We start from the raw sequence: 72,089 nt of genomic DNA, 5'->3' as shown, positions 1-72,089 counted from the left end.
CCTGCTCGTCCTTGAGTAGGTAAATGATAAAAACAGAATTTTTGATGTGGAATGCTGCCTAACATGTCATCTCATATTCTTTTCTTTATAACATGGACATTTGGACTTTTATATGGTTCAAAGCAATAGTCTAGTTTTGATATGAGACTTAAATACTCAAGAGTATTAACAAGCAATCATGCCTTTCAAAATATCAACGCTAAAACCAGTTATCCCTAGCCCATCATGCTCAATCATTGATCCAATCATGAAACACACTTGGATATTAGCTACACCCAATACTCAAGTACGGTCATAGTGCCCCCTAGTTGGTGCTTTTATAAGAGAAGATGGAGACTCAAATTAAAAATAAAAATTGCATAAAGTAAAAGAAATGCCCTTCGCGGAGGGAAGTAGGGATTTGTAGAGGTGCCAGAGCTCAAAGCGAAAAACTTAGAGATAAAAACATTTTGGGAGGCATGCTTCTCCCACCAACGAAAACGACTTAGAGTTCCCCACACTTCCCATGCTATATATATCTTAGGCTGTTCCCAAACAGAAATTAAAGTTTATTCTTTTTCAACCACACTTCACTTTCCATGGCTAACCGTATCCACGGGTGCCTTCAATACCAAACACTTTCCAAGGAATTTATTATTTGACAACATAAGGTAAATTCATTTTTCATTTCGGGACTGGGCATTCCTAATACCTTTGCCTTACTCTTGTGCAATGAGAATTGAATAAACACTCATCCTGAGAATAACACATCTAGCATGGAAAATATCAGCCACCCCTCACCGCATCGCAAGCGGTACGAGCACACAAAAGTGAATTTTGAAAATTAGAGATGGCACTTATAAATTTGCTTAGAACGACAAAAGAATACCGCATATAGGTAGGTATAGTGGACTCATGTGGCAAAACTGGTTTAAAGGATTTTGGATGCACAAGTAGTGGTCATACTTAGTGCAAAATGAAGGCTAGCAAAAGATTGAGAAGCGACCAACCAAGAAACGAATAATTTCATAAGTAAGCATTAAGCATAATTAACACCGAATAATGCACCACAAGTAGGATGTAATTTCATTGCATAACTATTGACTTTTGTGCATGCATAGGGAATCAGAAACCTTAACACCAATATTCTTACTAAAGCATAATTACTCATCAACACGACTCACATATCACATCATCATATCTCAAAACTATTACAAGGAATTTTGTCCAGTGATCTTCATGAAAGTTTTCATTATATCCTTCTTGGATATCTATCACTTTGGAACTAATTTTCATGTGTTGGTTTTGATAAGCTCAAACAAATATAAGTGAAGATCATGAGGATAATGATTTTCTTCTCTCAAATTAATATAAATGAAGCAAGAGAGAATTTCTTAAAAAATTTCCTAACTCTCAAATAAATCTAAGTGAAGCAAGAGAGCATTTCTTCAAAAATACTAAAGCACAGCGTGCTCAAAAAGATATAAGTGAAGCACTAGAGCAATTCCATAGCTCATAAAGATTTAAGTGAAGCATAGAGAGCAATTCTAACAAGCCATGTCATAACTTTGGCTCTCGAAAATAGGTGTGTCCAGCAAGGATTCAAGACTTCAAACACAAAGCAAAACAAGCAAATACTCATATCATACAAGACGCTCCAAGAAAAACTCATAATATGTGACGAATAAAAATATAGCTTCGAGTAAATACCGATGGTCGTTGGTAGAAAGAGGGGATGCCACTCGGGGCATCCCCAATCTTAGTTGCTTTATTGTCTTTGGATAATAGCTTGGGATGTCATGAGAATCCCAAAGCTTAGGCTCTTCTTACTCCTTAATCCTTCATCCATCGTAACATCACCCAAAACTTGAAAACTTCAATCACACAAAACTCAACAAAAACCTCCGTGAGACCCGTTAGTATAAGAAAACAAATCACTACTATAAGTACTTTTGCAAACCAATTCATATTTTATTTCTTGCATTATACCTACTATACTGAAACTTTTCTATGGAAAAAACGTTTCATAGAAAACCATAGAATCATCAAAACAAGCACACAACGCAAAGAAAACAGAATCTGTCAAAAACAGAACAGTCTGTAGCAATCTGGATATTTTGAATACTTATGTAACTGCAAAAATTCTTAAAAATTAGGAAGACCTGAGACATTTGTGTATTAATCTTCTGCAAAAAGAATTGGCATTTTATCACGCCCCTGTTAAAAATGATAATTATTTCGTGAGCATGAAAGTTTCAGTTTTTCAGCAAGATCAAATCTACTATCAGCCAAGAAGATCCTAAAGGCTTTACTTGGCACAAACACTAACAAAAACACAAAAAACACAATCATAACAGTAGCATAATTGTTCAAACACTCTGGAATAGAAAGAAAATGCAAAAATAAATTTTATTCATTGGGTTGCCTCCCAACAAGCGCTATTGTTTCACGCCCCTAGCTAGGCATAAAGCAAGGATCTTAGTTTTGTCATCCTTCTTCTTAGTTTCCTTAGAGGTGTTTTTGTCATGAGGTTTCGTAAAAACAACATAAAAAACATTATCCATAGAAACCTTAGCACTATTAAGTTGCTTATCCTCATAACCCCTTTGATTTCTGGCAACAATCCAAGAGTAATGTTGATTAACATTATTGAAAACTTGTTGGATTACATCTAAAATGGGGACTTACTTTTTAAGATTCTCATCAAAGATTTGATTATCCCCAAGCAAATGTCTTAACGCATAATCACTATTGTAAATAATTTCATCTATCACGGGCTTTTCATGATTCATACCATAAAAATCAAAGATTTCCCCAGCTTCCCATATTATGTAGTCAAATTCGTTCATAAGACCGAAAGTGGCCAACTTTTTAGCCTTATGGTTCTTTATAACAGGAAGCTTAAAAACAATCTTTGCAAAGTAGGATGAGTACGAATAAATTTACTTTCAAGTTTCAGAACTAGTGCTGAAATAGCATCTGCATAAGATCTAGTATTTCTAAGTATAGGAGCATCATCAAGACTTAGATTTCCAACACAATTGAAAAATTCTTGGATACACTAGTACGCGTTGGTTCTATACAAACGGTTTTTAACCCCTTTCCGCGACGGCATTTGAAACCGTCGCCAAGTGAGTGTGGGCGATAGGGGGTCCTTCCCACACGACCCAAAAACCATCGAGGACAGGGAGCCAAGATGCATATACAGTACTCCTACTCGTTTGTGCTCGCATTGCCATCGCATTCGGTATTCTGTGGTGCTACGTCTATGATGCACAACCCATCACAAATGGTTCACTATTATAGAACATGTATGATAAGCATACAATCACACACATTCGCTTGTCCCAAACCGTATGCGATAACTAATTAAGAAGATTAGCTAATCGTCGTACGAGTGTCGGATAGGATTACGAAACGTCGGACCGCTGTAACATCATCGTACACGACAACTATCATGCACGCTATTCTGTGGTGCAACATTTACGATGCATACTTCATTAGAAACAGTTCAAGGTTACGAATCATGTACGATAAGGCAACTATCACAAACATTTAGTTCTTTTATGACCAAACATTTGTGATGAGGAAGAAAATGTCCTAAGGAAGCTAAAGCCCAAGATCCCAGACCACAACGATGCTCATCCTGTGGCTGAGGACATGAAGCTCAGAAGAGATTCAGGGCTGAGGAAATGGAGAGAAGCAGACCCATATGCTTCAAGGAGAAGGACTGCCATGGACTACAGGTTTCACACCAAGGAGCAGCAGGATTTCTATGAGACTGTTTTGCTAGATAAGAAGCCAATTGTCAGTGACATGAGATGGGTTGACTGGACCTACATGAGGGAGAAGGAGGAACACTACCCAGGAGTATATGACAGCTTTCATGCTTGTGGAGTAGCTGACTTTGTTGGGCAGAAGCACACAAAGTGGAACGAGGAACTGATCATGCAATTCTACTCCACGGCTCACTTTTATCCAGACGGGAGGATCACATGGATGTCTGAGGGTACAAGGTACCAATCCACAGTTGCTGAGTGGGCACAGATCATAAATGCCCCAGAGGAGCAAGATGATGACTTGGATATCTATGCCAAGAAGAAGATGGATCACAACTCAATGTCAAATATGTACAAGGAGATCCCAAACGAAGCACTTGATACCTTCAAGTTTGGCTCTGTGCATTACCTTCTGTCAGGGCTCCCGACGATCAATTGGATACTAAGGCACACATTATTGCCTAAGTCTGGAGATCACAAGATGATCAGAGGCCATGCTATCAACTTGCTACATGTGTTTGATGTGCCTCAGAAGTTCAAGGTGATGCGCCTCATAGTGGAAACTATCAAGAGGACTGCAGCAGATCAGAAGAGGAGCTGCGGATATGCCCCTCAAATTCAGGAGCTCATCAACTCAAAGATGGGCACAGGCATATATCTGTTGGACAAGGAACACCTGCCCATCCGTCCAGATTTTGAGAACAATGAAGTTGTGATGACAGAGAATGAGCCATCATCTGCCCAAGCATTTGCAAAGAAGGAGAAGGCAAGGAAGGAGAAAGCTGCCAAGATGCCTACCCAAGAGGAGGCATCTGAATACTTCTTGAAGACCAAACAAGAGCAGCTTGGTTACCTGATTGCGTCCACCCTGCGGATTGAGCAGAGTATAGCCACCCTGACTCAGAACCAGGCGAGTTTAGAGAGGATCATGGAACCGAGGTTCTATGACTTGGACATCAAGGTGACAGAGATACAGACTGCCGTGGAGCAGCTCCAGGAGGACATGAATGAGAGGAGAGGCAGGACCACGACTGATGCTTTTGCGAGGGTGCCACGAGGTCCGAGGTTGTCTGCACTGCCAGTTGCTGACACCAGAGCCACCACTTCAGCACCAGCTACAGCCTCAGTTCCACCAGCTCCAGCATCTACTTCTGTTCCAACTCCAGCGACTACTTCAGCATCTACCGAAGCCTTCGTCCTTGGAGTGATCCGGACTCCACCACCACCTGAAGATCAAGCCTGAGCGTCGATCTAGTGCTATGCATTTTCTAGGAACTTTTTGGTAACTTGTTGCCAAAGGGGGAGAAGATGTATAGATCATAGGCTTCGAGAGAGAGAGTGTTGCTTTTCTCTCTTGCTTTATTTGGTGGTTTTTCGAACTTATCTGCTTTTGAGTGCTTGATACTACGTCATTATTTGTGAGACATTGATGATCATGTGTTTGATCATAAGCTACACTTAATGCTTGCTTAATGCCATTATCCTATCTATCTTGTGTGATCATTCATTATTCTTGGTGATGAGTGCATGTATTTCATTCTTATCATTTTGAGCGCTCCACCAAGATGTATGTGACATGGAAGAGTAACCCATGACTCTAACTCTTTGTGCATTTGCAGTCCAAAGCAAATTTTAAATATGCACAAATTTAGGGGGAGCTCTTAATTATCACATACTTCTCAAAGCGACGATATATTTCATGCTTATTATCATTTGTCGAAGCTTTGATCTATATGTTGTCATCAATTACCAAAAAGGGGGAGATTGAAAGTGCAACTATCCCTAGGTGGTTTTGGTAATTCATAACAACATATAGCTCATTGAGCTAATGCTATTCCAAGATGATTATTTCAGGAAAGCTCAATGATTGGCATGGCATGGATGTGAAAGTGGAACCCTCAAAATGCTAAGGACAAAGGATTGGCTCAAGCTCAAAAGCTCAAGACTCTTCATTTTATATTTTAGTGATCCAAGATCACATTGAGTCTTTAGGAAAAGCCAATACTATTAAGGAGGGATGAGGTGTTGCTTAATGAGCCTCTTGCTTCATGTGCTTAATGATATGCTCCAAAATCCTCAACTACTTTCCCATATCCACATATGACCTAAACCCTAAGCCAAACTCGGTCCTACCGATTCTTCCTATCCGGCGCCACCGAGTTTCACTTGTCATTAGCCACTGCCAAACCCTAGCAATTCGGTTCTACCGATAAGGATCTCGGTCTCACCGAGATGGGGTTGCAAACTCTCTGTTTCCCTTTCGTAACTTTTCGGTCCCACCGAAAGAGCAAATCGGTCCCACCGAGATTGCAATGTAAACTCAGTGTTTCCCCTTTGTAACTTTTCGGTCTCACCAAGTTCCACTCGGTCTCACCGAAAGAGCAAATCGGTCCCACCGAGTTTGCCTGACCAACTCTCTGGTTAGCTAATTACCAAATTCGGTCTCACCGAGTTTGTGTAATCGGTCTCACCGAGATTACGTTATGCCCAAACCCTAACCATATTGGTCCTACCGAGTTGCATATCAGTCCCACCGAAAATCACTAACGGTCACTAGGTTTACATTTTCGGTCTGACCGAGCTTGTTGATTCGGTCCCACCGAGATTGGAAAACTGTGTAACGGTTGGATTTTGTGTGGAGGCTATATATACCCCTCCACCTCCTTCTTCATTCTAAGAGAGAGCCATCAGAACACACACATCATTCCAACTCATATGTTCTGAGAGAGAACCACCTACTCATGTGTTGAGACCAAGACATTCCATTCCTACCATATGAATCTTGATCTCTAGCCTTCCCAAGTTGCTTTCCACTCAAATCTTCTTTCCACCAAATCCAAATCCTATGAGAGAGAGTTGAGTGTTGGGGAGACTATCATTTGAAGCACAAGAGCAAGGAGTTCATTACCTATACACCATTTGTTACTTCTTGGAGAGTGGTGTCTAGTAGATTGGCCAGGTGTCACTTGAGAGCCTCCGACAAGATTGTGGAGTTGAACCAAGGAGTTTGTAAGGGCAAGGAGATCGCCTACTTCGTGAAGATCTACCGCTAGTGAGGCAAGTCCTGTGTGGGCGATGGCCATGGTGGGATAGACAAGGTTGCTTCTTCGTGGACCCTTTGTGGGTGGTTGCTTCTTCGTGGACCCTTCGTGGGTGGAGCCCTGTGTGGACTCGCGCAACCGTTGCCCTTGGGTGGAGCCCTGTGTGGACTCGTGCAACCGTTACCCTTCGTGGGTTGAAGTCTCCATCAACGTGGATGTAGGATAGCACCACCTATCCGAACCACGGGAAAAACATCCGTGTCTCCAATAGCGTTTGAATTCTCCAAACCCTTCCCTTTACATTCTCGCAAGTTGCATGCTTTACTTTCCGCTGCCTATAAACTCTTTGCATGCTTGCTTGAATTATGTGATGATTGCTTGACTTGTCCTAAATTAGCTAAAATCTGCCAAGAACTAAAATTGGGAAAAGGTTAAGTTTTATTTGGTCAAGTAGTCTAATCATCCCCCCCTCTAGACATACTTTCGATCCTACAGCACAGCACACGCGTCCATCATCGCCCAAAAAAAACTGTCCATCGATCAGACGCGGCAGGATAACCGGCACCTCCCTTCCCCTATTCGATCTCTTCGCACACGAGCCGCAAAGGGCCAGAGCTGTTGCCATTGCCTGATCGACCGTCACACGTGCATTCGGCGCCGTGGACACCGCAACAAATCCATCCCTCGCCCCCTTTGATTCTGATCCCTACAGTCCACAACGGGCATCAGACATCGATGCAATCTCAGGGCCACACGCCACAGATTCAAGTATATTTTTTTAGAAAAGGAGATTCAGTTATAATTGCTAATTAGATATATTAATCCTTCACCTTCTGGAATTGGGATTTCTCCTCTCAAGCCGATTCTTATTTCTTAGTCGGACTAAATTTGTTTCTCACTGCTAGCAGGGGCATGGTTTTCTTCTCTTACTGTCCAGCAGGCTGCAGTACAAATGTACAAGACTATGTAAGTTAGTCTGACCACTTGTCTTTCTATTTAATTATAATGAAATGAGAGAGTTGTTTGCAGTTAGTTATGAATTGTTTAGACATGATAATTTGCAACTTTTAATTTGAATTTGTAATGTGGGAGCGTGTATAAATTTGAATTTGTTACAATGAGCATAATCTATAAAGATTACTCATTGAAAGGGAATAATTCTTGCAAGTTAAGGATGAAGACATCTTCACTCATTTTCAAAGCATCGGGGATCACAAATTTATCATGTAATTTGTAAGCTTTCTTATCATTTCCTATTTTCTATCCTCTATACATCTTAGATTTGGCCATGCTATGTTAAAAAATTATTACTTCTATATGTTGGACAATTCCAAGTATTTATCAATTTTTATAAATATGATATATTGCAACATATATTTTCTTAATACATTTTACAATAAGTACAATATGTCCCTATAATCGGTTATACACGCTAAAAGGAGGCTATAGAGTTTGCAAAAAAAAGTTTTCCAAATTTGAATACACAAGCTTCAATTCTTGGGCCCGCCCCTGCAAACAGTCCTTAATTTCGGAAGCGTGTGTGATAAGGTGACCATCGCAAACATTTAATAAGAAAGAACTGTGTGCGATGCTGTTGTTAATCGCACACGTTTTTTCTTGGCTGATTGTGTGTGCAGTGGAGATTGATCGCACACGTAGTGGATCCTAGAAACGTGTCTGATCTCCTCGTCTATCACAGACGTTTTCCTTTTGCCAACCATGTGCAGTGTAATCCCTAATTTAAAAATCACATGTTTTGAATTTGATAGTAGGCAATCACTTATTTCATATCCAACCATGTTTAGAAATATAAGTTCAACCACGAATGCATAATTCGATGCACAGGTACATATACGGAAGAACTACAGAAGCACCAAGTAAAGAATGATGAACCACTGTTGTACTAAAGACTGTAAAGAGAGAGGCAAAAGACATTCTGCTTGCTGGAGAAGGTGAAGCGAAATGCCCATATTGTGCCCTCCTCCATGCGTAATGCGTGCATGACTCTAGGCCAACCCCTTGTGATGGCTGCCCGTCCATCCTTCACTGTCTTCATTATGACTTCTCGATGCTCATTCTAGTCTGGATGAAATAATTTAACCTTCATTGCGTGTCCACCGATCATGTACTTTGCGAGGTAATCTTGAGTGAATTGCTTCATGAACCACTGCGAACGAAAAAGATTCAGACGTTGTTGTCTAACAACTCATTATGGGCAGTAAAAAGAGAAGGCTGCAGAGTTTGTAGTTACCATCCTACAGCTCACTGTTGTGTTGGATAGAGCATAAACAAATAATTTGCTTGCCACCATTCGTATCTCTTTACTAATAATCCTTATCAGTTTCCTCACTTGATGCTTTCTCATGAATATCTCATCGCCCCATACGCAGAAAGGGAAGATGCTTGGATCCTTGACAAGGGCATATGTACCTACAAGCAACAAGTCAATATTATAAGCTAACAAGTGTCCAGGCCTAGATCTATATGCACTACATTATGGAACTACAAGGGGAGTACAAGCCGAGGGATGAAGCTAACCTCGGCGGAAAACGGTGGCCACTCCCGTTGTTGTCCTGGATAAGTAGTGGAAAGGCATGATAAGTACAACAACCTTAACATCAAACAAATATAGAAAAGGTAAACAACATCATCTCGAAATGATAGCTTGAATGTGTTGGTTTCAGCATGCTGTTAAAGCATATATAAAATGGAAGGCAATGTTACCGACCACAGGCTTAATAGCCATCAAATATTGCAATTCAAACTGGTATTGTTGAAAATGAATAGAACGTAGGTAATGCTTAAACATCACACTGGATAAATGTGTAAAACTGAAATAAATGGCATGTGTTAACTACACCAGGCATAACTGGAACCAAATATAGCCGTTCAAGCTGGTATTGATGCAGTCGAGCAGCATAGTTCTGACTTGCGGATAATGAACAACACATTGTGAATGACTGAAATAAACAAGGCATAAATGATCAGTATAACAACCAAATATAGCCATTGAAAACTGGACAGAGTCTCAATGCAACCAACCTAACAAGCAAATACAGATAAACATGGCATATGCTTGAAAACCGGACAAATGCTCACTACAACCAACCTAACAAGCAAATACAGATAAATAAGGCATCTTCTTGAAAACTGGACAAATGCTAAAAAAAGCAACCTAACAACCAAATACAGATAAACAAAGCATCTGCTTGATAACTGGACAAATGCTCACTGCAACCAAACTAAGAACCAAATACATATAAACAAGGCATTGGCTCAATAACTGAAAAATGTTCACTGCAACCAACCTAACAACCAAACACAGATAAACAAGGCATCTACTCACTATAAACAACCAAATATAGCCATTCGTGAAACTGAAGTGGACAATTCATACTTAAACATCACATAGCCCTATTGAACAATACATTTTTGCATAACTGAAATAATTAAACACGACACATTTATAGCATCGCACGACAAATGCTACTACAACAAAGGGTATGAGTTGGCAAGCTAGAAAAGGTAAGATTTGTTGATAGGATATTACCTCACATTTCATGGACGGGATCCTTCTAGTTGGAAGAGCACAGACCCATGGTGCACTCTCTGATGTCACAGATGTGTTGTTTCACCTTGGAAGAACCTTTGTGGGCGCCCTCCTCGTGGTCGTGGTTGTGGTCGATGAGATCTGACTTGGCAATTGAAGGTCCCAAGCCACCACCGTAGAACGTATCCTTCAGAAATGATAAAATGGGCTCGATGGCGTATAAGGATCGCAAATCCTTGACCTCTTGGCATAGGAGATCAGCGGCAGGGCCATCGAAGAGATCGACGGAGGTTGAACCAGAGGGGTTGGGGATGGACCACGTAACCTGTGACATGGCTTGCATGAAGCCGTCGCTGTCGACGAGCTTGATGTCGTTGCCAGCTTCCCTGAGATACAGTAATACGCAAGCCCACTGACATGAAGTCTTCGGCATGGCAACGTAGTAAAAGTCTTTGCTGGCTTCCACGGCGACGTGTTGCTCCGGGATCGACATGTAAGGGCGAACGGCGGCCACCTAGTCAACGTCCGCCGAAGAGGCCATGATAAACCTCTTCTTGGCCGAATGCTCGTTGGGCTCCCCGGGATACGTGGTCGAGCTTAGGCTGCGACATTCTGGAGCAAGGGATGTGGATCTGGCGGGGAGGGACACCGCATGCCTCATCTAAAAACTCAATGAAGTGGGGCTACGGTATCGGAATCGCTAGGTAACCTGAACTTTATTATCTAAGCTAGGAGGAACTGGTAGACCGACATGGGTTGGCGGCGGCGCCGGCGGCGGCCACGAGCTAGCTTTTGAGGGGGGGAGGGGGGAGGGTGGGGGGACTATGGAAGGGGGATGGTGGTGTTTGAGGATACGTCGCGGCTACTGAGAATATTAGTAATGGTGGGTGGAGATGGTGGTGGACGAGTGTAACGCCCCAGATGTAATTTGCCATAATTGTACTCCAACTCTTGCCATTTTCGTCTCTAAGTTATGAGATTTCCCCGTGGTTGGGTTTTGTCTTCGTTTTGCATTTTGTTCATGTCATGCATCTCTTATCATGTCATCATGTGCATCGCATTTGCATACATGTTCGTTTCATGCATCCGAGCATTTTCCCCGTTGTCCATTTTGCAATCCGGCACTCCTACGTCCTCCGGCGCCCCCTTTTGTCTCTTTTCATGAGAGGGTGTTAAACGTCCTCGGATTGGACCGAGATTTGCCAAGCGGCCTTGGTACACCACTGGTAGACCGACTGTCAAGTTTCGTGCAATTTGGAGTCCGTTTGATACTCCAACGGTTAATCGAGGAACCGTAAAGGCCTCATGTGTGTTGCAGCCCAACACCCCTCCAAAGTGGCCCATTAACCCAACCAAACCCCCTCCATCCTCTCGGCCGTTCGATCACGATCACGTGGCCGAAAACCGCACCCCATTTGGACTCTCCTAGCTCCCTCTAGCTATAAAAACGTCTCCTCCTCCATTCCCGGTCCAAACCCTAAAAAATTCCCCCTCCGCGCCGCCGGACACGCCCGGGCGACGCCGGACGAATCGCGCCGCCGCCCGTGGCCTACCACAACGCACCACGTGGCCTCCGCCTCCGCGCACCGCCGCCCGGCCCGCGGGGCCCGCAGCCGGCCCGCGCGCTCGCGCCTCTCCGCCACCGATCCTGCGCATCCCCGCCGCCCCGCCTTGGCTCCGCCGCCCGCGCCGTCCTTCCGCCACGTGCGGCCCTCCGCTGATCTACAGCGCCACCGCCGCCCGCCCGGCCGCGTGCCGCGTCACCTGCCGCACCCGACCCCGCCGACCTCGTCGCTGGTTGGCCTCGTCTCGGGCCAGATCTGGGCAGGTCCGGCCCGGATCCGGCGAGCTCCGGCCTCCCCGTCCCTCCTCCGCCATCCCTGCCAACTCCGGCGAGAGATCCGACCATCCTCGATCCTCGCGCGAACCCTAGATCCCGAGGTCCACTTTTCCACTAAGTCCCTTTTTCTGGTTAATTTTATGCCTTGTTCAACATGCCATAACTTTGTCATCATAGCTCCGTTTCTCGCGCATAATATATCAAATTGTTCATCTGGATGTGCTCTTCATTTTGTTCCATTGTGCCATGCTTGTTTGAGTCCATCTTGATGCCCAAATTGTTGATCCAAGAGTGCTATAAAATGTTAGTTCCTGTTACTTAGCAGATCTTGAGCATTTGTCATTTTTGCCATGATTATTGTGTGCTGCATATGGGCATGAGCTCTACATATGTTTTGGGCTATGCCATGACATCTTTATAGGGGTTTATGCCATGTATTTTTGTGATCAATGTGGTGACTAGCACATGCATGCAAAGTAGCTCTCGTAATATTGCTGTTTTTAGGGACTTTGAATTTCAGTCATTTCCCTGCTGTTATTTTTATGCCATGTGTTCGTGTTGCTACAGAGAGATCCATGCTTCTTTTGAGTATGTTCAGTAAGGATGATTTGGACATATGGTTGTGCTATATCCATCCATGCCCCTGTTTGCATTTATGGAGTACCCTAGCATGACTCTATCTTGCTCTACTTTTGCTATAAAATGTTCTTGGGAGGTTGTTTCCGTGTTAATCAATTTTGCCGAGGTTGTTGTAGTTGATCCATGCATGCTATGAACTTGTTCTTGCTTTGCTTGGCTTCATGATCATGTCTTCTTGCTGGTAGTGTGCTTAGTTTGTCATGCAATGCCTTGTGTTGAGTGAATCGAGCTCGGGAAAAGGCCTTCGTAATTCAGTTCTTGCCATGTCCAGTTTTCTGCTAAGTCTGAATCTGTTAACGAAACTTGCCATGTTTACATGGGTGCCATCATATCTTGTGTGCCTTTTTGGCTTATGGTCAGTAAGGGACTTTTGTTATATGCTTCGATCAGATTCATGCCATGCCTTGTTTTGCTATGTTATGTTCCTGTAGCATGTTGTTATCTTGCTCTAAACATTGCTTCCTGATATTAATTCCTGGCATGTTGTTATTTTCACTAAGTCTGTGAAGCTGATATCTTTTGCACTTTTGCTATGCTTGTTTGAACCTGCTCTTGTGTGATTTAGCCATAGATCAGTGTTCATATTTTGTCAAGCATCTTGAGTAGATCACTTCCATGTGCTTTGTTGCTATGTTAGAGTGCAGTAGCTTAGTTTCTTGTTGCATTTTAGATGGCATCGTGCTGTTAATCGCAGAATTGTGCCATTCTTGTTTTGCTTGCCATTTGCAAACCGTGCATCCGATTCTGGTGATCTTTATATCGAGTTTGACCGAAATCAACTCATCTTTCCAGCGGAACACTTGGTTTGCCAAGTTGTGGCCTGGTTCACTCTTTTCCCTTTCAGAGCACGCATATGCATTGCATATCACATCCCGCATATCATGCCATGTTTTGCATCATGTTGCTTGCGCATTGCACCGTGGTTGATTGTTGTTTCCTTTGCTTGTGTTCTTTCCTTGGGTAGAGCCGGGAGACGATTACGTGATCGAGGAACCCATTGAGTACTGTTGGGGATATAGCTATCAGTTATGACCCGTCCAGGAGGGGCCGGGTCAGTCCCAATGACGGGTCACAAAGGAAGCCCAATAAACATTCAAGGTGATAGCTTATTAAGGCTTATAGAAGGCCTGAGCCCAGAGGCGGCTTAAGGCCCAATGTTGTAAACCGTCGTATGTAAAGAAAGACTTGTAAGGAAAGGCATGTAAAAGAAGTCACCGAGCCGGACATGCTTTATGAGCCGGCCAGGACTCTGTAGGCCGCCAGGCGTCAGCCCGTGTATATAAGGGGACGACCCGGTGGCGGCTTAGGGCAAGAAACAAGAGATCGATAACCAAGCTGGCGGATTAGCCTCTTGGTAATCGAAACCCCAGCTATTCCAACACAACTAGACGCAGGCTTTTACCTTCATCGTAAGGAGCCGAACTAGTATAAAAACTCTCGTGTCCTTTGTCCCGATTAACCCCTTTAAGCTTCCTAGTTGTGATGGCCCTATGACTAAGTCCTTCTGCTAGGACATCTGCCGTGACAATTCCACGACAGTTGGCGCCCACCATGGGGCCAGCGCATGGTGGATTTGAGTTCTTGAAGAGCAGCTTCGAAGGGCTCAAGGGATACGTTGTGGGCCGGATGACCAAGAGTCGTCGCGGCAAGCTCTACATCGACGACGAAGGCTGGGGCCCCAAGGCCGACTCAATTGAGTACGGGTACCGGGTCCCCTTCAGCGGGATTCATGTCTTCATCAGCCGGATCAGCAAATCAGGCCCTGAGCCGGACATCTGCACCAACATCATCGAGATGGCTCAGCATGCGAGACCCGCTCAGGCTCGACCCGCCGTAAACCATGCTTTTGTGGGTTGCATTCATGGAGGTGAACACTCGGAAGGATCAGTGGATGGCGGTGAGACGGCCATCTGTTCGGACGCTACATCATCAACAGGCGAGACAAACTCGTTATATCAGCTACAGGATGGCATGCTTGGGGGCTGTTCCGATGGCAGCAGTATTCCGGACCCCTTTGAGCCGCCAAATCGAGCTGGAGTCTTCATGGCAGGCACCCAGCCCGGGCAGAGCTCCACAGCTGCGGCAGCGGCGGCCACCGGGTCGGCGGCGGCCGGGTCAGGAGACCCCGCGCGCTCCCTGGCTCAGATACTAATGGACCTCACGGATAAGCTAACGGTTCTTTTGACTGCCATGGTGGAGCCGGCGGATAAAGTTCAGCATGATGCGGAGGTGGCTCGGGTACGCGAAGAGATGGCACAGGCCAAGGAAAACTTAGCAGCTGAAGAGGTCAGGATGGCTGCGGAGCGGGCGGCTTTGGACGCTTGTGCTCAATAGCTTCAAGCAGAGACTTTCTGGCTCTCGGTGGATCTAAACGCGTCAAACGAGGTCATGAGGAGAAGGCATCAGAAAACTCAATCACGTCTACCTCTGACGCTCGATCCTAGGAACCTTTTCATACATCCGGGGCCGGTCCAAGTAACCCACCGGAAGCAAATCGGATCACGACACCCGGAGCACCGGTTCAGCCGCGGGCCATGGAATCACCTCGCATGTATACCGCTCCACCTCATTATGCGCCAACCCCGCCGAGTCACTTCTCCAATCCTTTGGAAAACCTCATTGCTGCGTCGGCTCATTTGGCGGCTCTCCCGATGGAAGACGACTCTCCGACAGCAGTCGAGACACGAAGGGTGAGGGAACTTCTTCAGACAGCTCTGGCACAGCAGGATGCATACTCTTACAGTCGAGACAGAATCCATTCAACCCCTCGCCCGAGCCAGAGCCCGAGCTATAGCAGGCATATGGACTCATCTGAGATGTTAAGCAACGCTCAATGCCGCAACCAGCCGCGTGGGCATGAGCTGGTGCAGGCGGGAGCACTTAACTTAGCGGATCAGGAGAGGATTTGACAAGAGGCTGAGCGGGCGATTCAACTGGCAGCTGAGCAGGCGGCTCATCAGACTTTCCCGGCTTATCTAGCAACCTCTGTGGAGGTAGGAGTAGCCACAAGGACCGGAGGCGTTCCTTGCTTGGTGCCGGCTATATGTAATGAGCGCTTACCTAAGGACTTCAAGGGACCTCGTAAAGTGCCTAACTACACGGCCGATTTGCAGCCTGGGCATGGATTGAGAGTTACGAGATGGCAATGGAGCTTTTGGAGGTCAGCGATGCAGCGATGGCTAAGTACTTCACCATGATGTTGGATGGAACAGCTCGCACTTGGTTGAAAGGGTTGCCACCCAATTCCATCGGCTCATGGGCGGAGTTGAATGCCCGGTTCAATCAAAACTTCAAAGACACATGTAAGCAACCTATGTCAATTGTGGACCTGACTAATTGTAAGAAAGAGGAAGGGGAGTCCACAACCCATTGGGTGCGTCGGGTCAAGGAGATAATACATTCATCTGATAAGATGGATGCCAGATCGGCAGTCTTAATGTTGGAGAAAAATTGCCGTTTTGGGCCTTTGAAACAGAAGCTGGGGCGGCTCAAGCGTGGCTGTAATGACATGGGCCAGTTGATGGCGGCTTTGGTTAAGTATGCTGATTCTGATAATACCAAGGATCCCTTGTCTGATCAGGAGAAAACAGGGAAGGGAAAGAAGAACGGCAACGACAAGGGTCACCAGCGTAACCCGACAAATCAAGGAGGTAATAAACGTAAGGCTGACAAATTTGTGGCTAACACCAATACACAGGGTAACAATCAACGACACAAGGGTAGGCAACCCCCTCGGTCAGGCGGGCCAGGTCCCACCCTCGAGCAACTACTGAATGACCTTGCCCAAGACACGGCACCCGGGAGAAGCCAGCAACCCATCTGTGGAAGAACTGTACGATCATGAAGGCATTTAAAAATTGAAACGCGTTTGACGGAGGTCACAGGCCTGGCGTCGGTTTAGGTGGAGGCGGCTTTCATGGCCCGGGCACTGGTTCAGGTGGAAGCGGCTTTCATGGTCAAGGCCATACAGGTAACCAGGGAAGTTACAATCAACAACCCGGCCAAGTCAATCAGCAGCAACAGTTCGGATATCAGAGCAACCCAAAACAGTTGAATAATGGGCAATACCATGTATTTACCACTAGTTTGTGCAAAAGGGACCAAAAGCTTCATAAGAGGGCTGTCAATGCTGTTGAGCCGGCGATGCCACGTTATTTGAGGTGATCTCAACAACCTATTGTGTGGAGTAGAGAAGATCATCCTCCCCGGGTTGACAACCCGGGTCACTTAGCCTTGGTAGTGGCACCTCAGGTCAGTGGATATAAATTCACTAAAGTGCTTATGGATGGAGGTAGTAGCATCAACATCCTCTACTATGAGACGTTCCGTCGGATGGGGTTGACTGATAAGAGTCTTAAGCAATCCAACACTGTTTTTCATGGTGTTGTACCTGGCAAATCGGCATACCCAGTTGGTAAGATTGAGCTGAAAGTAGCCTTTGGAGATGGATATGTTTCCAGGGCGGAGAAGTTAACTTTTGAGGTGGTTAAGATCAAAAGCCCGTATCATGCTCTGTTTGGACGGTCGGCTTACGCCAAGTTCATGGCTCGGTCGTGTTATTTATATCTACAGCTCAAGATGCTGGGTTATAAGGGCACCATTACAGTGCATGGAAGCCAGAAAATAGCCCTAGAGTGTGAAGAAGGGGATGCTGCGTATGCTGAGTCTGTTTGTGCAACAGAGGAGTTAAACTTTTATAAAGATAATGTTGACCCGGCAGACATGACGTCGTTAAAGAAGCCAACAACGGAGCATGAGCCAGTGTTGAAATTCAAATCAGCTGATGACACCAAGACGGTTGACTTTGTGCCCGGCGACTCATCCAAACAGTTCATCATCAGTGCCAACTTGGATCCAAAATAGGAAAGCGCGCTCATCGAGTTCATCCGTGAGAATCGGGACATCTTTGCATGGAAACCTTCTGATATGCCGGGTGTCCCGAGAGAACTCGCTGAGCACACTCTCAATATTGATCTGAAGTTTAAGCCGGTCAGACAGTTTCTCCGGTGGTTTAACGAGGAAAGGCGCAAGGCCATTGGAGAGGAGGTGGACCGACTTTTGGCAGCCAGGTTCATTGTGAAAGTTTTTCACCTAGTGTTGGGGATATTACTACTGGACGTAAACCGGCCAGGGGTAGCCGGATTAACCTTATGAAGATTAGAAGCCCGTGAAGACGTAAGAATGATGGCGCTTTATGAAGGCCCAAGACCCAGAGGCGAGTTAAGGCCTGTAGATGTAAATCGACCTTGTTATGTAACTTGCATTGTAAGATAGGAAGGATAGAGACCGAACTAGACACGTTTATGATCTGGCTTCGGGACTCTGTAAGCCGGCGGGCGTCAACCTATGTATATAAAGGGACGACCAGACAATGGTTTAGGGACAACAGACAACAACTCGAAAGCCAGACAAAGCGGATTCGCTCCCTGGCCTTCGAAACCCTAGCAATACCAATCACAACTAGACGTAGGCTTTTACCTTCACCGAAGGGGATGAACTAGTATAAACTCCCCGTGTCCCCTTGTCCGATTTAACCCCTTTAAGCTAACCCATTGCGATGGCTCCATGACTAAGTCCTTTCACAAGGACATCTGCCGTGACAAACCCACGACAGTTGGCGCCCACCGTGGGGCTATCGCACGATGGTTTCGAGTTCTTGAAGGGCAGCTTTGATGGACTCAAGGGATACGCTGTGGGCCAGATGAGGAAGAGTCGTCGCGGCAAGCTCTACCTCGACAATGCAGGACGGGGTCCCGAGGCCGATTCAATCGAATACGGATACCGGGTCCCCTTTGGTGGGATTCACGTCTTCATCGGCAAGATTGGCGAACCGGCCCCTGAGCCGGACATCTGCACCGACATCATCGAGACGGATCAGCGTGCAAGCCCTTCGCCGGTTCAGTCCATGGCGAAGCATGTTCTCATAGGCGTCATCCATGGAGCAGAATACATGCACAGACCGGCGTCCGATGGAGAAACCGTTGTCTGTTCTGACAACGAGTCTTCTGGAGAGACCGAGTCGCTCTATCAGTTGCAGGATGGCCAGATTGGTGCAGGATCCGAGGGCAACAGTATTCTGGACTCCTCTGATCTGCCAAACCGGGCCTCTATCCTCATGGCCGGTACATAGACAGCGCCTCATTCGTCAGCTGCCGCAGCAATACTCTCTGGTTCAACAACGGCCACGCCGGCGGGGGCAGGAAGCTCTGCGCCGCCTCCGGCTCAAGTCCTGTCTGACTTGTTCGACGCCTTGGCAACATTGATGGCCGCAGAGGTGGATGTAGCAGCCCGGGATCAGCACAACGCGGAGATTGCAAAGGTGAAGGATCAGATAGCTCAGGCTAAAGCGGACCTAGCGGCAGAGAACTCTAGGATGGCTACAAAATAGGCCGAGCTGGAAGCCCAGGCCTACCGGATTAGGCTGGATCAGAAAGCTTCTGAAGAAGTCATGAGAAGAAGGTACCGATCGCATCTCCCGTCGGGTTATGAGCCATGAAATCTCTTCGATTCGCCAGGAGCAGGAACTAGTAACCAGCCAATATTAAACCGGACGGAGGTACCAAGGACAGGAGCGTCGGTTCAATCGCGCACGATGGACCCGCCTCATCAGAACAACATTGTGCCACAATATGTACCAACACCTCCCGGGCATTACTCAAACCCGTTGGACAACATTGTGGCCGCCGCTTCACGCTTGGCAGCCCTCCCAACCGACGGCAAATCACCAGTTGTGATTGAGGCACGTCGGGCCAGAGATCTCCTTCAAACAGCGCTAAATTAGCAGCAGGCATATTCGCACAGTCGTGAGAGGATTCATTCCACTCCCCGTCCAAGCAGGAGCTACAACAGGCACGTTGAGGATGAACCGGCCGTATCAAGCAGCGCACGTCACCGTAATCCACCGCGAGGGCACACCCCGGCAGGGGGAGGTGCTAATGCGCAGGATGTGGTAGACCATGGTCGCGCGCGTCGAGAGGCCGAGTTAGCAGCTATGCACAGAGCCCGTCAACCTACTTCGGTTCACCCTACTGCTTCAGTAGAGCCAGGTGTGGTGTTCAGTTCCTTAGGGGTGTCGTGTCTTACCCCCGCTTTGCGTAATGTGAGATTACCCAAGGACTTCAAGGGACCTCGTAAGGTACCGAATTACACCGCCGACTTACAACCAGAAGCGTGGGTTGAAAGCTACGAGATGGCAATGGAGATGTTAGATGTGGATGAGGCACTGTGTGCTAAATAGTTCACCATGATGTTGGAGGGAACAACTCGTACTTGGTTGAAGAGCTTACCAACTAACTCCGTCGGATCATGGGCCGAATTGAAGCACTGGTTTATCCAGAACTTCAAAGACACTTGTAAGCAGCCCATGTCAATTGTGGATCTGGCCGCTTGTGTCCAAGAGGAGGGGGAGTCCACGACCCATTGGGTCAAGCGGGTCTCAGCGATTTTGCATTCATCGGATTGTATCAATGCAGATACCGCAGTGCTAACGTTGGAGGGCAATTGCCATTTTCTGCCGCTCAAACAGAAGTTAGGAAGGCTCAAACGTCACTGCAATGATATGTCAACGCTTATGGCCGCTTTGGTTAAGTATGCCGATTCAGATAATACCAAAGACCCTGACTCAGAGGAGGACAAACCGGGGAAAGGGAAAAAGAACGGCAACACCAAGGGTCAGCAGCATAATCCGTCAGGCCATGGGAACAGTGGTAAGCGCAAAGCCGACAACAGCTTGGACTTTGTCGCTAACACCAATGCTCAGGAGAATGGCCAGCGCCGCAAGGGCAAGCAGCCCTAGAGGGGCGGAGGTTCAGGCCCCAATTTGGAGGGCCTGTTAAATCAACCTTGTCCAAAGCATGGATCAAAGGAGAAGCCAACGTCGCATCTTTGGAAGGATTGTTATATCATGCGAGATTTCAAGAACCCCAATATGTTCCAGTACGATAATGGCCCACCTGGAGGGTCAAGAGGTGGTTTCCATGGGCCGGGTTACGGAGGCGGCAGTTCCGGTTCAGGATTTCAGGGTAATCAAACCGGACACATCAGTCAAGGGCACCAATGCAACCATGGAGGTTACAACCATCAGGGGAACCACCAGCAGCAGCAGTCGGGTTATCAGAGCAATCCTAAGGAGCTAAATAGTGGGCAATATCATGTCTTAACCACTAGCTTGTGTAAGCATGACCAGAAGCTTCACAAGAGGGCGGTAAACTCTGTTGAACCGGCGGTGCCTCAGTATCTGTGCTGGTCTGAGCAACCCATCTTATGGAGTAGAGAGGATCATCCACCCCGGGTCGATAATCCAGGTCACTTGGCCCTAGTGGTGGCCCTCAACTCGGTGGATATAAGTTCACGAAGGTACTCATGGATGGGGGAAGCAATATCAACATTTTATATTATGATACCTTCCGTCGTATGGGGTTGACAGATAAGAGTCTTAAACCGTCAAACACTATTTTTCATGGTGTGGTGCCTGGCAAGTCTGCATATCCAGTAGGCAAGATAGCCTTAGAGGTGACTTTTGGAGATGACTATGATTCAAGGTCAGAAACATTGACTTTTGAGGTGGTGAAAATCAAAAGTCCATATCACGCTTTGTTTGGGCGACCGGCTTATGCTAAGTTCATGGCGAGGCTGTGCTATGTTTATCTATAGCTTAAAATGCCAGGTCATAAGGGGACCATCACAGTACACGGGAGCAGGAAGATCGCTTTGGAATGTGAGGAAGGCGATGCGGCTTATGCTGAGTCGGTTTGTGCCACGGAGGAATTGAAGTTTTATAAGGACCAAGTTGATCCAGCAGATATGACTTCTTTGAAAAAACCAACTACCGGACACGATCCAGCATTGAAATTTAAATCGGCCACAAATACTAAGATGGTTGATTTTGTTCCTGGCGATTCATCCAAGCAGTTCAGCATCAGCGCTAACCTGGATCCCAAATAGGAAAGCGCGCTCATCGAGTTCATCCGTGAGAACCGGGACATCTTTGCATGGAAACCTTCTGACATGCCAGGTGTACCGAGGGAACTCACTGAGCACACACTTAATATTGACCCTAAGTTTAAACCGGTCCAGCAGTTTCTCCGCCGCTTCAATGAAGAAAGGCGTAAGGCTATCAGTGAAGAGGTAGCTCGATTGTTGGCCGCAGGGCTTATTGTGGAAGTATTTCAGCCAGAGTGGTTGGCTAATCCGGTGCTGGTTCTTAAGAAAAACAACACTTGGCGTATGTGTGTAGATTATACAGACTTGAACAAAGCTTGTCCTGCAGACCCCTTTGCCCTCCCTCGTATTGATCAGATCATTGATGCTACGGCGGGGTGTGACCGTTTATGTTTTCTGGATGCTTACTCCGGTTATCATCAGATCAAAATGGCAGTTAAGGACCAGGAGAAGACAACGTTCATCACTCCCTTTGGAGCCTTCTGTTATGTCTCCATGCCCTTCGGGCTTAAGAGTGCCCAGGCGACTTATGAACGTCGTGTTCAGAATTGTCTTCATAAGCAAATTGGGCGCAATGTTCATGCATATGTGGATGATATTCTGATAAAATCCAGAAAGGAGGAAACATTGATAGATGACTTGAGAGAAACCTTTGACAACCTCTGGGTTTACAAGATGATGCTCAATCCGTAAAAGTGTGTCTTTGGTGTTCCAGCAGGCAAACTCTTGGGTTTTCTAGTGTCAAATAGAGGTATTGAGGCTAATCCGGAAAAAATTTCAGCAATTACATCTTTGGCTAAACCAGCGTGTATCAATGACGTTCAACGTATGGCCGATCGGATTGCGGCTTTGAGACGGTTTATCAGTCGTCTTGGGGAGAAGGCTATCCCTTTATATCAGATGCTCAAGAAAACAGATAATTTTTTCTGGAGCGAGGCAGCTAATAAAGCGTTTGAGGATCTAAAGAGGTAGTTAGCTGAACCGCCTGTGCTTCTAGCACCGATCGATAGGAGCCGTTATTGCTATATGTGGCTGCTAATGCCCGAGCTGTTAGCGTGGCTATTGTGGTGGAGCGCAAGGAAGCTGGCAAGGAATATCCGGTTCAATGGCCGGTTTATTATATCAGTGAGGTGCTCATTGAGTCAAAGCAGAGGTATCCACATTGGAAGAAGCTGGTGTATGGAGTGTTTATGGAAAGCCGGAAGCTTAAACACTATTTTCAGGGTCATCCTATCACAGAGGTCAGTTCAGCCCCTCTGGGAGATATCATTCAAAACAGAGAAGCAATGGGCCAGATTGCCAAATGGGCTATTGAGCTTGGACCTCACGGGCTCAAATACATACCTCGCACAACAATCAAATCCCAAGCACTCGTGGACTTCATCAATGATTGGACGGAGTTATAGGCACCAGAGGAGAAGCTAGATAATACGTACTGGATTATTCACTTTGATGGATCCAGACAATTGGAGGGCTCGGGGGCTGGAGTCATATTAACTTCCCCAAGAGGTGACAAGTTTTGTTATGTCCTCCGTTTAATGTTCCCCTATACTAACAATGCAGCTGAGTATGAGGCTTTGCTCCATGGTCTGCGGATGGCTAAGGAAATGAACTTAAGCTGGGTCAAGTGCTTTGGGGATTCAGATCTGGTGGCTCAACAGGTGTCTGGCACTTGGGATTCTAATGACCCACTCATGGCTACATATCGGCGAGAGGTGGATACAGTGGCTGGTCACTTCAAGGGTTATCAGGTGGACCATATAGACCAGCGAAAGAACGAAGTGGGGGACGCTTTAAGTCGCCTTGGTTCTCAGCGTAAACCGGTTCCACCAAATGTCTTTCTTGACGTGTTGCATAATCCGCCAGTCAAAAGTACCAACAGAGGAAGAGTTGGCTATTCCTGATCTGGAGTCTCAATTGGTGGCAGCTTTGCATGTTATACCAGATTGGACAATCCCGTACCTAGCTTACATGAACCGGGGCGAGTTACCATAGGATGAAACTTTGGCCCGGCAGATAATTCGGCGTTCCAAATCTATGACTATACTCAACGGAGAATTGCATCGTTACAACGTTTCAGGGGCAATTCAGCATTGTGTTTCTCCTCATGAAGGGGATTGTGGTCACCACGCCGGTTCAAAGTCCTTGGTGGCTAAAGCCTTTTGCCATGGCTTTTACTAGTTAACAGCGCATGCTGATGCGGAGGATTTAGTCAAGAGATGTGACAGTTGTCAAAAATTCGCACGCCGTGCTCACATTCCGGCTCAGGAGTTGAGGATGATTCCAATAACTTGGCCGTTTGCGACTTGGGGGCTTGATATGGTTGGACCCTTCAAGCGATCCAAGGACAAGAAGACCCACTTGTTAGTGGTAGTTGATAAATTCACCAAATGGGTGGAACCAGAGCCAGTCAGTAAGTGTGATGCGGCCACGGCGGTTCAATTCATCAAAAAGGTGATATTTCGGTTTGGCTTTCCACACAGTATTATAACTGATAATGGTACTAATCTGTCAAAGGGAGAGATGGAGGAGTTCTGCCAACATGAGCACATCCGGCTTGATTTAGCATCGGTGGCTCACGCCCAATCTAATGGTCAAGCAGAGAGGGCAAATCAAGAAATTTTGAGAGGTATTAAACCACGACTTATGGTTCCTTTGAAGCGGACACCTAGTTGTTGGGTAGAGGAATTACCTTCTGTGTTATGGAGCATCAACACCATGCCTAACCGATCGATGGGTTACACACCTTTCTTCATGGTTTATGGAGCGGAGGCGGTTCTCCCTAGTGACATCCGTAACGACTCGCCCCGTGTGGCAGCTTCTGTTGAAGCGGATAACGAGACAACTCGTCAAGATTCTCTGGACCTGTTAGATGAGGAGCGTGATCTTGCAGCAGCACGTTCGGCGATTTATCAACAAGATCTCCGACGTTATCACAGCCGCCAGGTTAAGACCAGAACCTTTCAAGAGGGTGATTTGGTGCTCCGGCTCATCCAGGATCAAACTGATATGCACAAATTATCCCCACCTTTGGAAGGACCTTTTGTGGTCAGCAAGAATCTACACAACGGGTCATACTACCTCATTGATGTTCGGGAGCACCAAGACTCACGTAAATCAGAGGAGGAGACCAAGCGGCCGTGGAACATAGCTCTTCTTCGGCCTTACTATACTTGAGCCATAGGCACTTCATATGTACATATTTATGACGATGTATATATTATATAATAAACCGGAGCCTCCATTAAAGCGGGGTCTCTGTTCTTTTTACATCATGTGTGTGCTTACAAGAGTTTCTACTGACAAAGCGGAGTTTTTTGTTAAACCGGTCTCTACAGCTGCACGGATACAAAGAAAATCACTAGGGGGCTTGGTCATATATGAACCATAGCTACACCTCTTGATCGGTTTAAAACCACAAAGGGATATCACTAGGGGGCTTGGTTGTTATCACACCATAGCTACACCTCTTGATAGGCGTTTAGCCACAAAGGAAATTATGTGGGGCCAAAGAGAGTGTTGCCCAAAGCACAAACTCAAACATGGGCACCCACTGAGCACAGCTCACAAAGTTACTTGGGGGCTCTTTGTGCAAAGCAACAAAGAGTTTGAAAGGACCCTTGTAATTGGTTATCAAGCCACAACTTGGAAGCCTGGTGTATTCACCTAAAACCCCGGGTTAACCTGCCTTCATCAAGTAAGCCACTCCTGTCCAGGTAATCCTGGTATGACCTGCCGAACGTTTGACAAGTCAATCTTTTACAGACCCTGAACTTGTCAAAGTTAAAATGACGATTGGTTAATTGGAGCCCATCTTAAAAGGCTTTGTTAAATGGTTTAACTCAGAGGCCTGGCAGCCCATGAAAAGCCTCGATTTGGAGCCTGGCAGCTCGTAAAAAGCCTTGCATGTTTCTTTTGATGGAGTCTTAGTTGCTAAGTTTTCTGCCTTTATTGAGGTTCATAATATGTTCTGGTAAACCGGTGTCTTTGGCCCGGCTTGACTTTCAACTACACGTTGTCAGTTACAAGCCGGCGTTCCTTACCCCAGTCTAGATTGACTAAATCGCCAGTGCTATAAAGAAAACTCGGTGATTATTATATCCCGGTATGGTTTATTATCATAATCCAGCAAAATAAGGACGGAGTTATCAACACTCCGGATTGGTGTTAACACCTTTACCATACAAGCAGTTGGTCAGCCAACGAGGTATGTTGCACATATTACTTTTTATACAAAAACTTTGATCATTCATCTAAGTATTGTATATTTGTTGAGCATCATAACCCGTCCAGTGGTAAACCGCTAGGACACTTTTCAAGTTCTTGTATCCAGGAACACAACTCCTTCTGGGTTAAGCATAAATCGATCCCAAAAGGTAGAGCAAGTTTTCACATTATCAAAGCGTCACCAAGGATGCTCGATGGCATGACAGATAAAGGAGTTTTTGCTATCCTATTACATGAAGCTCCCAAACGACTCCAATTGAATAGTTGTTTTAAAACATTGGCACGCAATAACTGGTAAACCGGCTGCCGGTTTAAGACGCTTCATCTGGATGGTTTGAAGATTGAGGATCAGTTGGTGCGATCACTTCTTCTTCATCCCTCCCAGACGCTGGAAATCAACCGTCGACCAATCGACTCCAGTTAAAGCTTGAAACACGGCCTCTTCATGGATAAGGCTGGAGGGGTTAATATCAGGAGCAAAGGTATGCTTACGGATTGGAGGCACAAGTTCTTCGACTTCATGGATTTTGGGAGGTTGTCTCTTCCCTTCAGCGTCATAAGCCGGTTGGAAATGAGACAAGTCTGTGTCCTCTGCCAGTTTGCTGGCTAATGGCCGCATTTCTTTGGTCAGCCTTCGGAGGTCATCATTGTCAAAGTTTGAACCGTCCTCCTTTACACCTGGGTATCCTTTAATGATGTCCTCTGCTTCAAGGTCTGGAATCCATGCTCTGGCTTGGATTAGTGCGATTAATGCGCCTGCTCTTGCAGATGCCTTCTTCAGTTCGGCAATCCGGGCTGGTAACATGGCCAACTTCTCAAGAGTTTCCTTTATAAATGATGGTGCCGGTTTATTTTAAGCCGCCATGCAAATATCCCGCTGGGACCCAGAGTACAACTATTCAATCAAAGTATACGCCGCTTTAAGCTTCATCCGCATATTTGTGCCCAGGTGAGCAATATGAGTGCCTGTGACGGTTTAAAATAAGTGTTCTGATCAATAATAAGGATCCATGAATTGGACAAACTGCACAAGGAGATACTTACCAAAGACAGCGGAAGTCATGGCATTGATTTGCCGTTTCAAACCATCTAGTTCATCTACAACTGGTTTCAGGGCTGCTTCGGCATCCTCAGCTCTTTTGGTTAAACCGGCTTTCTCGGTTTCCCAATCAGCACGATCTTTGTTAAAAGATTCTTTCAGCTTTTCCATCGCTGCCAGGGCTTTGGTCAGCTCCTCTTTAGCTTTCGCAGCTTCTGTTTGTTGGGACTTCACATTCTCTTACAAATCAGCGGCCCGGGCATCTCTATTTCTTAGTTCGGCCTACAACAATGAAGAAATTTCAAACAACAAGATATATATTTTCTAAAGTACAAAGCATATAACAAGTTATGCACTTTGTACTTGGGGGCTAATGCCTAGTTGCTCTAATTCACTACATCTTTTATAAAGTCTCCAAAACAATGCAAGCATTATCCTTGACACTTGGGGGCTAATGTACATCTGTTCAAAACGGATGCATGGGTTAAAACCCGGATTACCTTGCAAAGCTAAACCGGCCTTTGGGGGCTACGCTGAGGAAAGCTATATCATCACATTAGTAAAATATCAGTCTTGGTTTTTCACTAAGGACCTAACATTTTGAGGGTCAGTGGGAGAGACTGAAAGTATTACAAAGACCCGGTTCACGATTAACATCGTAAAACGGCCCTTGGGGGCTACTTGGGCTCGCATTTCAACTTTGGAATCAAGAAGTAAAGGGAGATGAAAGTACCTCATAGCGTTCTTTCATCAAATTCACCAAACCGGCTTCATAGTCGCGGTTTGAGTGCAGACGGTTTAAGAAACCGGAGTGAAGCTCTTCAGCGTTGAGATGGGCATAACTTGATAAATCAGTACTCCATTTGCCTGTTCCCCTGGCAGCACGCTCTTCGTTGGCACTATGTTGGGCCAAGATTACGGGATGGCCAGGAGAGCTGTGGCCCATGCCAGTAATGATAGCATCATCTCCTTGGCCTTCATTGGTTTTTGCGGGTGAGGACGGAGTTTCAGTATCTCTCATCGGACAAGCCCGGTTTGGAGCTGCCGGTTTAGTGTCAGGCACGGCAGGGTCAACTTTTGGTGGTTCATCAGTATTCCGATCTTGAAGGGGCGGTTCCTCAGAGGCGGCTTCAGGATGAGGACCCTCCGGTTCACGAGTTTGGTCCGGTTCACCTCTCTGCTCTTCTTCAAAAACTGCCTGGTCCTTTGACGGATTGTTGACCCGAGCTTTCTTGTTGGGTCTGGCTTTGGCTCTGCAAATAAATTAAAAGAGGGTTAGCATCTTATTCAAGATTTGTAATGCATTGGAAGAAGGAGTTTAAAACTTACCCAGCCACAGTTTTTAGATGAGGGAGTTGAGTTGCTATCGACTCGCCAGAGGATGAGGGAGGTGTCACCTGATAATTTGAATCGGACAGATTAAGAGGTTGTCTGAAATAACCTGCCTTGGGATAAGAATGGTAAGAAGTGGAAGAGACCTCAGACCGGCGCTTCCGAACTGGGGTATCAGGTAAACCGGCCGAAGTGACCTGTTGGCCACTGTGCCGGGTTGTCCGGCGAGCTTCATGCTGCTGCATCTTCAAAATAAATGTTGGGTCCAAGTAAGCAAGAGGATGAGAAAAGCTTACTTTCCGGAGTGCTTGACGGGTTTTTTGTGTTGGCATAGAGTCTGAACCGGAGGAAAGGCTAATTACCTCTACATCATCAGCTTGGCTGCCTTCTACGTCCTCCTGATAAAGATCATTGTTAATGAGGTGCATGAAAAGGGAGCCAAGTGAGTCAAGTTCTACCTCAACTTCCAGATCATCAGCATCTTCATCAAGTTCCATGTTGATCCGGTCAGCCGTCTTCCGCTTTGAGGTCCGCTTAACGGCTTTGGTTTTGGGACGAGATGGTTTGACCGCTTTATCCCCGGTTGGTTTTACCACTTTATCTATGGATTTCCGTTTCCAGAAGGGATCATCACCCTATACATACATACACAGAAGAATGATTACAAGTTGAACAAATTAAAGATATCAAAGATGAAAAGGAAGTATAGTGCTTACAGCAGGCGGTTTGTTCTTAGTATAGAAGGGGTTCGAGCCGGTTTGACTACAGACTGATTCCGATTCATTCAAAATTTTCTTTACACTTTCAGTGACCTCTTCATCAGTCACCTGAATGTTGCAATGGCGTTGAGGGTCTTCAACATCACCGGTGTACTCACACATTAAACTGGGGTGGCAGCTTAGCGGCAAGACACTCCAAGATATCCAACAGCGCACGAAATCAACGCATGTTAAACCGTTGGCCATAAAAGCCCGGAGCTTGGCGAGTTGAGGGGCATATTTGGCCCATTCTGCAGAGCTTAATCGTTGCGGCATTGGATGGGTGTTGGAAAGCCGGTGAGCACGATAGCCTGGGAGGGGATTCTCATCTTCAGGAGAAGTATCTCTGCAGTAAAACCAAGTCTGGTTCCATTCCTTAGGGTGGCTGTGCAGTTTGGCATGAGGAAATTTAACTTCCTTCCGCTTCTGGATTGAGACACCACCAAGTTCAGTATTGGGGCCATTTACAAATTCTGTATGCCGGTTCAGATGAAAGAAGTCTCGGAACAGCTCAGCAGTCGGTTCTTCTTGTAAGTACACTTCACAGAAGACCTGGAAGTTACATAGATTGGATACCGAGTTGGGTCCGATGTCTTGAGGATGAAGTTGGAAACTGGCAAGCACATGTCGGTAAAACTTTGACCCTGGCGGTTGGAAACCACGGCCTATGTGGTCGACAAAGACCACAACCTCACCCTGCCTCGAGGTCGGAGGATTTTCTGCTCCTGGAACTCGCCATTTAATTTCAGTCTTCTTAGGCAAGGTGCCGATGCTGACCATTCCGTTCAACTATTCCTCGGTGACCCAGGAATGAGCCTAGTTGCAAGCGGCAAATTGCTTGGCCATTGTGAAACAGAAACCTGGAAAAGAAATGCCGGTTTACAAATCATTCATGATGACATGCAAGATGCAGTGGAATAAAAGATATACCGATGGGTGAAATTGCATAAACCGGAGACTAATGCAATAATGGATAACAAGGCAATATCGGAACAAGGGTATACAGATACTGTTAAACCGGAGTATAACAATGGAGGTAAAAGGCTCCTCCGGTTTACCAGAGGGCTAATGGTATAGATTGTTTATACAAAGGTAAATCACCAAAGTGATAAGAGGGTACAGATCTAAGGCAAAAACGACTAGGTAAGGTAAAACAAGTTTCACAGGATCACATGGGAATTTTGGATCTACCAAAGACAGAAAGGCAAAAATATTTTGACCTAAAAAGGGTAGGACCCGAAACAGTTTATGAAGGACTAGATCAGTTTTTTGCGCATAGGGGTTTGTGGTGGTAACAGAAGATTAGCCACGGCAAGGGATACGTCAAGCGTGAAGTGTCCATCTATAGACTAAGGAGGAATAGGGAAGAACAACTATGAAGCACTGATGAACTCCAGAGAACTGCGAAGAACAAGGAAACCCTAGATAGATCTACAAGGGGGAAAGAAAAAGACTTACAGTGATTGTTGAAGCAATGGAGGGACGCCACAGTTCTCTGGTAACGGTCAGGTTGATGCAGCGGCCTTTGTCGAAGCAGAGGAGAAGCTCTGTGATGGCAGCGGTGCTTAGGGGCAGAGGGGTCGCGAGGAGGAAGAAGCGAAGGAGACGAAGGGGAAAAATAATAAGGGCCCGTGGCCCTATTTATAAGGCGAAGCGATAAAGCAACAAGTGCGGGAATCAAGGAGCTCAAAAATGGATAGTTAATAATGGTGTCGCCTCGATGACTGGATATGCATTGATGAAGGTAATCTTCAGCTTCAACGGATAGATGACGTCAGGGTAGTTTATCATGATCCTGAAGTATGACATCACATCGGTTTACAAGATCAAGGTGAAGATGCAAGGGAGGAATTTTTCTAAGTATTGAAGATTGACATGAACAAGTTCAAACCAATCTGGGGCCTAATGTTGGGGATATTACTACTGGACGTAAACCGGCCAGGGGTAGCCGGATTAACCTTATGAAGATTAGAAGCCCGTGAAGACGTAAGAATGATGGCGCTTTATGAAGGCCCAAGGCCTAGAGGCAAGTTAAGGCCTGTAGATGTAAACCGACCTTGTTATGTAACTTGCATTGTAAGATAGGAAGGATAGAGACCGAACCGGACACGGTTATGATCCGGCTTCGGGACTCTGTAAGCCGGCGGGCGTCAACCTATGTATATAAAGGGACGACCCGGCAGTGGTTTAGGGACAACAGACAACAACTCGAAAGCCAGACAAAGAGGATTCGCTCCCCGGCCTTCGAAACCCTAGCAATACCAATCACAACTAGACGTAGGCTTTTACCTTCACCGAAGGGGCCGAACTAGTATAAACTCCCCGTGTCCCCTTGTCCGGTTTAATCCCTTTAAGCTAACCCGTTGCGATGGCTCCACGACTAAGTCCTTTCACAAGGACATCTGCCATGAAAAACCCACAACACCCAGAGTGGTTGGCCAACCCGGTGCTTGTACTCAAGAAGAACGGCACCTGGCGTATGTGTGTGGATTACACTAATTTAAACAAAGCTTGTCCAGCTGACCCTTTTGCTCTCCCTCGTATTGATCAGATCATTGATGCTACGGCGGGTTGCGCGCGTTTGAGTTTTCTGGATGCTTATTCAGGTTATCATCAGATCAAAATGGCAGTTAAGGACCAGGAGAAGACATCCTTCATCACTCCGTTTGGAGCCTTCTGCTATGTGTCTATGCCTTTTGGGCTTATGAGTGCCCAGGCGACTTATCAACGGTGTATGCAGAATTGTCTTCACAATCAGATTGGGCGCAATGTTCATGCTTATGTGGATGATATCATGGTGAAGTCCAGAAAAGAGGAAACCTTAGTAACAGATCTAAAGGAGACCTTTGAGTACCTCCGGGTCTACAAGATGATGCTTAACCCGGCTAAGTGTGTTTTTGGAGTTCCTGCTGGCAAACTCTTGGGTTTTTGGGTGTCTAACAGAGGTATTGAAGCTAACCCGGAGAAAATTAAGGCAATCACCTCCCTGGCCAAATCGGTATGGATCAATGACGTTCAACGGCTGGCGGGTCGTGTCGCTGCTTTGAGCCGGTTCATAAGCTGGTTAGGGGAGAAGGCGATGCCTTTGTATCAGATGATGAAAAAGACGGATGATTTCATTTGGAGCGATGCTGCAAACTCTGCTTTTGAGGATCTGAAGAAACAACTTGCTGAGCCGCCGGTTCTTGTTGCTCCAGTCGAGAAAGAGCCGCTATTGTTATATGTAGCCACTAACTCACAAGCTATTAGTGTGGCGATTGTGGTGGAACGCAAGGAGGCTCGCAAGGAACATATGGTCCAACGGCCGGTTTACTACATCAGTGAAGTGTTGATTGAGTCTAAACAAAGATATCCACATTGGCAGAAACTCGTATATGGGGTATTCATGGCAAGCCGGAAGCTCAAGCATTACTTTCAGGGTCACCCAATCACTGTGGTTAGCTCTACTCCGTTGGGAGACATCATTCAAAATAGAGAAGCCACTGGACGAGTCGCCAAGTGGGCCATTGAACTCGGGTCTCATGGGTTGAAGTATGTACCACGTACTGCGATCAAATCTCAAGCGCTGGTTGACTTTATTAATGATTGGACAGAACTGCAGATGCCAGAAGAGGAATCAGATAACACGTATTGGACGATTCACTTTGACGGGTCCAGACAATTGGAAGGCTCGGGGGATGGAGTTGTTTTAACTTCCCCTTGAGGTGACAAGTTTTGTTATGTGCTGCGATTGATGTTTCCCTGTACTAACAACGCAGCAGAGTATGAAGCCTTGCTCCATGGTCTTCGAATGACCAAAGAGATGAGCCTGAGCCGGGTCCGGTGTCTTGGCGATTCAGATCTGGTGGCTCAACAGGTGTCAAGCAAGTGGGATTCAAAGGACCCTCTCATGGCGGCTTATCGCCGTGAAGTCGATGCTGTTGCAAGACATTTTAAAGGTTATTAGGTGGAACACATTGACCGTAGGAAGAACGAAGCGGCAGATGCTCTAAGCCGGTTGGGGTCTCAGCGTAAGCCGGTGCCACCTAACACCTTTTTGGATGTTTTGCATAACCCATTTGTTAAGTTACCTACAGAAGAAGATTTGGTCGTTCCTGATCCGGAGGCACAATTGGTGGCGGCTCTTCACGTCATCCCATAATGGATAGTACCGTTCTTGGCTTACATGACCCGGGCCGAGTTACCAGAGGATGAGACCCTGGCCCGGCAGATAACCCGGTGGTCCAAGTCAATGACGATTTCTGACGTAGAGTTATACCATCGCAGCGTCTCTGGAGTGTTTCAGCGGTGTGTTTCCCCTGAAGAAGGCCAAGAGATACTTCATGAAATCCATGAAGGGGATTGTGGTCATCACGCCGGGTCAAAGTCTCTTGTGGCCAAAGCTTTTCGTCATGGTTTTTATTGGTTGACGGCTCACGCTGATGCAGAGGATCTGGTCAGTAGGTGTGATGGATGTCAAAAATTTGCACGGCGAGCACATGTACCGGATCAGGAGTTGCGGATGATTCCAATCACCTGGCCGTTTGCGGTCTGGGGGCTTGACATGGTTGGACCTTTCAAAAGGTCCAAGGATAAAAAGACACATCTTTTAGTAGCAGTTGACAAATTCACAAAGTGGGTTGAGGCGGAGCCAGTGAGTAAGTGTGACGCAGCCACAACGGTTCAGTTCATGAAAAAGGTGATCTTTCGCTTTGGTTTTCCACACAGCATTATCACTGACAATGATACTAATTTATCCCAAGGGGCTATGGAGGAGTTCTGTTAACGTGAGCATATCCGGCTTGACGTTTCTTCTGTAGCTCACCCTCAATCCAATGGCAGCCTGAGAGAGCAAATCAGGAAATCTTAAAAGGTCTCAAACCCCGGCTCATGGTTCCCATAGAAAGAACGCCGGGTTGTTGGGTGGAGGAGCTACCCTCGGTGCTGTGGAGTATTAACACCACCCCTAATAGATCTACGGGTTATACACCCTTCTTCATGGTTTATGGAGCAGAAGCAGTGCTGCCTAGTGACATCCGTCATGATTCGCCTCGTGTGGCGGCTTATGTTGAAGCTAATAACGAACAAGCCAGATAGGATGCACTTGACTTATTAGATGAGGAAAGAGACTTAGCAGCAGCTCGATCAGCAATTTATCAACAGGACCTGCGCCGCTATCACAGCCGCCGGGTTAAGTCCAGGACTTTTCAAGAAGGTGACCTAGTGCTTCGGCTCATCCAGGATCTGTCAGATGCACACAAGCTATCCCCGCCTTGGGAAGGACCCTTTGTGGTCAGTAAGAACTTAAACAACGGGTCGTATTACCTCATTGATGTTCGAGAGCACAAAGACTCACGTAAGTCGGATGAGGAGACCCGCCGACCGTGGAACATTGCTCAACTTCGGCCATACTACACCTGAGCCACCGGCTCTCATCATGTACATATTTTGACATTGTATATATCATGATAAGTAATAAAGCGGGACCTCTGTCCTTTTCCTTTTCAAAGATTTTAAATCTCTACTCTTTTTTACTATTTAAAATGACCATTAAGGAGCTGATCATATTTGAATCAAGTCTAACCTTTTTGGTCCGGCTTATGATCGTATTCGAATCTAGCTGAAAATCTCAGGGTCACTTGGGGGCTTCCTGTTCAAACATAGGTCGTATTCGAACCAAAGAGAACATAGCTATCGTAACCCTCTTGATCGGCTCAAAGCCAAACTCACTAGGGGGCTTCTTGATCGTATCCGAATCATAGCTTAACCCCTTTTGGGTCCGACTTGAATCGTGTTTGACTCAGGGTCGTTAAAAACCTCTCAAGGTCATTTGGGGGCTTCCTGTTCAAACATAGGTCGTATTCGAACTAAAGAGAACATAGCTGTCGGTACCCTTTTGATCGGCGCAACGCCAAAGCCACTGGGGGCTATTTGATCGTATTCGAATCTTAGCTTAACCCCTTTGGTCCGGTTTACTGATCGTATTCGAATCAGAAACCCCCAACCTTTCATTACAAGGTTATTTATATTGTTTGCCATCTGGTATTTGTTTTATTGGTCTTTTATTGTTTCAATTTTAAACAATCAGCATGGTCTTTTCGCCGGCTTGACTATTTGACAATAAGCCGCCAAGGCATAAGAATCATCAGGTATTCAGAAGCATTGACTTCTCAAAAAAGGACTGGATCGTCAGCCTCATCACCCGGGTCATATAAACCAGTGGTCCAGAGGTCAAAGATACAAGTATGGCTGTTGTTTATGAACAGTTTCTTTATGTGTTACTCCAAGGTTATTTCAAACATGTTTTATCTTTACGTTTAGTTCTGCTTATCTACTATGATAAAACTTTTGGTCATGAACCGGGTCTTCTGACCCGTTCGGTGTTAAACCGCCAAGCAAGTATTTCCTTTTGTTACAGGAACAGAGTGGAAATATTACAAGGATAACCATGGATGTGATGCATATATTGAAATAAGGAAGCAAAGAGTCACACACGACATTTTATGCATGATGGATAGGCAAAATACACAGTGTTTTCAAAGCTAATTCTATTACAAGGCTTTTAAAAGCCCATGAAGATGATTCTCATTCTTCCCTCGCCGGTCCACCTCCTTCTGTCAATTGAAAGCTAGGATTGGACCAGTCAAAGCCGTTCACAGCAACAAACTCTGATTCATCGTCAATCAAGCCAGCCGGATCAACCTCTGGAGCGAGCATGTGTTGACGAACTGGTGGGATAAGGTCTGTCACTTTGTAGGAAGGAGTCGCCATCTTCTTATTTTCCAAATCAAAACCCGGCTGGTATTTGTCAATATTAGTTCCATCTCCAAGGATAGTAGCTAGAGGTCGAACTCCCCTCACGCAAGCCATGAAGTCATCTTGCTCAAAGAGAGACCCGTCTTACTTTACAGTTGGGTACCCCCTAGCTACATCCACCGGGTCTAGGTCTGGCACCCAAGCCTTGGAACGGCTCAGAGCAGTCAAAGCTCCGGATCTAGCGCAGGATCGTTTCACCTCTTGGAACCTGGCGGGTAAGATTGATAGTTTCTTCAAGACATCACTAAGCCAGTTGGGTCCTTGATTGGCGGGAGAGATAGCAGCGAGCGCTCGTTGAGCACCAGTGTACAACTGCTCCACTAAGGTGTAGACCGCCTTCAGTTTCGTCACATTATCCTGGTTCAGGTTCTTGCTTCGCGGTCCTGCACATAATTTTTCAAACGAGGAGTCGGCAGGCAGGTTATATTCCGAGTCAAAAGAAGGTGAAATAAGATCAGTACAGATGGCTTACCAAAGATGGCAGAAACCATTTGAGACACCCGGTTCTTTAAGCCGGTCAGCTCTGTAGTAACCTCCTCAAGATCTGCTTCGGCTTTTTCGACACGCTGTGCCAGCAGCGTTTTCTCTTCAGCCCAGGTTTTCTTCTTGCAGTCAAGCTGTTTCTCAATTTTTCCGTCTCAGTAAGACTTAATTGAAGCTTAGCGTCAACAACCTTGATTTCCGCCTCCTGATCCGCCAGCCAGGTCTTGGCGTCAGTTAATTGTGAACCCAATTCAGACAGGGCGTTCTACAAAGCATGCACTGCAAACCCACTTGACACTTGGGGGCTAATGTATGCCAAAACAATTTCTTATGACTTTAATATATTTCAAGTCCCAAGTACATCACAAAGTAACATCACTTGGCACTTGGGGGCTAATGCATAATATTCAGAAAGTCTCTCAAGATTAAGCCGGATTGCAATGTTTGTTGAGTTCGATACAAGACAGTTATGAAATTAAAAGTACCGGTTCATTTATGATCAAGTGAACCGGACCTTGGGGACTACAGGTGAAGCTTATTCTATTTTCTTGGACTTCAGAAAAATCTAAAGGAAAAGCTTTTAGCCTATATCATAAGTCTACAGATCATTTAGGTTTTATCATAATCTATAGACTTGGGGGCTGGCAGAATATAAGTAAGCCGAAAAAACATAACTCATACTTCAGCTGCAACTGCTTGGCCTTTTCAATTTCCGACTCACGGCTGGAGTGCACATGGCTGAGATAGCCGGACAATATGTCGTTGGCGTTTAGATGGTTGTAATGAGAAATATCAAAACACACTTTCTATCTCTCCAGTGCTTCTTGTTTAGCAGTATGACGGCCAACACGGTGGGATTCCCCGGCTCAACAAAGCGGCTTCCAGTGATCAGAACGTCCTGGACATACGATGGTGGCGGGTTGGCCGAGCTGGATGGTCCGGTAGCAGAAGGGTTAACGATGGTATCATCAGCTGACAGCTCAGGAGGACCTGATTGAGTATGCATCGGCTCTTCTGGTGCTTCACTATGAGGGGGAGAAGGTGGCATGGCCGATTCAGATGCAAGGACTGACGGGTTTTCCACCGGCCTAGTCACCTTGGCCTTCTTGGACTTGGCTTGGCCACTAAGAAAGATGTTATGAAACAGTTAGTACAAATAAGCAGTTTGAAAGACATGGAGGAAAAGATGATTTCTTCCTTACAGGGGCAGTCTTAAAGGCCGGGAATTGAGTTTGAGACAAGTCGCCAGAAGAGCGAGACACCACCTGCGAAGACAAAAATAAAGTTAGTAATACAAGGGAGAAGATCCATTAAGGAAGAGTAAAAGATGAAGAAATAAACCTCATTCAGGCGTTTTTGAGGAGTTTGTTGAAGAACGGGAGGCGGTTCATCATCGTTCTGGGCCTGATGGTGGCTCTCATGCTGCTGCTTTTTCAAAAGAAAATGAGGGTCCAGATAAGCCAAAGGGTATGAAAACCTTACTTTCCGGGTTATGACTTGAAGTTTCTGTCTTGGCAAATGGGCTGAGTCGGAGGAAATAGTTACCTCTTCTTCCATCGCCTGACTGGCCCGCATGTCATCCTGGCAATGATCAATGTTAATAAGATTGTTAAAAAGATGGCCAAGGGAGTCAAGGGCTACCTCCGACTCAGAAGTACCATCATCAAGCTTCAACAAATCTTCAGCGGTGCTTTTCTTCTTCTTCTTAGATCTCTGGGTCGTCTTCTTGGCGGTTATGGCGGCGGCTCTGGCTTTCTTGGCGGCTTCGTGATCGTACTTGGCTTTCCAGAAATCAGATTTGGCCTATGAACAAACAAGCAAGATGAAAGGTCATGCAAGTATTTAAAACAACTAAGAAAAATGCAAAGAGGAAGAGAGTAGAGGTTCTTTACCTCTAGCACTGGGTTAAGCTTGCAGAAAGGGTTTAACCCGACTTTACTGTAGTCTTCGTATTTACCGTTCACCAGAAGAGTTGACATTGAAACAATATCTTCTTCGGTTAATTGAACAGAGCTGTGACGAAGAGAGTCATCTGGGCCTCCACCATATTCGTACATCAGTTTGGATCGGCGGCTTAGAGGGATGACCCGCCACGCAACCCAGCAACGGGTTAAGTCAACTCCGGTTAAGCCGTTCCCCAGTAAAGTGTTAATCCTTTTAATGGATTGTATCAGCTTTTTGCGTTCGGCGATAGTGAGCTTGTTAGGGAGTGCACATTTGGAGTCTAGACGCTCTGTGCGATAACCCGGCAGTGGATGCTCGTTTGCCGGTGAAGTGTCTTGACAATAGAACCAAGTCTGATTCCAGTCCTTGGGATGACTCGGCAAGACTATTAGGGGGCAGATGGCGCCTTGTCGATGTTGAATTGAGATACCTCCAAGTTCCAGGCTAGGGCCGTTGGTGCACTCATTCTGACGGTTCAGATAAAAATACTCTCTAAAGAGTTCCACAGTCGATTCTTCTTGAAGGTACACCTCGCAGAGAACTTGGAAGTTGCAGATATTGGATATGGAATTAGGCCCGATGTCTTGAGGGTGGAGTTTGAAAAAAATGGAGGACATCTCTGAAGAACTTTGAGCCGGGTGGGGAAAAGCCACGATTCATGTGATCAGAAAAGACGATAACTTCACCATCTTTTGGATTGGGCCGTTCCTCCTCCGGGTCAGGCGTACGGTAGGACATAACATTCTTCCCTGGCAAAAAACCTATGGTAAATAATTCCTTCAGATTGTCCTCAGTGACTATTGAGGGAACCCAGTTGCAGACAGTCGGTGCTTTGGACGGCATGATGTTCAAAAGATGAACTGAAAAGAAAGCAACATACCGGCTTAATTCAATGACAATGGTGAAAGTAAATGATGATGATACATGGGAGTAATGGTGGCTTAAGTAAGGGCTAATTTCATATAAGGAAAAGTAAGCCGGCATAATAAGCCACCATGACTACAGATATTTGAGAAAGCAGATTCAGCTAAGTGTTGAGACAAACAGGTTTCCCAAATTCCTTGATATTATTCCAGATCAAATGGCCATTCAAAATGGAAAAAATTCTAGACCTAAAAGTTTAGCGCAGATGAGTTTGTAAGTCCTAATGAGGCCTTTATATTGGGAAAAGGGATCTACTAGTGTCAATAGTAAGCACAAAACAACTATTGCACAAACATGTATCTCTTTTTGGATCAAGAAGAGGCTGCAGGGAAGAACTACGGAGAAGCTGCGATGAACTACGAAGAACATGCAGAAATCTAGAAAGCCCTAATGTAGATCTGAGGGGCAAGAAGAGAAACGCTTACAGCCACAGAGCTTCCACGGAAGGTCGCCACCATTTTTCTGGACTGATTCCGGTCGATGCAGCGGCCGAGGTCGACGGAGGTGAGAGGCTCTTTGGCGGCAGCGGAGCTTGAGCAGCAGCGGAGGTTGCGAGAGAAGGAAGACGAAGGAGATAGAAGAATGAGGAAGACCGGGGCGTGCCTATTTATAAGGGAGTAAGCGAACAGGCGGGCGCGGAAATCAAGGAGACCCGAATAATGATTATCCAACTAAATGGATGCCTCGATTCTCGGAAGGCATTAAAGAATAAAGATCCGTTCAGAGATGACGTCACAATGGTTTCTTGTGTTTTCAGGAAATGACGTCATGGCGGGTTATAAAAATTTCTGCGAGGAAAGGAAGATGGATTTTTTCTAAGTATTGAAGATTGACAAAGAACAAAGTTCAAAGTTAACCTGGGGCCTAATGTTGGGGATATAGCTATCAGTTATGACCCGCCCAGGAGGGGCCGGGTCAGTCCCGATGACGGGTCACAAAGGAAGCCCAATAAACATTCAAGGTGATAGCTTATTAAGGCTTATAGAAGGCCTAAGCCCAGAGGCGGCTTAAGGCCCAATGTTGTAAACCGCTGTATGTAAAGAAAGACTTGTAAGGAAAGGCATGTAAAAGAAGTCACTGAGCCGGACACGCTTTATGAGCCGGCCAGGACTCTGTAGGCCACCAGGCGTCAGCCCGTGTATATAAGGGGATGACCCGATGGTGGCTTAGGGCAAGAAACAAGAGATCGCTAAGGAAGCCGGCGGATTAGCCTCTTGGTAATCGAAACCCCCAGCAATTCCAACACAACTAGACGTAGGCTTTTACCTTCATCATAAGGGCCGAACTAGTATACAATCTCTCATGTCCTTTGTCCTGATTAACCCCTTTAAGCTTCCTAGTTGCGATGGCCCTACGACTAAGTCCTTCTGTTAGGACATCTACCGTGACAATTCCACGACAAGTACGCTTACGACGATCAAGCTTACGTCAACTCGGAGAACTTTGCAGGCAAGATGACCATACCCTTGAAATCACTTCTAACTTTGCTTGCTAGTTGCTCGCTCTATTGCTTTTCCGCGATACCTACCACTTGCTATATCATGCCTCCCATATTGCCATGTCAAGCCTCTAACCCACCTTTCCTAGCAAACCATTGTCTGGCTATGTTACCGCTTTGCTCTGCCCCTCTTATAGCGTTGCTAGTTGCAGGTGAAGATGGAGTTTGTTCCTTGTTGGAACATGATTATTGTTGGGATATCATTATTATATCTTGTTTACTTTAATGCATCTGTATACTTGGTAAAGGGTGGAAGGCTCAGCCTTATGCTTGGTGTTTTGTTCCACTCTTGCCGCCCTAGTTTCCGTCATACTGGTGTTATGTTCCTTGATTTTGCGTTCCTTACGCGATTGGGTTATAATGGGAACCCCTTGATAGTTCGCCTTGAATAAAACTCCTCTAGCAAGGCCCAACCTTGGTTTTACCATTTGCCACCTAAGCCTTTTTCCCTTGGGTTCCTTGGACTCAAGGGTCATCTTTATTTTAAACCCCCGGGCCAGTGCTTCTCTAAGTGTTGGTCCAACCTAGGCGATGTCCGGCGCCCCCTGGGCAACCAGGGTCTATGCCAACCCGACATCTTGCCCATCCGGTGTGCCCTGAGAACGCGATACGTGCGAATCCTATCGGGATTTGTTGGCACATCGGGTGGCTTTGCTGGTCTTGTTTTACCATTGTCGAAATGTCTTGTAACCGGGATTCCGAGTCTGATCGAGTCATCCTGGGAGAAGGAATATCCTTCGTTGACCGTGAGAGCTTGTGATGGGCTAAGTTGGGACACCCCTGCAGGGTTTTGAACTTTCGAAAGCCATACCCGCGGTTATGGGTAGATGGGAATTTGTTAATGTTCGGTTGTAGAAAACCTGACACTAAACTTAATTAAAATGAATCAACCGCGTGTGTAGCCGTGATGGTCTCTTTTCGGCGGTGTCCCGGAAGAGAACACGGTCTCGTGTTACGCTTGAACGTAAGCAGTTACATGATCACCTCTTAATCATGATAGTTTATCGACCGTGCTTTGTTTCTCTTCTCGCTCTCATTTGCGTAAGTTAGCCACCATATATGCTAGTGCTTGCTGCAGCTCCACCTCACTACCCCCTTTTCCTACCTTAAGCTTAAATGGTCTTGATCGCGAGGGTGTGAGATTGGTGAGTCCCCGTGACTCACAGATTACTTCCAAAACCAGATGCAGGTGCCGATGATGCCAGTGCAGGGGACGCAACCGAACTCAAGTGGGAGTTTGACGAGGATTCTGGACGTTATTATGTGTCTTTTTCGGACGATCAGTAGAGGAGCCCAGTTGGGGCGATCGGGGATCTTTTGCATTTGGGGTTGTCTTTATTTTGGTTCCGTAGTCGGACCTTGATTGTATTCTGGATGATGTAATGCTATATTTATGTATTGTGTGAAGTGGCAATTGTAAGCCAACTCTTTATCTCTTTCTTATTCAATACATGGGATGTGTAAAAGATTACCCCTCTTGCGACATGCCTACTATGCGGTTATGCCTCTAAGTCGTGCTCCGACACGTGGGAGATATAGCCACATCGTGGGTGTTACATGTTGGTAATCAGAGCCTTCCCCGACTTAGGAGCCCCCTGCTTGATCGAATCGCTGACATTGTTGAGTCTAGAAAAATGTTTTGAGTCTTATAGGAGTATATATATCGGAGAGTAGGATTCTTTTTACTCCTCAGTCCCTTCATCGCTCTGGTGAGGCCTCCTGACTTAGAGTTTTAACTCTTCTCTCCTCAAATTTCATGATTTTTTTAGGATCACGCGGTATCTTGGAATCGTTCCGATGGTTTTGTGACGAGAACATTGTTCTTGGTGCCTCCTGACATTTAGGGGTTGTGGCAGTGTCCGGTGGAGTTGAGCTCCGAGGTGTTGTCGTCACAATTTTATCGTTGCAGTTCTGGAATACCTGAGTTCGCCGACATCGAAAATCTCCTTTATGAAGTTGTTGGTGAGATAACCTCGACGCCACCCAGTACCGGGGCGGGAGTTCGGAAGTATGACCATAACTCGTATAACGTATGCTTTTGGAAGGTTGAGGTAAATGATTTCCAAAGGTTTCTTGGTTATGTGTTGAAGGATGGATACAGCTGGATGTAGGATTTGCTAGTTTTGGGTGAGATATTATGCTTCCCCTGTATCCCCAACACCCGATTGCATAACCAGAAAGTTTAAGGAGTTTTATAGGTGGGAATTCATGTACCTCTAGTATTTCTTCCCGCACATATTTGGTTTGTGATTGGGTAATCCTTACCAATTATTTGCTCATATCCGTACCTTGTTGTTTTGTTCATCTATCTTTATCTAAGTGGCTTCTCAACCTTATGGAAGTGTGATCATTTACTTTGGAATGCATTCGTTCATTCTTGTTCGGATGTTAAGACTATATGTTGCAATTTCGATCCATTTGATTCAGCTTGAATATATGTCTTTCAAGATGCTAACGGATGTCAACCTATTCAGGATGGCTCCTCCAACGCGTCAGAATTCGGAACCTCCGCCACCACCTCCACCTCCGGAGGCGTGGCAAGCTGTCATGGCCGCCACCAATGCCAACATGCAGATGCTTTTGCAACTCTTGCAAGAGCGTAACCGAGGAAATCAAGCCCAAGGCAACAATCAAGCTCAGTTTGCTACCCTCAATCAGTTCCTCGCAAACCAGCCGAAGTCCTTCAGTAACTGTGTCGAGGCCACAGACGCTGGCGATCGGCTCGTGGATATCTGCAAACATTTTGAGTGTAGCAACGTCAGGCCTGAGGACTTTGTCAAGTTTGCTTCGTTCCAACTCAAAGACCAAGCTGCTGAGTGGTATCAACAAACAAAGATTCCAGAGGAGGTCGTGTGATTACCTGGGATGATTTCCGCCATGACTTCAAAGCTCACCACATTCCTCAAAGTGCTGCTGAGAGTAAGCGTGAGGAGTTCCGCAATCTGAAGCAAGGCAACATGTCTGTTTACCAATACAACATCCTGTTTCAGAGGCTCGCTCGCTTCGCCAAACAAGACGTCCCTGATGAGAAGAGCATGATTTATCAATTCAGAGGTGGCCTCAGAGAAGATCTGCAACTAGCTCTCGTGTTTTTTGAGTCGACCGAGTATGATGAGTTCTGCAACATGGCACTAAAGCAAGAGGCTGCTCAGCTCAAGTGCGATGCTTCTAAGAAGAGAGTCAGGGATGCAACTCAATCGTCTTCTTCAACTCAAGTGGCAGCTAAGCAACAAAAGTTCTGGTTGCCTCCTCCTCCTCCATTCCGTCAGCCTTATAAGCAGAAGAGTAAAGGTGGCAATGGATCTTCCCACCCATCCAACCGAGGCTATCAGAACAAAGCTCCGTCTCATGCTCCAAGGTCAAGTGCTCCGTATCACCGTCCGCTCTCAGAGGTTACTTGCAACAAGTGTCAGCAGAAAGGGCACTATGCAAACAAATGCTTCAACCATAGGCGTCGTCCGCCTCCTCCTCCTGTGAGATCTGCCAGCAATGCAGTGGTCAAGCATAATTCCAAGTCTGCAAAGGTCAACATGGTGAACGCAGCTCAGGCAGAGGACTCTTCAAAAGTGATCATGGGTAATCTTCCTGTTAATGATATTCCTACAAGAGTTCTTTTTGATACTGGCGCATCTTTGTCATTCATATCAAAGCCTTTTGCATCCATGCACGATTTGCATACTATCGATTTGCCTAAGCTGATAGCGGTTTCCTCTCCGGGTTTGTTCATGAACACCAAAATGATGGCTCCGGACATTTCTCTCAAGATGGGAGACTATAAATTTCTATCCTCTCTAATGGTTCTTGGTAAATCGGATATTGATCTAATTCTCGGCATGGACTGGCTTTCTAAGCACAAGGCTCAGCTTGATTGTGGTGCCAAGCACATTCAATTGACACACTCGTCTGAGGATGTGATCGTCTTTGCGACTCGTGATGATACCATTTTACTGTTTTCTCTCAATGAGAAGGGCGAGTTGAATGCCATCTCTCAGGTTCCAGTCATTTGTGAATATCAAGACGTCTTTCTAGAAGAGCTTCGGGTAATGCCTCCTCACCGGCCAGTTGAATTCGTCATCGATCTTGAGCCTGCCACAGAACCTGTTTGCAAACGTCCTTACAAGCTTGGACCAGAAGAGTTGAAGGAGCTGAAGAAACAACTTGATGTACAAGAGCGTATGGGTCTGATCTGACCGAGTTCTTCTCCATGGGGTTGTGGTGTTCTTTTTGTCAAGAAGAAGGATGGCACGGACCGACTCTGCGTCGACTACCGTCCATTGAACAAGAAGACCATAAAGAACAAGTACCCACTTCCCAACATCAATGAGCTTTTCGAACAACTCAAAGGTGCTCAAGTATTCTCCAATCTTGACCTCCGTATGGGCTATCATCAGATTCGCATTCGTGAACAAGATATCCCCAAGACAGCATTCAGAACAAGCTATGGTTCCTATGAATATACTGTCATGTCTTTCGGCCTTGTAAGTGCTCCTCCAGTGTTCTCTCGCATGATAAACTTCATCTTCAACCCTTACAAAAATGATTCCGTCTTGGTGTATCTCGATGATATTTTGGACTTTTCCAAGAACAAGGAGGATCATGCCAAGCATTTGAGATTGGTGCTGGACAAACTCAGAGAACATCAGTTCTATGCGAAGTTTTCAAAGTGCGAGTTTTGGCTCGATGAGGTTCTCTACCTTGGACATATCATCTCCGCCAAGGGCATAGCTGTTAATCCTGAGAAGGTGTCTGCAATTGTGAATTGGGAACCGCCTCAGAATGTGAAGCAGCTCCGCAGTTTCCTTGGGCTTGCAAGCTATTGTCGAAGATTCGTTGAGAGTTTCTCTAGGATTGCCAAGCCTCTTTCCAACCTCCTCCAGAAGCATGTGAAGTATGTCTGGATGACCGAATGTGACATCGCTTTCAACACCCTCAAAGAGAAGCTAGTCACAACTCCAGTTCTGACTCCTCCTAATGAATCCAAACCATTTGAGGTTTTCTGTGATGCTTCCCTGCAAGGTCTCGGTGTTGTGTTAATGCAAGAGAAGAAAGTTGTGGCCTATACCTCTCGCCAGTTGAATCCCAACGAAAAGAATTACCCCACTCATGACCTCGAGTTGGTGACAGTTGTCCATGCTCTTTTAACATGGAGACATCTCTTGTTGGGAAGGAAAGTGGACATCTTCACTGATCATAAGAGTCTCAAGTACATCTTCACTCAACCCAACGTCAACCTCAGGCAGACTCGTTGGGTCAAAATGATTCAAGAGTATAATCTGAGTATTGAATATACTCCAGGCAAGGCCAATGTCATTGCTGACGCTTTGAGCAGGAAGGCTTACTACAACAGTTTGATTCTCAAGCCCTTCCAACCGGATCTTTGTGAAGCTTTCCGCAAATTGAATCTCCAAGTTGTTCCTCAAGGATTTCTTGCCAACCTCCAAGTCTCTCCTACTTTGGAAGATCAAATTGGTGAGGCACAACTTCTTGATGCAATGGTGAAGAAGGTCAAGATTGGGATTGCCAAGAGCCAACCCAAGTACAAGTGCTATCACCTTGATGACAAAGATACTCTATTCTTTGAGGATCGAATTGTTGTTCCTAAAGGTGACCTTCGTAAAGTCATTACGAACGAGGCTCACAATTCACTCCTATCTATTCATCCTGGAAGTACAAAGATGTACCATGACCTCAACCAGTCGTATTGGTGGACTCGAATGAAGCGAAAAATTGCTCAGTTCGTGAGTGAATGTGATGTCTGCAGAACAGTGAAGGCAGAACACCAATGGCCAGCTGGTCTCCTCCAACCTCTTGCCATTCTAGAATGGAAGTTCGACCATATTGAGATGGACTTCGTGACTGGATTTCCCAAGTCCAAGCGTGGCAATGATGCTATCTTTGTTGTCATCGACAAGCTTACTAAAGTGGCTCATTTTCTTCCTATCAAAGAATCTATCACAACAGCTCAGTTGGCAGAGCTATATACCTCCAGGATTGTCTCTTTACACGGCATTCCGCAGTTGATATCTTCAGATCATGGAAGCATCTTTACCTCTAAGTTCTGGGAATCCTTCCAGAAGGCCATGGGCACCAACATTCGCTTTAGCACAGCCTTCCATCCTCAAACTAGTGGACAAGTCGAGCGAGTAAATCAAATTCTTGAAGATATGCTCAGGGCATGTGTCATTTCTTTCGGTATGAAGTGGGAAGATTGTCTTCCATATGCCGAGTTCTCCTACAACAACAACTTCCAAGAGAGTTCGGGCAAGGCCCCATTCGAGATTCTCTATGGCAGAAAGTGTCGTACTCCTCTTAATTGGTCAAAGGCTGTTGAACGCCAACTTCTTGGCAATGACTTAATCACAGAAGCTGAAGAAATGTGCAAAGTCATCCGTGGAAATCTCAAAGCCGCGCAATCACGCCAGAAGAGTTACTATGATAGCAAGCATCGTGACTTGGCTTTTGAGATCGAAGACCATGTCTACCTCCGCGTCTCTCCAATGAAAGGTACTCGTCGCTTCGGTATCAAAGGGAAGCTTGCCCCTAGATACGTGGGTCCTTTCAAGATCATTGGCAAAAGAGGCGATCTCGCCTATCAACTTGAGCTTCCGTCCAACTTTGTAAACGTGCACGACGTCTTTCATGTGTCTCAGCTTTGCAAGTGTTTCAAGACGCCTGAGCGCACCATCAACTTTGAAGAGATTGATCTCCAAGAAGACATGTCTTATCATGAGCATCCCGTTGCTATTCTTGAAGAAACCGAGCGCAAGACTCGCAACAAGTCTATCAAATTCCTAAAAGTTAAGTGGTCACACCATTCCAATCGAGAAGCCACCTGGGAACGCGAGGACCACCTCCATTCCAAATATCCAGAGTTCTTTCAGTCCTAGATTTCGGGACGAGATCCTTTCGTAGTGGTGGAGTGTTGTAACACCTCGGATGTAATTTGCCATAATTGTACTCCAACTCTTGCCATTTTCGGCTCTAAGTTATGAGATTTCCCCGTGGTTGGGTTTTGTCTTTGCTTTGCATTTTGTTCATGTCATGCATCTCTTATCATGTCATCATGTGCATCGCATTTTCATACGTGTTCGTCTCATGCATCCGAGCATTTTCTCCATTATCCGTTTTGCAATCCGGCACTCCTACGTCCTCCGGCGCCCCCTTTTGTCTCTTTTCGTGAGCGGGTGTTAAACATCCTTGGATTGGACCGAGATTTGCCAAGCAGCCTTAGTACACCACCGGTAGACCGCCTGTCAAGTTTCGTGCCATTTGGAGTCCGTTTGATACTCCAACGGTTAACCGAGGAACCGTAAAGGCCTCGTGTGTGTTGCAGCCCAACACCCCTCCAAAGTGGACCATTAACCCATCCAAACCCCTCCATCCTCTCGGCCTTCGATCACGATCACGTGGCCGCAAACCGCACCCCATTTGGACTCTCCTAGCTCCCTCTAGCTATAAAAACGTCTCCTCCTCCTCCTCCATTCCCGGTCCAAACCCGAAAATATTCCCCCTCCCGCCGCCGGACATATCGGGGCGACGCCAGACAAATCGCGCCGCCGCCCGCGGCCTACCACAATGTGCCACGTGGCCTCCGCCTCCACGCACCGCCGCCCGGCCCGTGGGGCCCGCCGCCGGCCCGCTCGGCCTGCGCGCCCGCGCCTCTCCGCCGTCAATCCCACGCATCCCCGCCGCCCCGCCTCGGCTCCGCCGCCCGCGCCGCCCTTCCGCCGCGTGCCGACCTCCGCCGCTAATCTACAGCGCCACCGCCGCCCGCCCAGCCGAGCGCCGCCTCACCTGCCGCGCCCGACCCCGCCGACCTTGTCGCCGGTTGGCCTCGTCTCCGGCCAGATCCGGGCAGGTCCGACCCGGACCCGGCGAGCTCCGGCCTCCCCGTCCCTCCTCCGCCGTCCCTGGAAACTCCAGCGAGAGATTCGGCCATCCTCGATCCTCGCGCGAACCCTAGATCCCGAGGTCCACTTTTCCACTAAGTCCCTTTTTTTGGTTAATTTTATGCCTTGTTCAACATGCCATAACTCTGTCATCGTAGCTCCGTTTCTCGTGCATAATATATAAAATTGTTCATCTGGATGTGCTCTTCATTTTGTTCCATTGTGCCATGCTTGTTTGAGTTCATCTTGATGCCCAAATTGTTGATGAAAGAGTGCTATAAAATGTTAGTTCCTGTTACTTAGCAGATCTTGAGCATTTGTCATTTTTGCCATGATTATTGTGTGCTGCATATGGGCATGAGCTCTACATCTGTTTTGGGCTATGCCATGCCATCTTTATAGGGGTGTATGCCATGTATTTTTGTGATCAATGTGGTGACTAGCACATGCATGCAAAGTAGCTCCCGTAATATTGCTGTTTTTAGGGACTTAGAATTTCAGCCATTTCCCTATTGTTATTTTTATGCCATCTGTTCGTGTTGCTATAGAGAGATCCATGCTTCTTTTGAGTATGTTCAGTAAGGATGATTTGGACATATGGTTGTGCTATATCCATCCATGCCCCTGTTTGCATTTATGGAGTACCCTAGCATGACTCTATCTTGCTCTACTTTTGCTATAAAATGTTCCTGGGAGGTTGTTTACGTGTTAATCAATTTTGCCAAGGTTGTTGTAGTTGATCCATGCATGCTATGAACTTGTTCTAGCTTTGCCTGGCTTCATGATCATGTCTTCTTGCTGGTAGTGTGCTTAGTTTGTCATGCAATGCCTTGTGTTGAGTGAATCGAGCTCGGGAAAAGGCCTTCGTAATTCAGTTCTTGCCATGTCCAGTTTTCTGCTAAGTCTGAATCTGTTAACGAAACTTGCCATGTTTACATGGGTGCCATCATATCTTCTGTGCCTTTTTGGCTTATGGTCAGTAAGGGACTTTTGTTATATGCTTCGAGAAGATTCATGCCATGCCTTGTTTTGCTATGTTATGTTCCTGTAGCATGTTGTTACCTTGCTCTAAACATTGCTTCCTGATGTTAATTCCTGGCATGTTGTTATTTTCACCAAGTCTGTGAAGCTGATATCTTTTGCACTTTTGCCATGCTTGTTTGAACCTGCTCTTGTGTGATTTAGCCGTAGCTCGGTTTTCATCTTTGTCAAGCATCTTGAGTAGATCACTGCCATGTGCTTTGTTGCTATGTTAGAGTGCAGTAGCTTAGTTTCTTGTTGCATTTTAGATGGTATCGTGCTGTTAATCGCAGAATTGTGCCATTCTTGTTTTGCTTGCCATTTGCAAACCATGCATCCTATTCCGGTGATCTTTATATCAATATCGATCGAAATCAACTCATCTTTCTAGTGGCACACTTGGTTTGCCAAGTTGAGGCCTGGTTCAATCTTTTTTCCTTCCTGAGCACGCATATGCATTGCATATCACATCCCGCATATCATGCCATGTTTTGCATCATGTTGCTTGCGCATTGCACCGTGGTTGATTGTTGTTTCCTTTGCTTGTGTTCTTGCCTTGGGTAGAGCCGGGAGATGATTACGTGATCGAGGAACCCGTTGAGTACGCTTACGAGGATCAAGCTTACGTCAACTCGAAGAACTTTGCAGGGAAGATGACCATACCCTCGAAATCACTTCTATCTTTGCTTGCTAGTTGCTCGCTCTATTGATTTGCCGCGATACCTACCACTTGCTATATCATGCCTCCCATATTGCCATGTCAAGCCTCTAACCCACCTTTCCTAGCAAACCGTTGTTTGTCTATGTTACCGCTTTGCTCAGCCCCTCTTATAGCGTTGCTAGTTGCAGGTGAAGATGGAGTTTGTTCCTTGTTGGAACATGATTATTGTTGGGATATCATTATTATATCTTGTTTACTTTAATGCATCTATATACTTGGTAAAGGGTGGAAGGCTCGGACTTATGCCTGGTGTTTTGTTCCACTCTTGCCGCCCTAGTTTCCGTCATACCAGTGTTATGTTCCTTGATTTTGCGTTCCTTACGCGGTTGGGTTATAATGGGAACCCCTTGACAGTTCGCCCTGAATAAAACTCCTCCAGCAAGGCCCAACCTTGGTTTTACCATTTGCCACCTAAGCCTTTTTCCCTTGGGTTCCGCGGACTCAAGGGTCTTCTTTATTTTAAACCCCCAGGCCAGTGCTTCTCTAAGTGTTGGTCCAACCTGGGCGATGTCCGGCGCCCCCCTGGGCAGCCAGGGTCTATGCCAACCCGACATCTTGCCCATCCGGTGTGCCCTGAGAACGAGATACATGCGACTCCTATTGGGATTTGTCAGCACATCGGGTGGCTTTGCTGGTCTTGTTTTACCATTGTCGAAATGTCTTGTAATCGGGATTCCGAGTATGATCGAGTCGTACTAGGAGAAGGAATATCCTTCATTGACCATGAGAGCTTGTGATGGGCTAAGTTGGGACACCCCTGCATGGTTTTGAACTTTCGAAAGCCGTGCCCGCGGTTATGGGCAGATGGGAATTTGTTAATATCCGGTTGTAGAAAACCTGACACTAAACTTAATTAAAATGAATCAACTGCGTGTGTAGCCGTGATGGTCTCTTTTCGGCGGAGTCCGGGAAGAGAACACGGTCTCGTGTTATGCTTGAACGTAAGCAATTACATGATCACTTCTTGATCATGATAGTTTATCGACCATGCTTTGTTTCTCTTCTCGCTCTCATTTGCGTAAGTTAGCCACCATATATGCTAGTGCTTGCTGCAGCTCCCCCTCAGTACCCCCTTTTCCTACCTTAAGCTTAAATAGTCTTGATCGCGAGGGTGTGAGATTGCTGAGTCCCCTGTGACTCACAGATTACTTCCAAACCCAGATGCAGGTGCCGATGATGCCAGTGCAGGGGACGCAACCAAACTCAAGTGGGAGTTCGACGAGGATTCTGGACGTTATTATGTGTCTTTTTCGAACAATCAGTAGAGGAGCCTAGTTGGGGCGATCGGGGATCTTTTGCATTTGGGGTTGTCTTTATTTTGGTTCCGTAGTCGGACCTTGATTGTATTCTGGATGATGTAATGCTATATTTATGTATTGTGTGAAGTGGCGATTGTAAGCCAACTCTTTATCTATTTCTTATTCAGTACATGGGATGTGTAAAGATTACCCCTCTTGCGACATGCCTACTATGCGGTTATGCCTCTAAGTCATGCTCCGACATGTGGGAGATATATCCGCATCGTGGGTGTTACAACGAGGGAGGGCGACGGTTCAAATGCCTCGGCTACTGCAATTTTACTATAAGGTCGGTGCTGGAGGAGTGTGGGCGATGGTTGAAGTACGTCGTCTACTAAAATTTGGGTAAAGGAATTGATGCAGGGCGGGAATGCCCAAGATCACGCACGGTCCAATAAGAATATGCGTGTATGATAATAAGGAAAAGTGGCGGAACCGCCAACTTTTGCAACGCTCAAGGCGGGTAGTTTGTTTTTATATTTCTAGCTAGTTGGTCTATTGCACACGGTTTGTCCTAATTTCTAAATAAACATACCCGCCCAGTCGTGGTGATTTTACAGCTCACTTGCATCGCACACAGTTAAGCCAGTACCTCCACCATTTTCTCGCGCTTGCGCAGTCGTGGTGATTTTACAGCAAAAAATAACCTATAGAAACATAGTCTACAAATTAGCAAAACAAGGATCCCAAGGTTTATATAATCAAGATGTCAGGTCATTATAGAGATAAGGTAACTATAGAGATATTTATCTCTTTTGTCCGTGTCATGGCGATTAAATTGAGATATGTAACTTCCCACTGAGTCACCCATCCTTGGACTACTCCAGCCCGATCACACTTAACTTATGCGTTCTATTCGACTAGGCTAGCGGATGGGAAGCGGCACCTTGCTGATAGGAATTGCCTCCTTGCCTTTAAGGAATATCACGCTGGTCACCCTATGAGACCTACTCCCTCCTATCACGCACATTTGTGCTTTTAGAAACTGTGTGCGATATTTACATGGCTGGTGTGTCTCCGTCTAGCCTTCAATGAGCACTGACACTGGTAGCGGAAAACCGATGGGAGAAGAGGCAGTAAACCGATGAGAGGAGTGGTGGGAAACAATAGCCTGTATAGAAAATGTAGTAGGGAAGGAAGCGTGAGCTAGCACGACGCGTGCGCACAGTGCTTACCCATGAACTTCATGTGCTGTTGAAAGGGCCAAGGGTTGCCGTTTGATCTGGGAGCATCCAACGGTGCACACGTACGATCCGTGGGGTTTGGGTTTTGGCAAATCAGAACGCACGACTCAGATCGCGCGTGTAGCAGGGGGAAGGGGGGTGTCTCGGCCACGGTTTGGTAGGCACACGACTTTCATGAGTGAACCGTGTGCTATTTGAAAACATTTCGTGAGAAGAATCTTGGTTTTTAAATCCCAGTAAATCCAAAACTCACCCTAAAATCATGAAACTTGGCATGGTGTCACGACATGGCACATATATGTCGAGGATTCTTTCGTCCATTTTGGCGCAAGTTTTATTACAAGCAGCTTACAAACCGGAGCTTCTCTCAAAGAAGCCTCGTGGTTCCAATAGGGAAACGAGTTCCCCTTGTGGGGGAAACAATAATCACCGCGTCTTTTCGCCTTGTATTTTCTTCTACTGGCAACATGGAACGACAAGATATCCGTGCTAAAATTAAACTTATTCGGGGTTCGTTTGGCCTTTTTATACACTAATTAAGTTTCCTAGGCATTTAATGTCCATAATTCAAATATGAACTACAAATACATGCTCCAGTTCACAAAAATGGCTAGAGAAATTATACATGTGTCCTTGGGTGCATGTTTAGGTCCCATGCCAGGAATGGGAACGAATTACAACCGTACCGGCATCCTGGCTCGTCCTCAAACATTTGGATTCTCGGTTTTTAAATCCCCGTAAATCCTAAACTCACAAGAAAGTCATGAAAGTAGGCATGGTGTCACATCATGGCACATATATGTCGTGGTAAAAACATTGTCCAATTTGGGCCAAGCTTTATTACAAATCTCTTACAAACCGGAGCTTCTCTCAAAGAAGCCTCGTGGTTCCGATAGGGAAACGTGTTCCCCTTGTTCTCGGAACATAATCACTGCCTCTTTTCTCCTTGTATTTTCATCTACGGGCAACATTGAACGATAGGTTATCCATGCTGAAATTTAAACTTATTCAAGGTTTGTTTGGCCTTTTTATACACTGATTGAGTTTCCTAGGCATATTTAATATCCATAATTCAAATCTGAACTTCAAATAGATGCTCCAGTTCACCAAAATGGCTAGAAAAATTATACATGTGTCCTTGGGTGCATGTTTAGGTCTCATTTAAGGAACAGGAACGAATTACAACCGTACCGGCATCCTGGCACGTCCTCAAACATTTAGAATCTCGATTTTTAAATCCCCGGAAATCCTGAACTCACTAGAAAGTCATGAAAGTTGGCATGGTGTCACGTCATGGCGCATATATGTCATGGTAAAAACATTGTCCAATTAGGGCCAAGCTTTATTACAAACCTCTTACAAACCGGAGCTTCTCTCAAAGAAGCCTCGTGGTTCTGCTAGGGAAACATGTTCTCCTTGTGGTGAAACGTAATCACTGCGGTGAAACGTAATCACTGCCTCTTTTCGCCTTGTATTTTCTTCTATGGGCAACATGGAACGACATGATATCCATGATGAAATTTAAACTTATTCAGGGTTCGTTTGGCCTTTTTATACACTAATTGAGTTTCCTAGGCATTTAATGTCCATGATTCAAATCTGAACTACAAATACATGCTCCAGTTCACCAAAATGGCTAGAAAATTTGTACATGTGTCCTTGGGTGCATGTTTAGGTCCCATGCCAGGAATGGGGATTTATTACAACTGTACCGGCATCCTGGATCGTCCTCAAACATTTGGAATCTCGGTTTTTAAAACCCCATAAATCCAAAAATCACCAGAAAGTCATCAAAGGTGGCATGGTGTCACGTCATGGCACATATATGTCGTGGTAAAAACATTGCTAATTTGGGCCAAGATTTATTACAAACCTCTTACAAACTAGAGCTTCTCTCAAAGAAGCCTCGTCGTTCTGATAGGGAAACGTGTTCCCCTTGTGGCGAAACGTAATCGCTCCCTCTTTTCGCCTTGTATTTTCTTCTATAGGCAACATCGAACGACATGACATCCATGCTGAAATTTAAACTTATTCGGGGTTCCTTTGGCCTTTTTATACACTAATTGAGTTTCCTAGGCATTTAATGTCCATAATTCAAATCTGAACTACAAATACATGCTCAAGTTCACCAAAATGGATAGAGAAATTGTACATGTGTCCTTGGGTGCATGTTTAGGTCCCATGCCAGGAATGGGAACGAATTACAATCGTACCGACGTCCTGGCTCGTCCTCGAACATTTGGAATCTCGGTTTTTAAATCCCCATAAATCCAAAACTCACCAGAAAGTCATCAAAGGTGGCATGGTGTCATGTCATGGCACATATATGTCGTGGCAAAAAAACATTGCCAATTTGGTCCAAGCTTTATTACAAACCTCTTACAAATTGGAGCATATCGCAAGAACCCTCGTGGTTTCAATAGGGAAACGTGTCCCCTTGTGGGCCAAACGGTAATCGCTCCCTCTTCTACCCTCGGATTTTCTTCTACACGCAACACGGAACAATGAGAGATTCACGCCGAACTTTGAAATTATTCAGGGTTCGTTTGACCCTTTTTATTCATTAATTGAGTTTTCTAAGCATTTAATGTCCATAATTCAAATCCGAACTACAAATACATGCTCCAGTGCACCAAAATGGCTAGAAAAACATACGTGTGTCCTTGGGGTGCATGTTTAGGTCCCATGGAACGAATGGGAATGAATTCAACCGTCTCTCCGTCCTGCCTTGGCCACAAACATTGTGAATCTTGGTTTTTAAATCTCTGTAAATCCAAAACTCACCAGGAAATCATGAAACTTGGCAGGGTGTCACTACATGGTACATATAATTATCGAACTTGGGCGAAGATATATTACAAGCCTCTTACAAACCGAAGCTTCTCGCAACCCTCGTGTTTTGGTGGGTGAAATGATAACCGCTGCCTCTTCTCGCCTTGAACTTCGTTTTCTGCAGGCAACATAGAATAACAGGAGTGTCGTGCTGAAATTTGAAACTATTTAGGGTTCGTTTGGCCATTGTATATATTACTAATTAAGTTTTCTACACATTTAATGTAGTCCATAATTCAAATTTGAAATACAAGCACATGCTCAAGTGAAGCAAAATGGGTGGGAAATCATACATGTGTCATTTGGTGCATGTTTAGGTCTCATTTAAGGAATGAGAATCAATTACAAACTTGTCGTCATCCTGAAACATTGAGAATCTCGGTTTTTAAATCCCAATAAATCAAAAACTCACCCAAAAAACATGAAACTTGGCATGGTTTCATGACATGGCACATATATGCTATGGTTAAAAAATCATCCAGTTTGAGAAGAGGCGCACACATTAGTATCCAACGAAGTCCTTTTTGAAATAAAAAGCTGACACGTTAATATCGCAAATGGTTGTATTATATGAACCATGTCAAAAGTTAACCATACTCGGTGGCATGCATGCAGTTGTTTGATTAAATGGGATGAGCGCGAGAAGTCCGCCGTGCAGGCTCGATGGAACGCGTGCGAGTAGTCCGCCGCGCAGGCTCGACGGGACGCGTGCATCCTGTCCACCTTGCAGGCTTGACAGGACACGTGCGAGCAGCAAGGCCGCCCATGCTCATAGGGAAGCGAGCTCTTTGACCTCCATGCACCAGTCGCTGCCCGCCTCTCTCACAACTTCTCCATTAATGGGTTAATTAAAGCACCTGGACAGAGGGTGTTTATTGTGATCCCATGGAAACATTTGCTTTGTTCGTGTTTTCAACTCGTATTCTAGCCTAATTTAAATTGCCACATGGGGCAACGGATAATACGACCACAAATAAAATGGCAACGGATAATACGATCAAAAATTTACAATGGGGCAAATAATAATTGTATTACATATTCCGGATAATTTAAAGTGCCACATGCGGCAAAGCCCGGAAGACACAGGGGCAAGAGAAGAAGGAAGTCGCAGACAACGATCTGGGTTGCTACTGTCTCTACTCGTCGATGGATCGCCGGACGATGACATCCTCCAGCTCCTTCTTCAATTCCTCATGACTTTGCTAGAAAGCAGCCACGGATTCCTCCACCTCCTGCTCGCGCTCGATCCGGAGCTTCCTAAAGTCACCCATCAGTTTGAGCGCTCCGCGGCGTACCGGGACATCTCTTCTATGGCTGCCACTTCGCGGCGGGACCTCTCTAGTGCTTCCGCGGCCTTGGTCTTTGCTGCCTGGTTATATGTCCACCCGAAACTCCTCCTACCGGTCATGGCGGAACGACTTGACAGGAAAGACCAGTTTCGTGGGTGATGAGGAGAGGAACTATGAAGTAATTTTTTGAGTGGGTAGTTTTTATAGCCCGGTGCTAAGTCTGAACACATATTAGTTTGATCGGTGTGAACACATATTAGTTTGATCTGTGTGAAAAGATTTGCAATTACTTATTGCATTCTAATCTGTAATGTGACGAGAAACAAAGTCAAAATTTATTGATGGTTCTGGGCCTACAAAGCCCCATTTCCGTTGTTCTGCCTCATTGCAAACATTTCTTTTGGATCAACCGTATGCCACGCACCGGAAGCCCGAAACGTGGTCCCTTGTTCTCGGATGTACGTGTCTGCCCACTATCACACATGGTCATGATTTCCACATCGTGTCCTATTCAGGATAATTGGCTTACATATTCAGGATAATTAAAAATGCCACATGCGGCAAGGCACAAAGCACTCACGACCTACTTATGCATACAATTATAATAAAATATAGGCTAAAAGGCTGAGCCGGCGGCCTTCCGACGACGGTCTTCTCAGACTCCATGATCAACATATCACCCTTGCGGCTGTTCATTATGTGTAACTTACTAATCATCGCACACGAGTACTCGCAGACGCATCATGTGTGATACTCCTTGCCACCGCAAGCAACTAGTTTGCCTTTTTCAAAGTTTTTTGTATGAACAGAATCACACACGAACTTACTATAGTAACCATGTGTGTTATAATTTCTCATTGCAAATAGTTCATCCGAGTGGGCTGTTTGCTGCGTATCACACACATTTGGTTTACATGATCGTTTGTGTTCTTTTGGCTCATCGCAAATGCCGCATATCACACACATCTTGTTAAGATGAACCGTTTCCGTTCTCTTACCTAACCGAAAACAGTTTGTCCGACTGAACTGTATACCGTATATCACACACACCTTGATCTGGCCGACCGTTTCTGTTGCATTCCCTTATAGCACACAGTTCATCGGAGAAAACTGTATGCCGTATATCGCACACACATTGATATGGCTGCATGTTTATGTTGTTCTTCCTCATTGCAAAAAGTTCTTCTGGATCAACCGTATGCCCAACATCGCACACGTAACTAAAATCTAAACCGTGTTCAATGTCTCTGCCATCGCAAACTCTTTGCATCTTTTTTGATGGTTTGTTTACATCCCCGTTTGCAATTAATGCATCGCACACAATTCGTCAAAGGGTCTCTGATCGTAGTGTCACGTTAGCAGCATCCTGCAGTAGTGATACATTCTTTTCCCATAACATTCCCCTGCCCCAAGATAAAAGTTTTAGCATCCAGATTGCCCGCACGTCCAATCTTAGGAGTTAGGCCATCATCTGTTGCTGCCATACCAAAATCACTCATGATTGCAAACAAAAGATAGATCTGACGAGAAAACGGCGAACAGGAAAAGAGGGCAAAATAAACGGCAAATTTTTGTAAAGTGGGGGAGAGGAAAATGAGAGGCAAATGGCAAATAATGTAAATTGCAAGGAGATGAGATTTGTGATTACGAACTTGGTAGATGTCGATGATGTCTCCCCGGCAACGGCACCATAAATTCCTTTTGATGTATCCTAGGACTACGTCGGTATTTCCCCAAAGAGGAAGGGATGATGCAGCACAGCGACGGTAGGTATTTCCATCAGTGATGAGACCAAGGTTATCGAACCAGTAGGAGAACCAAGCAACACTACGTAAACAACACCTGCACACAAATAACAAATACCTGCAACCCGACGTATTAAAGGGGTTGTCAATCCCTTTTGGGTAACGGCACCCGAAATTGGCAAACGAACATGAGAGAGTTGTAAATATTGATAGATCAAACGCCAAATAAAATAGACTGCAGGAAGGTTTTTTTGTATTTTTGGTTTAATAGATCTGAAAATAAAAGCAAAGGAAAATAGACCGCAAAGGCAAATATATTAAGGAAGAGACCCGGGGGTCGTAGATTTCACTAGTGGCTTCTCTCGAGAAAAATAGTAAACGGTGGGTGAACAAATTACCGTTGGGCAATTGATAGAACTACAAATAATCATGACGATATCCAGCGAATGATCATCATATAGGCATCATGTCCAAGATTAGTAGACCGACTCCTGCCAGCATCTACTACTATTACTCCAGAGATCGACCGCTATCCAGCATGCATCTAGTGTATTAAGTTCATGGAGAAATGGAGTAATGCAATAAGAATGATGACATGATGTAGAAAAGATCTATTTATGTGGAAATAGACCCCATCTTGTTATCCTTAATAGCAACAATACATACATGTCGGTTCCCCTTCTGTCACTGGGATCAAGCACCGTAAGATCAAACCCATCGCAAAGCACCTCTTCCCATTGCAAGATAAATAGATCAAGTTGGACAAACAAAACCCAAATATCGGAGAAGAAATATGAGGCTATAAGCAATCATGCATATAAGAGATCAAAGAAAACTCAAATAACTTTCATGGATAAAAAGATAGATCTGATCATAAACTCAAAGTTCACCGGATCCCAACAAACACACCGCAAAAAGAGTTACATCATATGGATCTCCAAGAGACCATTGTATTGAGAATCGAACGAGAGAGAGGAAGCCATCTAGCTACTAACTACGGACCCGTAGGTCTACAAAGAACTACTCATGCATCATCGGAGAGGCACCAATGGACATGATGCACCCCTCCGTGATGGTGTCTAGATTGGATCTGGTGGTTTTGGAACTTGCAACGGCTGGATTTAATTTTTGTCGACTCCCCTAGGGTTTCTAGAATATTGGGGCATTTATAGAGTAAAGAGGCGGTCCGGCGGACACCCGCGGTGGGCACAACCCACCAGGGCACGTCTGGGCCTCCAGGCGTGCCCTGGTGGTTTGTGCTCCCCTCGGAGCACCCCCAGGCGCTTCTCTGGCCCATTGGATGTCTTCTGGTCCATAAAAAATCCACAAAAAGTTTTCCTATGTTTGGAGTCCATTTGGTATTGATTTCGTGTGATGTAAAAAACATGCAAAAAAATAGCAACTAGCACTTGGCACTATGTCAATAGGTTAGTACCAAAAATGATATAAAATGACTATAAAATGATTATATAACATCCAAGAATGATAATATAACAACATGGAACAACCAAAAATTATAGATACGTTGGAGACGTATCACTTACCAGTCGAAAGACCTCGGGAGAAAAAGAAAACCTCCAGCCACCCCGGAACTACCCTCGACGGCCTCCTGGATAAACCATGCCCAATACACGCTATTCTACTTAATTCCGGCTCGACTCACAGCCTTCGTGAGTGCTGGGTTGTGAGGCAGGTGGCTAAAGGAGGACATGCAATTCTGGCACACACCCACAGCTACGCACAACAATCCTTGGACGAAGACGAGGTCATGATGATTTATGAAAGCTTCGCATCCAGCAACCAGCGCAAACGAGCCTCGCAAGAAATCAATTTTGTCCGACAGGTGCCAACTTGGGGTGCTTGGATAGAAACACCGATCACTATTGATCACAAAGATCAGCCAAGGTCGACCCTGAACAGATGCCCCGCCTTTTGGTCTTCAACCCAATTGTGGATAGCTGCCGACTTTGGAAGGTGCTCATGGATGGAGGCATCAACTTAAATATGTTATATGCAGACACTCTGAATAAAATGCATATCAGTAAATCGCTCATAGAACGGAGTGGCACCACCTTTAAAGGTATAATACCCAGGCGAGAGGCACGCTGCAGCGGAAAAATAACACTGGACGTAGTCTTCGGGACACTGGACAATTGTAGTAAGGAAGAGATCATGTTCCACATCGCCCCTTTCAAGAGTGGATATCATGCCCTCCTGGGATGGGATACCTTCTCTAAATTCCAAGCAGTCCCATATTACGGCCACATGAAGCTCAAAATGCCAGGCTCAAATGGGATAATCATCATCCCAAGCGACCCTAACAAAGCACTTAAAGCCGAGAATAAAACAACGTCGCTCGCCCTCAAATCCTTATCCGAAGCCCTTGCGGCCGAGGAACTCACCGCTCTACGTGTCGAAGTCGATCAAGAGGATGTTATCCTCGATAAACGGCCAAAGCCTACTTCATTCAAAGCAGCTGATGAAATAATCAAGTTTCATGTACACCCTACGGACACAGCTAAAACGGTGTCCATGAGGCTCTATGCAATTTCCTTAGGGAAAACTAGGATATATGTGCCTGCAACCCTTCTGACATGCCGGGGATACCCCGCAGGCTCGCCGAACACAACCTAAACATATTAAAGGGCTATAAGCCTGTCAAACAAGCTCTTTGTCGCTTCTCCGAGCCCAAGCATCAAGAAATGGGCGAGGAACTGGCTAAGATACTCGAGGCTAGATTCATCCGGGATATAAAGCACCCCGACTAGCTTGCCAATTTGGTCATCGTACCAAAGAAGGACAGATCCTGGCGCTTGCGCGTCGATTTTAAAGACCTCAATAAATCCTGCCCCAACGACCCCTTCCCCATACCGTGCATTGACCAAATCATGGACGCCACAACATGGCATGATTCACTGTGCTTCCTAGATGCCTATTCGGGTAATCATAAATAAAGATGAAATGATCTGACCAGGCAGCAACAACATTCATCACACCTTATGGGTCATTCTCTTTTAACACGATGCCCTTCGGACTAAAGAACGCCGGTGCCACGTACCAACGCATGATTCAAACATGCCTAGAGAAACACATCGGGAAGACCATCAAGGCCTACATAGACAATGTGGTTATCAAAACTAAACATGTTGGACAGTTGGTAGACAACCTCCTTGACACATTCGCCAGCCTACGGGAATACTAAATTAAACTCAATCTTGAGAAATGCATCTTCAGAGTCCCAGCCAGCAAACTCCTCGGCTTCATCTTATCCAGCAGAGGAATTGAGGACAATCTGGCAAAAATACGAGCCTTGGACCACTTGGAGGTACCAACAGAGCTCAAACACGTACAAAAACTTGCAGGTCGTGTGGCGGCATTAAGTCGCTTCATACGAAGATTCGAGGACAAAGCCTTGCCTCTATACAGGTTGTTAAAGCAAACAAAGACATTCAAATGGACCGAGGAGGTTGCGGCGGCCCCGGAAGACATCAAAACTCTCCTCGCCACCATCTCATCCTAGCGGGTGTATGTGAGTCGATGATATTATACATCTCGGCCACAAACTAGGTGTTCAAAGCAGTACTCGTGGTCGTACGAGATATGGAGGGTCACAAGTTCCAGGTCCAGAAGCCCATCTATTACGTCTCTGAAGTCTTAACCCCATGCAAGACATGATACCCTCACTACCAAAAGATAGCCAACGTCGTCTTTATGGCATCACAAAAACTTCGGCACTACTTTCAAGAGTGCTCGGTGACTGTGGCATCCAACATCCCATTAAGTGATATAATTAACAATAGGGGTGCAATGGGTGTATAGCCAAATTGGCCATAGAGCTCCTACCTTTCGAAATCACCTATCGATCGCGGCGATCTATTAAATCTCAGGTGCTGGCTGACTTTGTGGCCAAATGGACGGAGGTCGAACTCCCTCGAGTGTACAACACCTATTCTCATTAGACCATGTACTTCGATGGTTCCAAAATGCTTGTTGGCCTAGGGGCTATCATCGTACTCACGTCACCCACGGGAGACAACATTCAATATGTGCTACAGATTATGTACATGGATTCCAACAACGTGGCCGAATATGAAGCCCTTTTACACAGACTATGGATAGCAGTCTCCATGGGTGTCAAACGCATGGAGGTCCGAGAGGTGATTCCAACCTCGCTATCTGACAAGCCAATGGCGAATTCGATGCCAAGGACCCACAGATGACAGCATACCGGAATGTCATCTTAAAAATCTCGGCCAAGTTCGAGAAGCTGGAATTTCACCACATACCCCGCGATAGCAACCAGCCATAGATGTACTCACCTGAATGGGCGCAAAGCAAGATAAAGTGCCAGACAATACCTTCCTTGAATGTCTCTTCAAGCCATCGGTAGTCTGGAAAGATGACAAAGGAACGTCGAAGTCAAGCGACGCTAGGCAGTATGTGATACGTCTCTGACATATCTATAATTTATGAAGTATTCATGCTGTCTTATTATCATTCTTGGATGTTTTACAATCATTTTATAGCAACTTTATATCATTTTTAGGACTAACCTATTGACCCAGTGCCTAGTGCCAGTTGCTGTTTTTTGCTTGTTTTTTACATCGCAGGAAATCAATATCAAGCAGAGTCCAAACACCGTGAAACTTTTTATGGATTTTTATGGACCAGAAGACATCCAGTGGGCCAGAGCAACACCTGGGGGTGCCCCGAGGGAGGCACAACCCACCAGGGCATGCCTGGGGGCCCAAGCGCGCCCAGGTGGGTTGTGCCCACCTCGGTGGCCTCCCGCACCCCCTCTTTGCCCTATAAATCACCAAATATTCCAGAAACCCTCGGGGTAACCCTAGATCAGAAGTTTCACCGCCGCAAGGCTCTGTAGCCACGAGAAACCAATCTAGACCCTGTTACGGCACCCTGCCGGAGGGGGGATCATCACCGGTGGCCATCTTCACCATCCCGGCGGCCACCACGATGAGGAGGGAGTAGTCCACCCTCGGTGCTGAGGGTTTGTACCCGTAGCTATGTGTTCAATCTCTCTCTCTCTCTCTCGTGTTCTCAAGATGTCATGATCTTGATGTATCGCGAGCTTTGTTAATATAGTCGGATCATATGGTGTTTTGCCCTCTCTATCTTGTTGTGACGAACTGAGTTTTTCCCTTTGAGATTTCATTGTTATCGGATTGAATACTTTATGGATTTGAGAGCACTTGATATATGTCTTGCATATGAATACTCGTGGTGACAATGGGTAATCATATTGATTCACTTGATATGTGTTTTGGCATTGAACTCGCGGATTCCCGCGGTGACATTGGGGTAATCTATGCATAGGGGTTGATGCACGTTCTCGTCTTTTGTTTCTCCGGTAGAAATCTTGGGGCACTCTTTGAGGTTCTTTGTGTTGGATTGAGTATTATGAATCTGAAATTATTTGGTGTTATTTTAGTGCAAACTCTTGGATAGATCGATCGGAAAGAATAGCTTCGAGGTGGTTTCGTACCCTACAAACGATTTCTTCTTATGTTCTCCACTAGATAGGAACTTTGGAGTGATTCTTCATTGCACATTGAGGGATGGTTATATGATCCAATTATATTAGCATTGTTGAGATATTGCACTAGTGAAAGTATGGACCCTAGGCCTCATTTTCAAGCATTGCAATACCGTTTTTGTGCCCGTTTACTATTTGCTAGCTTGCTGTTTTTATTTATTCAGATTATAAAAATATATTTCTACCATCCATATTACACTTTTATCACCATCTCTTCGCCGAACTAGTGCACCTATACAATTTTCCATTTTATTGGGTGTGTTGGGGACACACGAGACTTTTTATTAGTTGGTTGCAGGGTTGCTTGAGAGTGACCATCTTCATCCTACACCTCCCACAGATTGATAAACCTTAGGTCATCCACTTGAGGGAAAATTGCTACTGTCCTACAAATCTCTGTGCTTGAGGCCCAACATGTGTCTACATGAATAAAGTTACGTAGTAGACATCAAGCTCTTTCCTGGCGCCGTTGCCGGGGAGGTTAATTAGGTAAGCGGTACTCACATCCTGTCAACGAAGCTCTTTTCTGGCGCCGTTGTCGAGGAGGTGAGTGTTTGAAGGTATATCTTTAGATCTTCCAATTGAATCTTTTAGTTTCTTGTTTTATCACTAGTTTGGTTTATAAAAGAAAACTACATAAAAATTGGAATTGAGGTTGCATCATATTATTGATCATCTTTATAATGTCTTTCTTAAAAATGATGGGTCAGAAAATTGTGCTCAATTGTTAGAAGAAGAAGTCAATAAAATGTTTGGCACAAAATATTTGAATGATGAGCGTGATTGCAATATTGTTAGTATGAATTCTTTGAATATCCAAAATGCTAATGATTATTGCATTAGTCATGAGAAAAATGTTTCTTATAAGCATGTCAATTTTTGTGGAGTGCATAAAGTTTGTGAAGACATGCCTTATAGGGAAGATAGATTTTGTAAGAAGCATAAACATGATAGAACCAATTCTTTGCTCAAAGTGGTAGATGAATTCGCTACACAATTATGTTCTCTTTGTCCTATTACTTGTGATCTTTGCAATAAAGTTGGTCACCTTAATTTCCAATGCATGATTTTTCATGATCGAATCGCGTCCAAATATTGCAATAACTTGATCACTCTTGAACTTTATAATGAGCTTTGTCTATTTTTGGGGTGTGAAGAATTGACATATAAAAATAGTTGGTTTGAAGTATTCATTCTCACGGACGACATTGAAACAGAACAAAAAAATATCTATATGTTTTGCATGGTAAATTGCAATGAGAATGCTTATATTGCCAACTGTAGAAAGATGGGAAAACCAATAGAATATAAATGGAATACTAATGAAAGGGTAAATATTTCTACTTTCCCTCCTATTGTCTCTCATGATGAAATAGGCAACGAGGAGGAGCTTCCTATCCAATCAATCTCTTCAACAAGAAGCTTGAAAAAATTAATTAAACCCACACATGGTGTGGTGAAGAAGAAGAAAAGAAGAAGAAAGAATAGAGGTAAAAAGGTATCTCTCCCAAATAATGTTGCTCCTATTATTGTTATGCCTCATGAAAATGAATCAAAAATAACTATGGAAGAGGATGCACTTGATGATGATATTGCTTCTATGTCTTATGGCACAATGTCCGAGAGCACTATTAATGATGATTTTGTTATGCCTATTGCTTGTTGTGATGAATATGATTGGGAAGATAATGATACTTCTTATAATCTTGGAAATCTTTTTGTCACCAAATTGGGAAATTATGATGATAGCAATTTTTATACCGTTGGTGTTATTCATACTATTAATGATGAGAGTGATTATGCTTATCATATGCCAAGCCACAAGCTTGGGGATGATATGTTTGATTATAATGACATGTTTGAGAATTTATTTGCTGCAATTAATGTTTGTCCCAAGCTTGGGGATGCTATGTTTAATGAAGATGACCTTTTTAGCCCCCCTACTTTGAATGATCAAATTTGCTATGATGATTGCATGCCTCTTATCTATGATGAGAACAAAGTTGCTACTTATGATGATTATTGTGATGATACTTATGTTATAAAAAGTAGTGATAATTGTTGTCATAATTTTGAATATCCTTTTACTGAAAATTACTCTTTTAATGTGGGAACAATTTATAGTATTCTAGTTTCATATGATACTCCCACTATTGTGAATGAGAATAAAATTGCTTATATGGAGAGTAACTAATTTTCTATGCCTTTAGATCATGAAAAGAATGTTTTATGTGATGGTTATATTGATGAATCTATTCATGATGCTACTAAAAATTATTATGAGAGATGAACTTATGATTCATGATGCTCTTGTTATGTTTCAGTTCTTATCTTTTATGCGAGCATCATTGAAATCATCATGCCTAGCTAAAAGGCATTAAAGAAAAGCGCTTGTTGGGAGACAACCCAACATTTACCCCTACTGTTTTTGTATGTTCAAATGATTAAGCTACTGTAGTAATCATGTTTTATAGCCTTTGTTTCAATGAAGTTCCAAGTAAAGCCTTTGGGATAGTGTGGATGATAGTTGATCTGATTCTGTGCACAAATAGAAACTTTTGCTTCCAGAAACATAATTGATCTGCTCTGCTGGAACGTGATAAATTCTTGAAATTTTTACAGATGATTGATATACAAATTTCCCACATTTTCCTAATGTTTCAGAATTTTTGGAGTAGCAGAAGTATGGTTGTTGTCCAGATCATTACAAACTGTTCTGTTCTTGACAGATTCTGTTTTTCAATTCATAGTTTGCTTGTTTCCTAGTTTCTATGGCTTATATTGCTCAATATAAATTGTGGAAATGATAAGTTACAGTAGTAATTGTGTGGAAAAATTATGAATATTGCCTTTGACAGTACCAAAAGTGAATGGTTTTCTCTTTATCATACTAACCCATCTCACAAAGTTCCGTTAAGTTTTGTGTGATTGAAGTTTTCATGTTTTGAGTGAGATATCGATATTAGGAGAATAAGGAGTGACAATACCCTAAGATTGGGGATTCCCAAGGCACCCCAAGTTATTATTAAAGGAAGATCCAAGCAACTAAGCTTGGGGATGCCCCGGAAGGCATCCCCTATTTCGTCTCCAACATTATCGGTAACCTTACTTGAGGCTATATTTTTATTCATCACATGATATGTGTTTTTCTTGGAGCCTCATTTTCTTTTTAAAAGGATTTTCTTGCTGTTATTTAGAATAATGTTTTTCATCTTTTATTTCAATTAAAATGTCAAGTATAGCCTTTCCATGCTTATTTTGCAAGTCTATATGTTGCTGTTTGAAAACAGAAAGTTTATCGCTGTTGCAAAAATTCCCTAGAAAAGTAAGAATGTTATAAAATGTTGAAACTTTTTGCACAATAGGATATAATAAATTTTATACAATGTGGTAAATTTTCATAATTTTTGGAGTTAAAGAAGTATTGATACTCTTGCATTCTTTACAGACTGTACTATTTTGGCAAATTGCTCTTATGTTTGCATTGTTTGCATATGTTTGCTTGTTTAATGATTCTATTTGAGGATACGAGTATTAAATATGCAGAGGCATTTAGTATGAAATGTTGAATAATAATTTTAATGATTTTATATAGTAGAGAATGATAAGATTTTGCATTGACTTACACTAACTTATCTCACGAGTTCTTGTTGAGTTTTGTGTGGATGAAGTTTTTGAGATTTAGGAAAATCGTGATATGAGAGGAATTAAGGAGACACAAATGCTCAAGCTTAGGGATGACAAAGGCACCCCAAGATAATATTTCAAGAAGTCTCATGCATCTAAGCTTGGGGATGCCCCGGTAGGCATCCCACCTTTCTTCTTCAACAATTATCGGTTAGTATTGGTTGAGCCTAAGTTTTTGCTTCTTCACATGATGTGTGCTATTCTTGGAATGTCATTTTGTTTTGTTTTGCTTGCTGTTTTAATAAAATACTTACATCTGAAACTTTTAAATAAGAGAGAGTCCTCAATTAGCTACCCATTTACTTAACTACTTGCTTGATTTCACTTATATCTTTTTGGAGTAGTTTGTCATTTACTCTCGTGTTTCACTTATATCCTATGAGTAAATTGTTGAAAAAATTGAATGTAATGAAGTTGAAATTATATCATGCCTAGTGGTAGCTTCACATTGGGTTTAGAAAGTCAAATCTTTTGAAGCTTGACAATCACAATATTGGTCATACAAGCAATTCATGAATAATTAGTATAAGGAAGAGAATTTTCACATGCAAATACACCATCTTGGAAATCTTTTGTGATTGTGAGCCCCCATCAAAATATTATATGCCAAAAATTTTGACGTTGGACAAGGAAGACAACATAATGGTTTATGTTTGTTCATATTCACATAGAAGTTATATTGTCATAGATCCTTTAACATGTGGTGCTTGCCCCCATCCTTGCTAGCCAAAAATTCCGCACCAAGTAGAGATACTACTTGTGCATCCAAAAACCCTTAAACCGAAATCTTATTTTCAAGAGTCCACCATACCGACCTAAGGATTGAGCAAGATCCTTCAAGTAAGTTGTCATCGGTGCAATAAGGCAATAAAAATTGCTTCTAAAAGTGTTAGATCATTTAGTGTAAGAGAAAATCGAGCGTTGTACAAACTTGTGATGGCAAAGTATAAAAGCGACAGACTGCATAATAAAGGTTTCTATCATAAGGGGAAATATAACATGACATTCTTTTGCACTAAGGGGTTGAGCATACAAACAAATAAGCACATGGCAACCTCTGCTTCCCTCTACAAAGGGCCTATCTTTTACTTTTATGTATTTACTTTCATGCAAGAGTAAAAGTTTTTCTCTCTATTCCTTTTTATTTTTCTGTTTTGGCAAGTATCATGTGGTGAGGAAAGATCTATGCACATATATACAGTTAGATATGGGTAGATGAGTTATTATTGTTGACATTACCCTTGAGGTGAATATGTTGGGAGGCAAAATTATAAGCTCCTATCTTTCTATATGTGTCCGGTTGACACGTTTTGTCATGTGTACGCGGTGAGTGTTAGCAATCTTGGAAGACTATATGATGGTTGAGTATGTGGAGCTCTTACTTAGACTCTGTTGAATTGCAATTGCTTGGTGACTGAGAACATAGGTTGTTGAGTTTTAAGAGAATTCGTTGTTTGAACCTTAACATGTGAATTGGTTGTTACTTTAACATTAGAAGTTTTATAAGAAATAATTGTTGTTATGATGCTAGGAAAAGTGATTGAAATTATCATTGATCGAACTTGTGCACTTTGCTAGCATTCACACTTCATAAATTATTTCTTTCATCATTTTCCTACTCAAGGACGAGTAGGAATTAAGCTTGGGGGTGCTGATACGTCTCTGACGTATCTATAATTTATGAAGTATTCATGATGTTTTATTATCATTCTTGGATGTTGTACAATCATTATATAGCAACTTTATATCATTTTTTGGGACTAACCTATTGACCCTGTGCCAGTTGCTGTTTTTGCTTTTTTTACATCACAGGAAATCAATATCAAACGGTGTCCAAACACCGCGAAACTTTTTGTGGACTTTTTATGGACCAGAAGATATCCAGTGGGCCAGAGCAGCACCTTGGGGGTGCCTTGAGGGGGGCACAACCCACCAGGGCACACATGGGGTCCCTGGTGCGCCCAGGTGGGTTGTGCCCACCTCGGTGGCCTCCTGCACCCCTCTTTGCCCTATAAATCACCAAATATTCCAAAAACCGTCGGGGTAACCCTAGATCAGAAGTTCCGCCACCGCAAGGCTCTCTAGCCACGAGAAACCAATCTAGATCCCATTCCGGCACCCTGCCAGATGGGGGAATCATCACCGGTGGCCATCTTCATCATCCTGACGGCCACCACGATGAGGAAGGAGTAGTCCACTGATATGTCTCCAAAGTATCTATAATTTTTGATTGTTCCATGCTGTTATATTATCAATCTTGGATGTTTTATAATCATTTTATATCATTTTTTGGTACTAACCTATTGACATAGTGCCAAGTGCCAGTTGCTGTTTTTTTTCCATGTTTTTTACATCGCAGAAAATCAATATCAAACGGAGTCCAAATGGCAAAAAACTTTGCGGAGAATTTTTATGGGCCAGAAGGAACACAACGGGCCCTGGCTACACCTGGGGGGTGCCTCGAGGGAGGCACAACCCACCAGGGCGCGCCAGGATGCCCAGGCGTGCCCTAGTGGGTTGTGCCCACCTCGGGTGCCCCCTGGACCGCCTCTTTGCTCTATAAATACCCCAATATTCCCAAAAACCTAGGGGAGTCGACGAAATATTGATCCAGCCGCCGCAGAGTCCAGAACCACCAGATCCAATCTAGACACCATCTCGGATGAGGTTCACCACCTCCATTGGTGCCTCTCTGATGATGCACGAGTAGTTCTTTGTAGACCTTTGGATCCGTAGTTAGTAGCTAGATGGCTTCATCTCTCTCTCTCTCTCTCTCTCTCTCTCTCTTGATTCTCAATACAATGGTCTCTTGGAGATCCATATGATGTAACTCTTTTTGTGGTGTGTTTGTTGGGATCGATGAACTTTGAGTTTATGATTAGATCTATATTTTTATATCCATTAAAGTATTTGAGATCTCTTTTATGAATGATCTCTTATAGCCTCGTATTCATTCTCCGATATTTGGGTTTTTTTGGCCAACTTGATCTATTTATCTTGCAATGGGAAGAGGTGCTTTGTGGTGGGTTCGATCTTACGGTGCTTGATACCAGTGACAGAAAGGGAACCGACACATATATATCGTTGCTACTAATTAAGGATATAACGATAGGGTCTATCTCTACATAGATAGATATTGTCTACATCATGTCATCGTTCTTATTGCATTACTCCGTTTCTCCACGAACTTAATACACTAGATGCATGTTGGATAGCGGTCGATGTGTGGAGTAATAGTAGTAGATGCAGGCAGGAGTCGGTCTACTAATCTTGGATGTGATTCCTATATAATGATCATTGCCTGGATATCGTCATCAGTATTTGAAGTTCTATCAATTGCCCCACAGTAATTTGTTCACCCACCACTTTGCTATTTTTCTCAAGAGAAGCCACTTCTACGGCCCCCGGGTCTCTTTATCATATTATTTGCCTTTGCATATACCTTTATTTGCTTTTGTTTTCAGATCTATTAATCCAAAAATACAAAAATGCTTTACTGCACTTCATTTTATTTGCAATCTATTTATTCAGTCTATTACAAACTTTTTCCCGTCATGCACCAATTTCTGGTACCGTTACCTGAAAGGGATTGACAACCCCTTTAACATATCGGGTTGCGAGGATTTGTTATCTGTGTGCAGGGGCTGTTTATGTTGTGTTGCTTGGTTATCCTACTGGTTCGATAACCTTGGTTTCATATCTGAGGGAAATACCTACCGCCGCTATGCTGCATCATCCCTTCCTCTTTGGGGAAATACCGACGTAGCTTCAAGCGACATCAAAAGGAATTTCTGGCACCGTTGCCGGGGAGGATCTTCAACATATACCTGGTTCCTAATCACAAATCTCATCTCCTTAATTTACATTATTTGCCATTTGCATCTCATTTTCCTCTCCCCCACTTCACAAAAAATTGTCGTTTTATTCGCTCCCTTTTCTGTTCGCCGTTTTATCGTCAGATCTTTTGTTTGCTTGTGTTGCCATGTGCCTTCTATATGCTTGCTTAAAATCTATTGATATGGGTCCCCATCCACTTGCTAATCTTTTCAAAAGATCAAATTGTGATGAACCAATTGCTAGTGAGTTCTGTGCACTAGATTAT

Source organism: Triticum urartu, chromosome 2 (assembly GCF_003073215.2).
Source record: "Triticum urartu cultivar G1812 chromosome 2, Tu2.1, whole genome shotgun sequence".
NCBI lineage: Eukaryota > Viridiplantae > Streptophyta > Magnoliopsida > Poales > Poaceae > Triticum > Triticum urartu.
The sequence above is the reverse complement of the archived record's forward strand: the minus strand, read 5'-3'. Positions refer to the sequence as shown.